Source organism: Lycium ferocissimum, chromosome 5 (genome assembly GCF_029784015.1).
Source record: "Lycium ferocissimum isolate CSIRO_LF1 chromosome 5, AGI_CSIRO_Lferr_CH_V1, whole genome shotgun sequence".
Taxonomy (NCBI): Eukaryota; Viridiplantae; Streptophyta; class Magnoliopsida; order Solanales; family Solanaceae; genus Lycium; species Lycium ferocissimum.
The window spans coordinates 5,523,263-5,586,688 of NC_081346.1; the positions used below are offsets into that span (position 1 = coordinate 5,523,263).

Sequence of the window (63,426 nt, forward strand, 5' to 3'; positions counted from 1 at the left end):
TAGCTGTGAATTAGTCTTCCAACAAGTAATGTTTGATTCCTCAAGTTTCTTTAACAACCTGTGGAATTGATCAGAATGAATCGATTTTATGGATATTATTTGCTCTATTATAATTCTCAGCACGTGTGTTGCACGTGTATGTCAAGTCATATAGTGTACAATTCTATAAAGTGATATCAATATAAGTAAAATAAAATTTTGATTAATTACACATGAAAGTAAAAAGTACAAGTTTTTATGAATGATTTGATGTTGTATCGCCATATGGTTAGAACCCATAGTTCTTTAGAAGTAACAATGCTAGATATCTCAGGACAAAACAATTCATCGCTACTGTATCTGAAATTATCACTTAATTAAATGGCAATATTATAATAATTATTTCTTCAAATCACTTGTATAATTAGATAATTTAAGATGATTTGCTTATTTAAGAATCTTTTCAACTTTCTTTCTTAATAGTGAAGTCGCTTCGATTTGTGTATGACATAACGCTCCAAAGTTTGTATCATGCGCCTACCTAGAAGCTCCTCTTGCATTCTGGCATAGACTTTTTTGAATCTTTTCCGTTCCGGAGATTAATCAATAGGGAAATATAAGCTCCTCTTTCATTTACAGGTATTGACTTTAAATTTACAGTTATCTTACTTGGAAATGAATTAAATTAATGATTTATAGCAAGTTTACACCATTCAAATAACAAAAAAATTATATAAATAAAATCTTACTTGATTTTCAACTGTTAAATCCTAAATATAAGAATTTTCGACAAATTTCTAAGGGAAAAGGCATAAATACAGCTCCAGAAGGAAAATAAATACAACAAAGATCACACATTAAAACAAGGTGTAGATGGAAAATATCTATTTATAGTGGAATATCTGTATTTGATTATACCTTCTATTTCACATTCCTTCTGAGTTCTGACCAAGTCCTCGAATATTATTTCTTGTAACTAACTGTTGCCGAGTTAGACGCTTAACTCATTTATATGCAACATCTACTAAATAGGGGCAGGATTAAAATATTGTCAATGTGTTTTACCTTTGGAGAAATTATGTCACAAAAAACCTCTTAATATTTGTACTGAAATAGTATCAGATGACTGGATTGATAACTCGTCGTTCCTATATTTTTTTTACAAAAATAAAACCACAGCCTTGATTTGGTATTCTTAATGTGCATGAATATTTTTTGGTATAATCATTCGGTATCTGAAATCCACAAATATATTTCTTTCGGAATCACATAGCGTAGGTGTTCATTAAACAAAAATGCTTCGTATTAAAGAGTTCTTCATTTCCAAAGCTCGAACTTGAATCCTTGATTAATGGAATATCCATCCACTACACCTTTTGGTGTTTACACCAAAATATATTAATTTATCATGATTAAGTGGTAGACTAAGGTAAAGTATGCATTAATTAGTTATATTTTAGCAATTATAGTACATGTAAACACACGTGTCATGTATTTGTTAGGTTGTTATAAACAGCAAATTATTAAGTTACGTAATGATAATAGGTTAGAATCAAGTTAAAATAAGTTTAAATTCCTTTTATTTAACGAATTGTCAACTCTTAAGAAATATACCAAGTCCAGTGAAAAAGTCCTTGGCCTTAGAACTCTTAACAGAGTGGAAGCTTTCATCCCACTTTTTTCGTACTTACCTAGTAAGCACACCTTCCTATAATGTTTCCCATTTTTCTATAATTTTTTTTATTTTGCTTACCCACTCTCTCTATATATACCGTAAAATTAATTGCATGAACATAAAATCAATAGTCTTAGTTTATCACTCTCCCTAACAAATAGTCATCTATAGTCTTACATGGGGTTCCCAAAGTATGTAGTCGCCCGTCCATCGGAAATGCTTGCCATCACGGGAAGTGGCATTAGTGAAATACTTCTGAAGAAGAAGCACTTTGTGTTGCCCTTTCAAAAATGCACTAGGCTTAACATATCCCCGGTGAACTACTCGTTCCAGGTACCGTAAGAATAGTTTATTATCTGAACTTTGCTTGTTGTATAATGAAGCTCCCAATCAATATATACATACCATATCTTCTTTAAGAAAAGTCATTCTCATAGCTCAAACTTTTCTGGATTTCATTTTTTTCTAACAGGTACAAGCTATGAGTGCCGAAAAACTCCCTTTTTGCCTCCCTGCGGTTTTCACAATTGGCCCAAAAGTACTGGACGAGAACCACTATGAGAGCCTGATTAAGTATGCTAAGCTTGTATCCAATAGTGACAAGGAATCGACCCATATCCAAGATCTGGTAAAGGGAATTATCGAGGGAGAAACTCGTGTTCTTGCTGCTTCGATGACTATGGAACAGATCTTCAAGGGAGCCAAAGAGTTCAAGAAAGAAGTTTTTGAGAAAGTACAACTTGAACTCAATCAATTTGGGCTTTATATCTATAATGCTAATGTTAAACAACTTGTAGATGTCCCTGGCCATGAGTACTTCTCTTACCTTGGCCAAAAGACTCAGATGGATGCCGCCAACCAAGCCAAGGTAACATTACTTGGGAGTTGTAAATCCTCTTACATGAACCTGAAACAAGTAACTATGTAGTAAGTCTAGTACTGTGTCAAATGGGCAGGTTAGGCTAAATTTAGATGTGTTAAAATGAGTTGAGTTCATAAATTGAGATTTATACACTGTATAGCCGCCAACAAAAATAATAGTTGTAAATAAATATATATAATTCAATATATTCTTTAAACATAATTATGTTTTTTTTTTTTTTTGGTATATTTGGCTAGTGACTATAATTATTTTTGGCGAGAGGCCAAATGTGTAACTTTCCCTAATAAATGAGCGCCAAATGTTACTTATGCCGAACTCACCAACCTCTTAGTGGAGCTGAAATAGGCTTTGATCAAATTGGGCTAAACAATAGATTATATTTCAACCGGCCAGCTCTTATTTGAGCACCCGTCAAACTCTTACCAAGTTTTAATTTTTTTTGTTTGTTTTCTTATAATTTGTTTAATGCTTAATCATAAATTTGTAATATGATATATCAAATAGGAGTATAATTCTTGCTTTATGATGTGAAAGATTGATGTAGCAGAGGCAAGGATGAAAGGAGAGATAGGAGCAAAACTAAGAGAGGGAGAAACAAAGCAAAATGCGGCTAAGATTGATGCAGAGACAGTGATCATGTCAACGAAAAGGCAAGGAGAAAGTAAAAAAGAACAAGTTAAAGTAAGGACTGAAGTGGAAATATTTGAGAAGCAAAGAGAAGCTGAGGTTGCTGAGGCGAATGCCCTGTTGGCAAAAAAGAAAGCTGGCTGGTCTCAAACTGCCAGGCTGGCGGAGGTGGAAGCCGAAAAGGCGGTGGCCATAAGAGAAGCAGAGCTGCAAATGGAAGTTGAGAAGAAGAAAGCATTTGCTCAGACTGCTAAGCTTAAGGCTGACCTTCTCAGCAAAGCTAATGTTGAATACGACATTAAGGTGCTTCATTTAATTCCTTCTTAATTATATTCTGTTATGCTTACCAATTGTTGCTATAATGTTGAATACAGTACATGATACGACATCAAGGTATTATTCACGCATTCTTCTTAATTCATTATGCTTTTTAATCGTGATTTGACAAGCGTGCATGTGACGGTAATTATTGTACCTTATGTATATTATCCTATAGTCAAACAGGTGAAAATACTGTATTTACTTCCTCCGTCTCAATTTATATGATAATGTTTGACTACACACGAAGTATAAGAATGAAAGAAAGATTTTTGGAATTTGTGGTGTGAAATAAATTATAATAGATATTTGCATGACTATAAATCATCTCATTAAAGGTAAAATTAGAAGTTTTAGTTAAATTGTTAATACTAAATATATAAATGTGTCATTATTTTTAGTACTAATTTAAAAAGAGTGACATATAAATTAAGACACATAGTACCCTTATTATTGTACCTTTTATATATGTACATAATCCCAGAGTCCTAAGGCAGAAGAAACTAACTCCATTCTAAATGTTATCGTAGCCCCTTCAATTTGCCAAGCACGCCTGTTACAGTAATTATTGTACCTTATGTAGTATAGTGATTGTTTTGGTAGCTTACAGAGAGTTTTGCTTCAATTTCATTACTATAAAATTTGCTTTGTAGTGGCGGAAGCCAGTAACCCTCAATATTACATTCCTTTTTTAATAAGGACTTGTCAGTACTTTCTTTGTTCTATCTTATATGACACTATTAATATTAATATTTGCCAATAATGTACCAAAAGAAAATTGGATAGCCAATTAGATTCTGTGACTAAAACTTCTTCATAGATTGTTAAAATAAATTAATCATATTGAGTTATAATTCTAGGAATAGTACCTTTTTCTCTAATTCTAATCATCTAAATTTTATTTTTGACAAGATTGATGTTTGAAACTACGGATCGAGACCAAAAATGAAATTTGATCTAGTGCTCTGATCTGTATCTCTTCCCCTTCATTCTTTTTGAAATGGAGTACTGGTTATATGTAAAACTAGTATTTCAGTTCATATATTACGGGGATGACTTGTGGCAGGGGTGAAAGACCAATCAAAATCGGGTATAACTGGTTTTCTGCAAAATTTATTTCAGCATGTCGATGACCCTAGGAAGAACACTCTTTGGGCTAGGATGGCAGACATGTAGTAAACTAGGCTCTCAAGATTTCAGATTGCCTGTTATAAGAGTTCTATTTTATTTTGAGAATATTGCTTGTTAATAGCACTTAAATCACAATGATTCTTTTAATTTTTGGGTTCTAACCTATCAAGAATCAACCCTCTTAATTAAAACAGGTTCAAGAGACAAACGCACAATTATACAGGCGGCAGAAAGAAGCGGAAGCTGGACTATTCGAGAGCCAGAAGAAAGCAGAAGCACAGAAAGCAAACGCGGATGCTGAACTCTATACTCGCCAGCAGAACACAAACAGCGAGCTCTACGCAAAACAGAAGGAAGCCGAAGGAGTAGCAGCGATTGGAAAAGCAGAAGCGACTTACTTAGGATCCATTCTTAAGGAACTGAATCACAATTACTCTGCTCTTAGAGACTACATGATGATCAACAACGGTATCTATCAGGATATCGCCAAAATCAACGCTCAAGCAGTGAACGGTATGCAACCAAAGATTAGCATTTGGTCAGGCGCGAATGGCGAATGCGATGGAGAAGGTGGCAGCGGATTGAAGGATGTTGCGAGTGTGTACCGCATGTTGCCTCCTCTGCTTCAAACTGTGCACGAGCAAACTGGGATGCAGCCTCCTGCTTGGCTCGGGACATTGCCTGAGTCTAAATGAAGAGCAGTGATCTTGAGTGTTTAATTTAGTTATGATGGGATTTAGTTATGTTTAATTTTCTAGTTTTTAAGTGTTGTTACTTGTCTTTCTTTTGGAGATAGGTTCTTTTTCGTGGCTTGAAATAATGTTGGAATTTTGTTACTCCTCTTTTAAGGAGGAATTATTGTTTTGCTAGCAGAGATAATAGTACCTCATATTGTGGTGGAGTAACATTTTACCATATTTTCTGTGTTTGATGTTAAATCTCCCCAATAAATCATAAGTTTCAAACATAAACAGCTACTCTTAAGAAATATTTTTTCAAAATAAACTAATTTTTAAAATTTGGCCGGACAAACTCGTAAGTTCTCGAAGATAATTTCTTGTAGCTAATTGCTGCGGAGTTGGATGCTTAACTCTATCTGTAACATCTGATAAATACGGGGATGATAAAAATTCGGTCAACATACTTCAACTTTCGTTGAGTTTATGTCACCAAACTCTTGGTGGTAGTACCGACATACTGCCAGATGAGCGAATTGACAACTCACCCACCTTTTTTTTTTTTTTTTTTTTTTTAAAAGGCCACAACTTGCTATGGTTGAATGAGTATGGAATTTCTTTTACTATAACCATCAGGTATTTAGAATTCACTAGACTCGAGTTTTGATTCACACCGCATAGGTGCCCTTGGTGGTATGCATGGAGCTATTTCAACTCATATTCCTCGTTATTCAGGAAGACAACAATCAATTAAGATCACATTGTTCTTCACTCCAGGATTCCACTAATTAGTTTGTTTCACTAATCGTCAATGTAATCTCATGTTGATAAACATGAACTATGTTGAGAAGTTCATAGTCTAAGACACACCTTAATTACAAAGAGTAACGCTCCAACGAATGACTGTAGAAGTGTGCTTTCACTTTTCTTCAGGAATCTTCCTAAAAAGTTCTTCCAAAGAAGTAGAGAGTTGAGAGAGTTTTTCTCTTTGATTGAGAAAAAGTAGCGTTTGTTTCTTCTGCGCAAAACCTTTTTATAATTTTGAGTTAAAAGCTTATATGATCACTCAACTTTGTGTAATTGGTCACAATAGTCACTCAACTTTGTTTTGTCTTCCAAAAGTCACTCAACTTTGGGTAAGTAGCCTCTATAATCACTCAACTATGTTTTGTCTTTCAAATGTCATTCAAGTTTGGGTAGTGGCCTCTATAGTCACTCAACTTTATTTGTCTTCCAAAAGTCATTCAACTTTGGGTAAATGGCCTCTATAGTCACTCAACTTTGGGTAATTTCCTTTATAGTCACTCAATCTTGGATTCCTGGCCTCCATAGTCATTCTAGCTTGAAATATAATTTTTGATACATATTTAATGACGTGACTGCTATAACTTTTTTTAAAAAAATATCTTAAAAAATTAAAATAAATAATTAAATTTATTTATTTAGGATCCAATTCATTATTAGTGCATATAATACTAAAGTTTAGAATATTATCCATCATTAATACATTAAAATAATGACCTTAGACAACATATCTAAAGTATTATTGAAGGGCCTATAATAAAAGAAAATTATTCTAAGAATATAAAATTCTATCAAACTAAACAAGTGAGCTGATAAACATGTGTCTTATTAGAAATTCAAGGTATTGGGTTCTTTTAGTTGGGACCACTCCCGCTCAAGTTGTTATTAAGAAACTTTTCTTTGAATATCTTAGAGGTTATGATTTATTTTGTATTTATTGGCTCACTTGTTTAATTTGATAGAATTTTATATTCTTAGAATATTTTTTAAAACTATTTATGTCTTGCAATATTACTTTAGATATATTGTCTAAGTTCAATATTGTTATGTATTAATGATGAATAATATTCTAATTAGTATTATATGCACTAATTATGATGATTTGGGTCCTAAATAAATAAATAAATTTAATTATTGATTTTAATTTTTTAAGATATTTTTTTGAAAAAAACTTATAACTGCCACATCACAGAATATGTACCGGAAATTATATTTCTGGCTAAAATGACTATGAAGGCCAATTACCCAAAGTTGAGTGACTTTTGGAAGATAAAACAACGTTGAGTGACTATAAAGGCCACTTACCCAAAGTTGAGTGACTATGATGGCCAATTACTCAAAGTTGAGTGATCATATAAGCTTTTATCTTAAGCGGTACAACAATTCGGGAAGAGTCCCAATAGTTATGTCTTTTCCCATTTGTTTCCTTTTAATTTGAGAATCTCTAAGAAAAGCAGCTTTCCTACATTGGTGTAAAGTAATACCATCTATATTCACTAAAAAGGAAAAAAAGAAAAAAGATATAGTTTGCGGATGTTGGTGAATGTTATCGGGATTAAAATTTACTCACATTCGATGTTTACATCAAATCATACTAATTTATCATGATTAAGAGATAAATTAGAGTAAAAATATATATTCGCTAATTATAATTTAGTAGTAATAATAGAGTAGATGAATTCATGTGCGGATACACATTTACCATGTCACCACACTATTAGGTTACGTATTGATAATTGAGATAAGAATCAAGTCAGATAAGTTTAAATTCCTTTAGTTCACAAATTGTCTAGTCTTAAGAAACTTACAAATACTCGGATCACTATACAGCCACGGCTCAAATTAATGGGACATGGTGAAATTTCCAGTAAATAAGGAGCCCTTTGGCCTTATAACTCGGAGACAATTTGCTTTCATTTCGTCCTACATACGTAACCGCATCTATCTCTGTAAATCATAGTAGCTCAAGGACACCTCCACTACAAGCACCTTCCCACTATATTTCCCACTTTTTCATCCTATAGAATTATTATTCCACAAGATCTAGGATAGAATTCCTCCTATATATATAAGTTGATTTTGCATGAATCAATAGTCTTAATTTATCCCTCTCCCTAATAATCGTCATTCATAATCTCTCGTCTTCTCTCAAACATGGGTATTCCGTGGTATATAGTCGCTGGGCCATCGGAGATGCTTGCCATCACCGGAAATGGCATAAAGGAAATAAGACTGAAGAAGAAGCACTTTTTATGGCCCCTTCAAAAGTGCGCCACGCTAGACATATCCCCGGTGAACTACTCGTTCGAAGTCCAAGCAATGAGCGCCGAAAAACTCCCTTTTGTTCTCCCTGCTGTTTTCACAATTGGCCCTCAACTCGACGAAAACAACGAGAGCCTGATTAAGTATGCACAGCTTGTATCGAGTCATGACAAGAATTCAAATCACGTGAAAGAACTCGTCAAGGGAATTATCGAGGGAGAAACTCGGGTTCTTGCTGCTTCCATGACTATGGAACAGATCTTCAAGGGAACCAAAGAATTTAAGAAAGAAGTATTTGAGAAAGTCCAACTTGAACTCAATCAATTTGGCCTTTATATCTATAATGCTAATGTTAAACAACTTGTAGATGTCCCTGGCCATGAGTACTTTTCGTACCTTGGACAAAAAACTCAGATGGAAGCCGCCAACCAAGCCAAGGTAACACTACTTTCTTTATATATTATGATGTAAATCTAATTTGGTAACTAAAAAATAATATAAATAACCTGCTATAAGTAGGTAATTCTAAAGAGAAAAAAATCTACATCGTCTATGTATATACTTTCAATCAATTGATTAAGCTGCATGCATATCCGTCATTACTTTAATGTTTTGATTTTTTTTTTTTTTTTGTTTCTTTACGATGGAAAAGATTGAATGATGGAAAAACAATGTTACAAATATATGTATTACTAATACATGTAGCATTGTTACTTAAGAAAAAAAAGGTCTGTAAAGTAAGTAATTGTTGCAAAAGAATCACTACAATGACTATCAAAATAAGACAGACAAATTATGTATTTAATCAGGACAAATTCTATAGTTAATCAGCATAATTCGTCACTAATCTTATTTAGTACTACGAATTAGCGACATTAATATTATTCACAACATCATGCATAAACAGTCCATTCATGTATAACCAGTACTAGTATGTTAACTCAACGACCACTCAGTGTACCTGATCTGTAATTTATTCTTGTTTTTACTTTGTCTTGTTCATGATGTGAGGATAGATAGATGTAGCGGAGGCAAGGATGAAAGGAGAGATAGGTTCAAAGCAAAGAGATGGAGAGACAAAACAGAATGCTGCTAAGATTGATGCAGAGACAATGATCATATCAACTAAAAGGCAAGGAGAAGGTAAAAAAGAAGAAGTTAGGGTGAAGACTGAAGTGAAAATATTTGAGAACCAAAGAGAAGCAGAGGTTGTTCAGGCAAGTGCCGAGTTGGCAAAGAAGAAAGCAGGATGGTCTCAGACTGCCAGGTTGGCGGAGGTGGAAGCTGAGAAGGCGGTGGCGATAAGAGAAGCAGAGCTGCAAATGGAAGTTGAGAAGAAGAAAGCTTTTGCTCAGACTGCTAAGCTCAAGGCTGAGTTTCTCAGCAAGGCTAATGTTGAATACGACATTAAGGTAATACTTCTTTTTTCCTTCTATTGTTATGCTCAATTACCCATTAATGCTGAATATATTCTTAATTCATTATGCTTTTGATGATCCTGAAGATTCAATGGCGGAGCTATAGCAAATGTTGAATCTCCGTGACCTCCTTCTTTATAATTTAAATTTCTTTAATAAAAATCTTGGCTCCGCTATATATTATACACCCTTTAATTTGCCAAGCATACGTGTACTGTGTGATATATAGTAATTGTTGTACCTTGTGCACATTAGCTTATAGTCAAACGGAAGAAAATATGTACTGCCTTATTATTGTACCTTATGTTACATAATTCCAAAGAAACCAACTCCCTTTCTATTTTTATTTTAACCCCTTTAATTTGCCAAGCATGCCTGGTATAGTAATTATTGTACTTTATGTAGTAGTATAGTGATTGTTTGGTAGCTTCATGTCATTGTAAAGTCTGCCTGGTAGAGGCAGAAAGCCAGCCGCCCTCCATATCTATTTACATCCATTTTTGAATAGGGACTTGTTAATACTTTTTTGTTCTATCTCACATTACACTGTTAATATTAACATTTGGATATCTAAATAGATTTTTCTGTGACTAAACTTCTTCTTAGATTGCTAAAATAAATTTATATCGTATTCAGTTATAACTGTTAAAACTAAAAAAAAAAAAAAAAAAAGTAACTTTTGTGTAATTTCTAATCATCTAAATTTATTTTGAAAAGTTTGATGTTAGAATTGAGATCGAATTCTTTTAAAATTTGACCTAGTGTTTAAAATTTGACCTAGTGCTCTGTATCTCTTCCACTTCATTCTTTTTGATATGGAATTCTAATCATATGTAAAGCTAGTTTTTTAGTTCATATATAGACATGTATATGTTAGTGTTATGTATGTAAAATTAGCCTTCATCAACTTCTATATCAACATTTGAGATTGCCTGTTAATTGTTACTCCCTCTTTCCTAATTGTTATTCCGTGTCTAGTCAAACTATATCACATAACTTGGGACGGATGGAGTGCAACAGTTCTATATATAAGTACTATTGTAGTTCATATAGATATAACCCCTTAAATCACAACGAACTTTTTTTATTTTTGGGTTCTAAGCTATCATTCATCTTAATTTAAAACAGGTGCAAGAGGCAAACTCACAACTATACAGGCGGCAGAAAGAAGCAGAAGCCGCGTTATTCGAGAGCCAGAAGAAAGCAGAGGCAAAAAAAGCAAGCGCAGATGCTGAACTCTATGCTCGCCAGCAGGCTGCAAACAGTGAGCTCTACGCAAAGCTAAAGGAAGCCGAAGGAGTAGCAGCGATAGGGAAAGCTGAAGCGACTTACTTAGGATCCATTGTTAAGGTATTGAATCACGATTACACTGCTCTCAGAGACTACTTGATGATCAACAACGGTATCTATAAGGATATCGCCAGTATCAACGCGCAAGCAGTGAACGGTATGCAACCAAAGATTAGCATTTGGTCAGGTGCTAATGGAAGTGACAGCAATGGCGAAGGAAGTGGATTGAAGGATGTTGCTGGTGTGTATCGCATGTTGCCTCCTCTGCTTCAAACTGTGCAAGACCAAACTGGGATGCAGCCTCCTGCTTGGCTTGGAACATTACCAGAATCTAAATGAAGAGCACATTAATTACTTTATAGTTTACCATGAGATTTATGCTTTGATTTTCTGGTTTTGAACTACTATGGAGTAGTTTTTATTAATGTGCTAGATTACTATTGCTCCTTGGATTGAGTTGTTTTCGTGTTTTTGAATGTTGGATTTTAATACTATCTTATCTTTTAAGGAGGAATTGTTGTTTGAGTGCCTAATATTTGATAAGTAATACTGCCCTTATGAATTGATTTATAATTTTACACTTCTCTTCAAGAAGATATAGTCTACAGTTCATTATTAGGATGGACCGTTCTTGTTTGCCAATGAGCAATTTTGTGAATTTGTAACTCTGTTTGTTTTTTTATGTCGATGCCTCCACTACAATTCTTTAACAACATTAATTGATTTGAAGGTTCTTATCACTCATTACATTGCTCAATAAAGAAAAGATAAATATAGAAATTGAGTTTCATAATGAAGGAATAATTTCTAGAAAGAAAAAAATTTGATAAGAATGTTGACAATGAAATCCCAAAGTTTTTTTTATCAATAAAATGCTCACATATGGAGGATTACTTTGTAAAAGTTGGATGGAGTTGTACACAAATCTGAAGGCCTTTTTGGTACACAACAGATCAGTGAATATATTTAAGTCTCTTTTTGTCCTTCATTTACTTATTTATTACCTTAGTCACCCTCATACTTCTCAATAATTTAGAGCATCTCTTATAGCATTTTAAACTCTCCAAAAAGGCTTATAATATGATGATATCAGCAATTTTATGCCAGCTATGACCTATTGATCTATAAAGAACGTCTTCATTATTTTTTCTTATCTCTTATAAAAAATAATAATAATACTTCTCTTATTTGTTAAACAAGTTTGCACATCTTCAACCATTTAAGATTTGAGTGCACTTATGCCCAGATCCTCTGGAATAGACTCTTGCAATGGGCACAGCTGCAATATCCAGGTTCTATCACCTGGGATCAACACCTCCAGTGAACACTTCTACACTCAAAAGGGAAGACAACAAGGGCACAACTCCTCAAGTTGTTATATGCTGAATATGTACATGCTTTATGGAAGGAAAGGAACACCGGGATATTTGAAAACACTACTAGAGATACCGAAAGTCCAGCAAGGGAGATAGTGTGTGCGGCCAACTTCAGGGCTGCTGGAACGATGAAGTGCTTGTGAAATTATAAAGTAGAATTTTTGGAACTACAAAAAATTCTAGATATTTAGTAAATATTGTAGAATAGCCTAGTATGGTATCTTGGATAAATATCTTAAAGAGATTTCTATATAGTCTAGAGTATAGAAGATAAGATTTACTAGATTTTTCTTATAGATGTATCTAGAAGAATTTCTAGAACCATCCTTAGACAGGTATAAATAGGGTTGGCCTTGAGCATTTGTAACTAAGTAATACAAGCAAATTCAAGAAACCCTTTTTTTCATAACCAAGTTTTCCTATCTAAAATTTTCCTTTTCTTTTCAAAAGCTTCCTCTTTTGTAGTTGAATCTTCCGATCTTAGTAACGATCTTGGGCTAGCAGAAGGTTTCTCCGATTTACTTTTCTTCTGCTATATTTCTTTACATGGTATCAGAGCCATAGCCATACGTTGGCTTCTGGATATATTTTCAAGATCGGGTTAGTGGTCGATTCAATTGTTTTTTCTAAATGGATGTGTGTGGTCGTGCTAATGGACTGGGGATGGAATTATTGAACCAGTCCAACTACAAGGTATGGAAGACCTGTTTGGAGTCCTACCTTTTTTGACGAGGATTTATAGGAAGTTGTCAATGGGAGTAACACAAATCCTCCTGCCGACGTACCGAAAATAACGACGCACATAAGAAGTAGAAGCAGATTAATGCCAAGGAGGAGTTCATCATGAAGAGGTCCTTCTCTCCTAGTTTATTTGATCATATTATAAGGTGTAAATCAGCTCATGAAATATGGGGAACCCTTAATCATTTGTTCAACAAGAAGGATGAAGCTCGGCTACATATTTTGGAGAACGAATTGGCCAACACCTTTCAAGGTAATCTTTCTATTATCGAGTACTTCTTGACGATTAAAAACTTATGTTCTGAAATCTCTCTATTACATCCGGACGAGGCTATTTCTGAAGCACAAATGAGAAGAATTATCATTCGAGGTTTGAAATCAGAATATATTCTTTTTGTTACATCAATTCAAAAGTGGGCTCAGCAACCATCCTTGGAGGAATTTGAGAATTTGTTATTGTCACAGGAGTTACTAGCCAAATAGTTGGCTGGTGTATCTGTCAAAGAAGGTGAAGGAAATGCTCTTGTAGCCGAAAAGAGGAATTTTAAAGGAAAAGCAAGAGATAGGCTGCACTCTCGATCCTCATGTGGTTCAAGCTCGCCAGGAAAGAAGGAAGAGTCTTCTAACAATCACGGTAAGAAGCCTCCCAAATGCTATCGGTGCAGCAAAATAGGACACATAAAAAGATATTGCCAAGTCAAAGACAGTAATATGGCTCAAATTGAGAAAGTTGCTAAAGAAGAAGAAGACTAGGGAAGGTGTTTTGTAGCTGAGATTTGAGCAGTAGATGCCATGGCTTCCATCAATTTTGAAAGCGACCGGATTGTGGATTCAAGATGTGGGCACCATCTTACAGATGATGAATCTAAATTTTCCAACTTCCGAAAATACAATGGTCGTGATGTCATTGTAACAGCAGATAACTCAGTTCATCATGTGGAGAAGGAAGGCACTATTGTCATCAACGAGAAGCAGGAGGACTCTATCACTCTCAACAGTCTCTTTCATGTTCCAGGTATAAGGAAAAATCTATTTTCAGTTGCAAATGCCATAGATGCTGGAAGTTATCTATTATTTGGCCCACATGACGTGAATTTCCTTCAAAATATCAAAGAACTCAAGGCAGATATCATTCATACCTGTAAGAGAGTTAATGATTTATATGTCTTATCTGCCTCTAATTCGTATATTGAAAAGATGAGTGGCAATGATAATACATATCTGTGGCATGCTAGACTTGGGCAACTTAGCATGGATAAATTAAAAGCTATGGTGAAATTCAATCTAGTAAAAGGATTGCCTAACTTAAGCAACTTTGGTATAGGAGAGATCTGTGAAGGATGTCAATATGGAAAGGCACATCGTCTTCCGTTTGATAGATCCTTGTTAAGATGCAACGCTCTTCTAGAACTAATTCACAGTGATTTGATGGGGCCAACAAGAACTCCTTCATTCTCCGGCTATTCTTATATGTTAATTCTCATTGATGATTTTAAGATTCACTTGGCTTTACTTTGTGAAGCATAAGTCAGAAGTTTTCAGCAAGTTTACAGAGTTCAAAGAAACGGTTGAAGGCGAGCTCAGTTCCAGAATAAGGCGGTTGCGGACTGATAATGTTGGTGAGTTCACTTTTGAAGAATTTCTCTCCTTTTATCGTCAGCATGGTATTAGAAGAGAACTCACCTGTGCTGAAACACCACAACAAAATGGAGTGGCTGAAAGAACGATTCGACACTTAACCGAGACATGTAAAAGTTGGCTTCATGCCAAAAATTTACCTAGAGCCTTATGGGCTGAAGGTATGAAATGTGCAGCATATGTGATCACATAGGATGCCGCTTTCTCCAAACAAAATGAAGTCAACTAATGAATTAATGTTTGGAGAAAAGCCTAATCAAATACCTAAGAGTTTTTGGCTCTATCTATTATATGCATATCCCAAATTCTCAACGAAGAAAGTTGGATGCCAAGGCAAGAAAATGCATCTTTGTTGGATATGACGAAAGAAAAAAGGGTTGGAAGTCCATGGGCCCGAAAACTGGTCGCTTCATTATTTCTCGGGATGTCGTATTTGATGAAGTCTCATTGTATTATGGAGCAGCTTCAGAAGCGGGGGAAGGGTTCTAAAATCTTGAATCCCGGAGTTCCAAACTTACTCATCACAAGTGTTTCTTCAGATAGTACAACTGCAAAGGAGCTAAGAGAAAAGGGGAGCCCGGGAACTCAACAATATAAAGCTCAACAAGAAGATAATTCACGTGATTCACAAAGACCAAGAAGAACTATTTTTAAGCCAGACCACTTCAGAGATGAAAATTTTGTTAGTACGTATTCTTGCTTTTTTGCAGGACCAATTGACGATGAAGAACCTTCCTCCTTCGAAAAAGCTAAAGGAGTCAAAGAGTGGGAGCTTGCTATGAATGATCAAATGGAGGCTTTAATGAAAAATCAAACTTGGAGCCTTGTACCAAAGCCCAAATATGTACAACCCATATCTTGCAAATAGGTTTACAAAATTAAAAGAATAGCAGATGGCAGCATATACAACTATAAAGCAAGGCTGTTTGCTCGAGGATTTTCTCAAAAGTATGGTGAAGTCTAAGAAGAAACCTTCAGTCTAGTGGCTAAGATGATCTCATTTCGAGTTGTACTAGCCATGGAAGCCTCGCACGGTTGGAAATTATGGCAACTTGACGTGAAGAATGCCTTCTTGTACAAGGAACTTGACAAAGATATCTATATGGATCAACCACTCGGGTATGTCTCTAACTTACATGCTGATTATGTCTGCAAGCTTAACAAAGCACTTTATGGACTCAAGCAGGCTCCACGAGCATGGTATGGTAAAATTGCTCAATATCTACATTTTTGTGGATATGTTGCATCACATTCAAATCTTAGCTTGTTTGTTAAGAAATATGGAGACTTGCATATTGTTGTTCTCTTATATGTGGATGATATGATAATAAGAGGAAACAATGATGATGAAGTTACGAGGCTTCAAGAGGAGCTTGCCATAAGATTTGATATCAAGAAGTTGGGAGAGCTACATCATTTTCTTGGCTTAGAAGTGACAAACACGAGTAAAGAGATCTTAGTTACCCAAGAAGGGTATGCCAAGAAGCTTGTTAACAGGTTTGGGGCAAAACAAAGCAAAATGTGCTCTACTCCTCTTGAGCCTAGCACGAGGTTAAGGCGTGAAGAAGGCTCACTTCTTGCAGATCCCAAGCCTTTTCGAGCTCTTGTTGGAAGTCTTTTGCATTTGACTATTACAAGGCCAAATATTGATTTTTCTGTTGGATATGTTAGCAAATTTATGCAATCACCAAGAAAGCCTCGCTTGGAAGCTGCAAAGAGGATTTTGAAATACATCAACTCAACATCAAAATATGGGCCTACTCTTGTAAAAGAAGAATGATTTGGTATTAACTGGATATACTGAGGCCGATTTTTGTAGTGATCTGGATGATCGAAGATCTACGTCAGGCTATATTTTTCTTTGTGGTGGAACAAGTTTTTCTACGTCAGACTCAGTTTCTTTATCAACTACGGAGGCGGAATATAAAGCAGCAGCTCTTACTGCTCAAGAATATGTATGGCTCCAAAGACTTGCTGAAGATTAGCATCTGTCTATATTAAAGCCAATTGCTGTTTTCAGAGACAATCAAAGTGCCATCAAGCTTGCGAACAATCTAGTATTCCATGCAAGAACTAAACACATTAAGGTGGAACATCATTTCATCAGAGAAAAAGTTCTTGATGGAACTATAAATACATTGAAAGTGCGAAGCCAGCAGAATATTGCTGATGGCTTCACCAAGTCACTTCCTAAAGCTTCGTTCGAGTTCTTTCGCAACAAGCTTGGGCTAGTTCCAAAAATTTACTTTAAGGGGGAGTGTGGAATTATAAAGTAGAATATTTGGAACTACAAAAAATCCTTGATATTTAGTAAAGATTCTAGAATAGCCTAGTATAGTATCTTGGATAAAATAGCTTGAGGAGATTTCTAGATAGTCTATAGTATAGAAGCTAAGCTTTACTGGATTTTTCTTATAGAACTATCTAGAAGAATTTCTAGAACCATCCTTAGACAAGTATAAATAGGGTGGCCTTGAGTATTTGTAACTAAGTAATACAAGCAAATTCAAGAAAGCCTTTCTTCCATAATCAAATTCTCCTATCTAAAATTTTCCTTCTCCTTTCCAAAGCTTCCTCTTCTTTAGTTGAATTTTCCGATCATAGTAACGATCTTGGGCTAGCAGAAGGTTTCTCCGATTTACTTTTCTTCTACTATATTTCTTTACCGTGCTTGATTCAGAATCTCATCTTCTACTTTGCAAAGCTTGACAATTGTTACTTTACTTGCTTTGTAGCACAAATGTATAGGGGTTGAGTGATTTGTACTTTTCCATTCTGATTAGCTAGTCGTGTACAGCTACGCTACGTTTTGTAACTTTGCACTTTGGTGATTAATGAAAGATTTTAATTACCAAAAAGGTTGTGCGAAATATATTTCATTTTTATGTATATCACACCTTTAACAGTATTATTAGCCTAGTTTAGCCAAGTTTTTGGGAGGTTACAAAAGCTTTTAATTTTTTCAAAAAGTATTTATTTTAGAAAGTTGATGTGTTTGGTCAAGGTTTTTGGGATTTTTTTTTTTTTTTTTTTTTTTGAGTTGTAGTAGAAGCTGTTTTTTAGAAGTTTAAAAAAGTAGCTTTCTACATAAGCACTTTCGAACCTTGGCCAAGCATAAATGCTAGTCTAATATTAGTAAAAGTATTTTTCAAATTGATCAAGCAAGAACTGCTACTCTCAAAAAACATTTTTTCCAATTTTTTTTTTTTAAATAAACAAATTTTAAATGTTTGACCAAACAAAATTTATCATATGCAGATAACTTGTACTACATCTTTATTTTCAGGGTCATAATTATCTTCGTGAATGTAAACCAGGTCCAATTATGCTTTTCGTGATCTATTTTAATATACAATATTTACTTTGGGACTACAAGTTGAGTAGATGAATAGAAAATAAGGATCTTTCAACTTAATATGTATTGAATAATAGAAAGGTTGCTCAAGTGGTAAGCACTTTCTACCTCTAATCTTGAAATTGTGGGTTTGAATCACCAATGAACCAAAGTGGGGGAAACTCCTAGAGAGGGTAAAATAAATACGTATCGTGTCCTTTTCTCTTTTTACTTTGAAAAATGGAGAGTTCTTTTTTTGCCCATATATTTATGATTTGAACTATTTGAAAATTAATTTAAAATACCAGTTTGTTCAAAATAATAAAGTATAAATTTGTAAAATATGACAAATTTTCTAATTGATTTACCTTTAACTCGTTGTAGAATATAGTTAGATACTTTTTGAAGATAACGTTTGAAATTAATCATTTAGAACGATAAAAGTCACTTCAAATGTGTTGCAAAGTGTTGGGCCTGGGCTCAGCACGGGCATGCATTTACTAGTAGTATGTATATAATATCTCACCATAAATAATATATATTTTCTCATAAATTAATGAATAATTTAACTAGAACGGTGAGTGTTGGTTCGTGACTTAAGAGATGATAACACAAATTAAAAATTGAAATTATTTAAAGTCCAATTAATTAATTAGTATATTCTGGCATAGCTAACTTTATTTCTATCTTTTGATATACTTATCTTGTCACTTTAAGATATAAGGTTTATGATTTATTAATGAATCCATTCAAATGTGTGACTTAGTGATCGATGAAATTTGAATAGAAGTGTATCGATTCAAATTATTCTTTTATCTCAAAACATTCTGTAATTTGTTAAAAACTATTACTACCATTCAAACATTTAACACAACTTTTTTTTCCAAAAAACGTTTTCAAAGTTATTATCAACCGGCTAAAGAAGTTTTGAGCAACTCGAAAACGCACCCTATAGTTCGCAAATTAGTTATTTCCTCTATTGGTTTGACTACGAAAAATGTGATTCTTTAAAATACGCAACCCATTCTAGGATAGGAGTATATTTTTATTTTTTTTAAAAAAAAGGAAAAGCACGAGGAGGCCATGAAAGGGTATTCAAAAGTGACAAAAAATGAAGAAGATACAAAAAGAGAGTGCATTACTTGGGGCAACTTTACTTTTCCAATACATGAAACTTGCGAAATAAGAGTGAATCCATAGTGAGTACTGACACATCGAAACACGCAGAGTCCACAGAGATATCGATCATAGTAATAATAATAAATTAATTGAGAGTATCATAATAGCACACTTTTAGGGTTAGTTTGTCCTCTTTCTTTTGGGGATTTCCTTTACTGTCTTGCCTTGTGTTTTCTTCAAACCTCAAAAAGTTGCATAGCCCAAGTTTCCAAAATAAAAAACAAGACTCTGTCTCTCGGTAAAAAGAGTGCGTGTACTTTAATTACAGGAAACACCACATTGACTCATATCCATTTCAACTCTTAGGAATTGCTACATATTTTTTTTCTTATTATTTAACTTTTGAAAAATAAAGAATGGAGTCTATATACCTACGTCTCAGTTGTGATATTGTTTAGAGAGTTATAGACCGACATTCTCTTTTGTTCCTCGCGAATGTTTCCTAAATTATAACGTAGCAAGCAAACCCCACCCAACACTTCCTCGAAGTATGCCCCAAACTAGCCATATTCCATTCAGCAACAAAGAGATTTTGAATGATAAGAATTAAGTGAACATGTTCACCTAATCTTTATTGAATTTGTTTTTTTTTTGTTTTTTTTTTTGCATGGTGCATGGCCTCAACAAAGAAGAGAAAAGGGAAGAACGATTAAAAAAATAAACATCCAACTTTAGCTATCTATCTCTCTCTCTCAAGACAAATCAAAAGAAAAGTAAACACTTACGCTTGATAATTGCCTAGTAGTAGTATGTTTTATTTACCTTCTTTGATTTCATTGTTTAATTGTCTGATTACATTCACCACTATCAACCACGCTCAATAGTTCTCATTTCCTCTAAGTGTCTCAATTTCGACTTCATAGGATATGTTCGTGTTGAAGACAAAATAAAGTGAATTCTATATACTTTCTAACAACTTATTAATTATGCTTTTAGATGAGATAGTCAAATGACTCGACATGGTATTATAATAAACGTACAGACGTTCAGATTTTGAATTTTACTGCCATCCAATATTAAAAAAATTCACGTGCATAATTTATCCATGAAAAGAATTAGACCAGCGCATGAAAGAGAGGTTTGAAAATATAATTATAAGCAAATAAAAATGTTCTATCTTCAACATTATCTTCAACATTTTTGAACTTTTAGATGAGATTAGAGGTGGAGCCAGGATTTGAAGCTTATGAGTTCGGGATGATAATTCGTTTAAGTTACTGGATTCTAAAGTAACAATTTATACATGTTCAATGAATTTTTCAAGACAAATACAGGATTTGAACCAAAGTTACTGGGTTCGGCCGAACCCGCAAGCCGTATGTTGGCTCCGCCCCTGAATGAGATGATCACACATTTCAACACCAGAGAAAATTAACTTCGTGGCTTTCTCACGTTTTGTTTTGGATGTTGTTTAAGATTTTAACCGTTTGATCATATTCTAAGTAGAGGTAAAATTTTGCATTTTGACATGAAATTGAAAGAATAATATAAAGGATAAACAATCAAGTGAATAAAAAAACTATGTTCCATTTGTTGGGTTACCATACTTCTTTTACATGCTCACTATATTCAAACTTCCCAATGGAATAAGCTAACTTGACTCGGATATTTAGATTCTGTTTGGATGAGCTTACAAGCCAAAAGTCATAAGCTAGGAATCCTAACTTATTACTTTTGCCTTATTTTTGTTATTTTGATTTAAAAATAAGTGTTTAAAAGTATTTTTATATCTTATCCAAATACTACAAAAATACTTAAAGCTACTTTGGCTTAAAAACATCTAAAATAAGCCAATATAACATGCAAGAGTAGAAATATTTGTACTCACTAAAATATGATTATGGGGTGAAATAGCTTAATTTCATTACAAACGATTAATCAGAATTGAGTTTAATTATTTTATTCATGTAGTTAGTGTAAAAAATTCTGATTATACATATAATTAGTGTAAGAAATTCTATGGTGTCGGTTATCTTCATTTATTGTTGTTCATAATCTGTTTTATTTTTCAAATTACAAATTTCACATTTTAAGAATACTTACCATGTAGATATTCTTTAACTAATCGAACAAAGAATTCTTTATAGTATAACTTAAACTCATCAAAAAGTTAAAAATTAATGTTTCAAAAAAATCTCTAAGTAGAACAAAGAAAGCTTAAGAACCTTGGAACGAAGAAAGATGCAGCAAGCACATCAACACACAGTACTGCATGCAGAAGAGACTAGCAGCAGTAGATACTAGATAGGCATCGATCAAATTAATAAAGGTCCCTTTTACTGCACTCCAAAAGATTTACACATTATTGTCATTTGAACACGTCCAAAAATAATCTTCAAGAATTTGTCTAACGTAGTACCACCATAACCCGCTATCTTGATTGATGTGATGATCACAGTACCCTTCATTTGCCCATGCACGTAACTTACTGATCCATTGATCAAATCTTTAATATCTTCTTGCACCTGATTAACCAAACACTTGGTTTATGTTATTCTGTTCATCAGTATTGTGCATCTTTCTATATGATGGTTCATTTATAGTCACCACCACGGTTACAATAATGCACCTGTGATACACCCAAATCTTCCTCTGGTTAAAAGGAGCAATCATGGCAAAACCATGCAGATGCAGTCAAACTATCTTTTCTTCTTGACGCCACTGTGACGCTTTATTACAGTAATCCTACGGCTCTTATTACGCCCCTTCCTTGTATTCTTGAGATCATTTATTCCATTTAATTAAATCAACCCATATTCATTTTCAGTTTCTGATTATTTCGTATCAGTCACTTTCACACAAAGACATTTAAGTCACTGACGAAATTTCTAATTTAAAGAGTTTTTGGGTAAATTATACGATGGTTAAATTAGTTTATAAGTAGCCTATTGACGTGTTTTGTAAACACAAAAAATAATTATAAACCAAAATCAGTTAAAAAATATAAGTTGGTCATACTTAATCGATGATTTTATGACTTTTTAAACATATTTTATTGTCAAACTTCTTAGAATTTTATCTCTAGAAATCTTTTGCAAATTATGAAATAATCTTTTTAAAACAATTTTTTTAATCATCTATATATTCTATGTACGTATAATAAAAACATCAACAAGTGTGATCTCATAAATGCGATCTAAGTACTTTATTCGACCTTTAATGAAAAAAATACTTTTAAATTTATCTATATTGTATAAAATAGCAATAGGAATGTTTCAGCTATTTAATGAAAAAGTGGTTATAAACACCTTAAACTTTTTACCGAACACAAATATTATTAATTATCAGTTTCGACTTCTATCAAAATACACAATTATTAATTTATAAAATCAGCTTTAAGCCCTTAAATATATTTTTCCACTTAATCTGACCAACAACTTTTGATTAGCTACCCAAACAGGTTCTTATACTCGGTCTCCTTTTATATGATAACTTTTTTTATATATAATTTGTCTAATAATTGACACTTTTATATTTATAAATAATTTACTTTTACTTTTTTTATAGTTTATCTTTATTACTCCCTCCATTTATATTTTAGTGTCTTAATTTGAGTGGATACAAAGTTCAAAGTTCAATGAATAAAAAGAAACTTTGAAATCTTGTGATCTTAAATGAAAGATATGCGTAATGTAATATAATGTCCTTTGAATCTTGTCGTTTTAAACTTATCATGTAGGATATTTGAATATAGAAGAGATGCTTTTTTTGGGTCAGACAAAAAAAGGAAAGTAAGGCCCTTAATCTGGAAAGCAGGGAGTAAAAAAACTACAAAAATATCACAATTTTATCCCAATTTATGTGATATTTTTCGCTTTTGAAGATTCAAATTATATGAATATTGATCAACATGTTAAAATGTTTTTTTTTTTGTAATAACGACGTAAGCAAAATTACAACTGAAAGTACTTTTTATATATCTTTTGGATATCTAAATTTTATTTTTATAATATTGAATTGATTTAATCAACTTTAACTTCAAATATTAGTCAACTTGACTCTAAAAAGATAAAACTATCACATAAATTCAGAAAGTTAAAGTAAGAGCCCATTTGGATTGACTTATAAGTTGCTGAAAACAGCTTATAAGTTGTTTTCAGCTTTTTTGAGTGTTTTTGACTGACCACAAATTTTATAAGTCATTTTATGCTTAAAATAAGCCTAAAAAAATAATTGAGCCCATTTGACTTAGCTTTTCTAAAGCAATTTATAAGCTGTTTTCAGCTTATAAGTTGCTTTTTTTAAGCCATCCAAACAGGCTCTAACTTATTTTACATTAATAATTTTTAAAAACTATTTTTGAAACAAAAAAATGGAGTACCCAAGGGCTTCAATGGGTAATTTTGCCATTTAACAAGAGCATATCCCTTCCTAGCAAGTAAGGACAGGGTTATGACAGTGGTAATTAATAATAATGACGGATTGTTGTCTTATCGTATTTGACAGCCATATCTATAAAATCCTACACTCTATAATAATTTATTAATTTCCAAATAAAAAACCAATTTCCGTTGAGATTATAAATTGTCGGAACTCCGAGTTCATCATCATCACAATCCATGAAAAATCTTCTTGTCTTTGTCTTCTGCACCTTCCATCTTTAGCACAATACAATGTATAATTCCCCTACTCAAATGCTTCAAAAAGCTGACCCTTTCTTCCACCCAAATGAACCAAATGATCATCATCCAATGCACCAATTTCCTCATAATTTCTCTATTGAATCCACTAATTATCTTGATCCACTTCACTCTTTTTCTGAACATGAAAAATCCCCTGTTCTTGAAGGAATTGGAGCTGTAGTTGGAGAACATGTTCTTTTCGGAAATAACAATAATAACAAGAATGATGATAAAAATTCTGAGAGTACACGTGCGGTTTCGATTATTAAACGCACGTGTCCTGCAGAAAAGAGAAATAATTTAGGGGGAAATGTTAGTGTGGAGCGGAGCTACAGGGGAGTAAGGAAGAGGCCATGGGGTAGGTGGTCAGCCGAGATACGCGACCGTATAGGGCGGTGCCGCCACTGGCTAGGAACATTCGACACGCCGGAAGAGGCGGCGCGTGCATATGACGCGGCTGCAAGGTGGTTGAGAGGATCAAAGGCGCGTACCAACTTCCAAATACCTCCAATGGTGCCTTTGCCTTTGGTGAGTTCACAAACATCAACAACAACATCTTCTAATTCATCTGGTGAAGTGAAAAAGAAAAAGAAGAATAGTGTTTGTGTTAATAAAAGGAAGTGTTCAGTGGTAACATCAGCTGCACATCTTTTCAGTTCGGGTAGTGTTGGTCATGTTAATGAATTAAATAAAGGGGTTAGTGTTACTGTGGAGCTTGATCTCAAGCTGGGATTTGGGAAGAAGTAGTTTTAATTTTGCGCAGTTGCTACAGTTGTGTCTAGAGGCTATAACTAATATAGTGCTTAGTTAGTGTGTAAATTAAACTATGTTGTTCTAGCTAGGTTCAGCCTGTTTCATTTTGAAGTTTTATCCTGATCACTGAATGACTGTTTTGTTGTGTTTATTTGATGCAACATGCAATATGAAAAAGAAGTTTTTGATGCTGTATTAGGGATCAGAAAGAAAACAAAAAAGGTTATGCCTTAAGTGTGTTAAGGGTAGTTAACTATCTTTTTGATAAACTATATGCGCTATTGTATTCTATCTTGGCTTGTTGAATGACTTGTTTTGTTTATTTCGGTTACATTAGCTTAAGCGTTAATTCTGATGATTATGTCTGGTAATAATGTATGAATCACTAACGGCCGTCCTTTGTTTTTTCGATTCATCAATGTGTATGTTATGCGGATCGGAATGGATTTCGAGTTTAATTTCATTTACTTCTTATGGTTGGTTGTGGAATTAAATCCAAGAAACTTATTTTGTCTAGCTGTGCCTAGGGTTTGAGGTTTTCTTTATAATACCCTACCTCTCTTAATATGTTCTAAAAAAAATTCCTCTTTCTCATTTTTGTAAGTTTCTACTGGTTATAAAAGTGATAAAAGGGGTAGGCATGGTATGGTATTTGAAATTTTGGTTCGATAATTTTGATTTTCGGTATTTAAAAATACTATATCATTATCATACCAAATTAATTCTGTATGGTTCCGCATTTTTTAGTTCAATTTCGATATTTTGCGGTATAGTAATTCTGTAACAATAGTTTATTCGACTACGACTTACATATATATATATCATAAATAATTATGACTTCGGTTATTCAAGAAACGTTAATTATATTATACTAATACCTTACATGTGTAAAAATATTCAAATGAAAGTACAAGTAATGCCCTTCGTTAATCAATTACACAAAAAGGACATTTATATATATATATATATATATATATATATATATATATATATATATATATATATATATATATATTTTGGTACACAAAAAGGGCACTTCAATCAATGATATCATACTAATATCTTACATATGTAAAAATATTCAAAGGAAAGTAGAAGCAATTTTAAAGTCTAAACAAAACAATACTATATATATATATATATATATATATATATTATATATATATATATATTTGTGTGTGTGTGTGAATTGTATATGTAACTATATGGAATATTTCGGTGTGGTATTTGATATTTCGGTATTTTTTTTTTTTTTATCAATATCGAATATCGTACCAAATACCAAACTTTTCAAAAATGCATACAAAATATCGTACCAAATATCATAATATCGAAATTGCGGTATTAAAAATTTCGATTTCGATATGATAATCGGTATATACCGTACCGTACCCACCCCTAGTGATAATGATGCTTGAATGTGAATGTTGAATATATAATATTCGGGGTGTTTTTTGGGCGATTCCGTTGGATGTTTTCGTTTAACACTGAGATTTCTCAGTATTGTTAATTATACTAATTGCTAGTCAAATCAATAAGATATCGGTTGATCTGCTATTGATTTAGTTATTTACCAGTTAGATTAAAAACACCTTCACAAATGAATTTATATTTTATTCCATTGTAAGTTAAAAAAAATAAAAAATTTAGTCAATCAAAAGAAATCATAACGCCTAACCGTAGAAGAAAAACAGGCACTAACAAATGTTCACCTGCATCTTGAATAATATGAAATCCTACGTCTGCCACTTTGTGTGATAAAAGTTGACATTTAATGTCAAAACTTTGTTAGAAACGGTGAGAGGAATGCCAGTTTATCTTCCTGAGTAAGTGTTTTACATCCACAATATATTGGTAACCGATTTCATAATATAATCAAGGCACAGTACAGTATAATTATGTAAGAAAAGAAGAATTGAAGAATACAACATTTATGCCCACCAATGCTGAAGTTTGCATAAGCAATTCTTAGGTCCTTTTTAGACGCAGAATCTTTGTCAAGATTTGTTTCATTTTAGATTTTTAAAACTTTTTCTAATCATTCTTGCATTTAGGTTATCAGACACTTCTATACAAGTAATACAATTCTTGATTAATTAAAATATTAGAAGCATGTTGTTTTGATAAGGTTGTGGCTGACATGTAAAATTTTGCTGGGAATGGTATGGGGTATGTGTGTGTGTGTTAGTTTTTGAGGTCCCAATTAATTCTAAAGATGAAGGGTTTCTAAAGATGACTTCATATATAAGGGTAAAAATGAAAATTTAGTACCCTCCGTTTCAAATTGTTTGTCTTAATTACTATTTGGCCAATTGAAAAATATTTTTTTACCATAATTTTTTCAAAAACTTTCTAAATATATTTTAACTATTGCGACTTATATAGTACTTTCTAATTTTTTTCAAAATATGTAAATTTTATTTCAATAAATTGAAGATTACATCCTGAATTCACATGAATTTCAGCAGGGGGAGTAGTTCTTTAACATGTTAACAGCTAAACCGATAAGAAGTTGAGCAAACCCAACACAAAACTTCAAACTATTCTCTAACGGTTGATCCGATTACCCTTATAAATCAATAAACTTAGTTTGCGATTAAATTATCCATTATAGTTCTATTTTAAACAATCCTATTGAAGGAAGCTAAGGGACGGTAAACAGAGGCGGATCCAGAATTTAATTTTATGGGTTCAATCTTAAGATTTTTAGCATTGAATCCATTATATTTTTAAAGTTAGGGGTTCATATCTAGTATTTACTGCAATTTTAATAATTTTTTACACATAAATTTAGGCTCTGTGTCGAAAATTTGGAGTTCAATTGAACCCCTTCCTTATAGGCTAGATATGCCTCTGACGGTAAAGGACCAGTGTTTCATGCAGATACGGAGTCAGAATTTAAAGCTTGTAGGTTCGGGTTCTAATTCTTTATAAGTACTGGATTTTTAAATTAATAATTTGTACATATTTAACAAAAAATAAAATATAAATATATGATTTGGATCAAAGCTACTTAGTTCGATCGAATCACTCTCCGAGGGCTAGCTCTGCTGTGGTTTCATGCACGTAATGCGTCACGAGTTAAAAAGAAAGGAGTAGTGGAAGTAGTGGGAATTTATCAGATTCCAAAGAATAAGTAGTACTCCTAGCAGATGAAGAAGATCTACATGGAGACTGGACCTACATGGAGACTGACTAAAATTAATTTGCTGTGATAATAATGACGTTATAACGCCTAAAAAGACGCCCACGAAAGACGGGGTTTCTGATTTGTCAGTTGAAGATGAGCAGAGGTGAGAGGTCGATTGGTACTTCTATGACCTCTGCTCTGTGAAGAAGCTCTTTAGTTTTTGTTCTAGATATTATCTCGCTTTAAATTTGGGTATATTTTCACAGATTGAAAGTGGAGAAATATTTTACTCTTCGGTTTTTGGTGTAAAAATTATTTTGCTTTGTGTATATAATGCTTAGCCGGTGACATTATATACTCCGATCCCTTCGTCCCATTTTATATGAAACTTTTGATTTTAAGACTAAATTTAAGAATTAAAGGAAGATTTTTAAAATTTATAGTTTAAAACAAATCATAAAAATTGATGTGGCTAGATAGGATAAATTTAAAGTTTAATTGTTATCAAATATAAAAATATAATTTTTTTTTTTTTTTAATTTACTAAAAAAGAAAGAGTCCGTATAAATTGGGACGGAGGGAGTACATACATACATTTTGTCTTAATTCTGGTTGATCCGATGGTTAGATACTCTCAATTCAGAGAGTGACAGAGATGGAAGTACAAAATGGTTGATCACTGAAGACTACTCAACAGTGAAGTACACTGGAGGACTGTAAGTTCAGTGTGTCCTACGACCTTTTCGATTTCATTCAAAAATTTGTGCTCCCCTCTATTTTACTTTGCTTTGACTCAAGACTTTTGGATTTGTGGAATCTCTCTCCCAATTTATGTGTTATATTTTGTTGTTCTGTTCAAATAAAATGTCATTTAAAAAAAATTATTTTCTTATCTTTAATGAAATATTTACTTTCACACAATTATTATGACTTGATTTGAAATACAATTTTCAAAAGTTAATCTTTCTTTGTGGCCGATCAAATGACGGCAAGTAACGGATGAAGTATTAAACTTGCCATGACATTTTAATAGCTATAAAATCATATTATTAAAAATAAAATGAAAAGTTTATGTCAATACGAGGAAGAATAATCTCCATGGAAAAAGTTTTGTTATTTTATAATTCCTCTATTATTTTAATATATGGTTGACATAGCTAATGAAATTTAGCGCTTTTAATTCTGAATATATTAGGAATTACTTCATCCTTTTAATTTATTTGCAATATTTGAATTAAAAAGAAGAAATAAAGGAAGAGAACACTTGATGCAACATTTAAAGTTGTATAAAATACAAATGAAATTACTCTTATTTCTACAAGAGAATATTGTTATTGAAAAGGGAACCTAAACATCTAATATATTTTGAATATTGAAGTTCTGGTCTTTCTGGATTAATTAATTAAAAACAAGCGTTAATTAAGCATGATGATATGTCAAAAGAAAATCCATAGGCATTCTTTAAATTTGTCCCATAATTATTTTCCTTTTTGGTTCTCAAAAAGAGTATTTCTTTATATATTTAGTAAGTTTTTCAATTCTAATACTATACATGACAATTTTAACATTTAAAGGACTACATACATCTTTAATTTAAGCCCACAAAATTCAAAAGTCTCATTTTATTTTTTAAATTCCGTGCTCAGTCAAACTAAGACACTTAAAAAGAGACAGAGATAGTAAACAACTTGTTTTTTCAATTTTGATATGTCTACATTTCATAACATATGTTATATATATTCACTATTCAAAAGTGATTAAAATCTCTACATTTAAACACGTATATGAATTGTTTACTTTCCAATTTGGCATCAAATTTTGAACATTTTTATTTAATTTTACAGTACTCATCCTTCAGCACCGGCCATTCTCCCAACAACAACATACCCAGTGAAATCTCACAATGCGGGGTTTGGGGACCTTATCCCTATCTCGTAAGGGTAAAGGTTTTCCGAAAGACAAGAAGACGGCTATTCACCCCTAATATAAAAATGAAATATCTTATTCTTTTATGGATTCCTTTGTCAGTTAAGTGTCACACTTTTTCTTTTTATCCTAAAAAGAACGACACATATTTATTTAGAAATAATTTACGACACATATTTATTTAGAAATAATTTACTTTCACACTTCTTAGTTTACTCTAAATAATTGTGAGCCAACAAATGTCTATGGTTTTTTTTAAGGCGCCACAAATTTTTCAAAATATTTTTTTCTTAAATTTCTAGCGCAATCAATAATAACCATACATAAATTATATTGGGATCGAGAAAGTATCACATAAAATGAAAAGAGGGAGTATTTCGTTTTATTACCAATTTAAATTCCGTATTAATCAAGTATTTTATTGTATACAGGCATCACTCAAATTAGTTTATGCCAAGTTCTATGTGAGATAACAATAATATAATTAGCTATACTAAGATAAACCAAAAGGATCCAAATGACAAAAAATATCCTTTTCCAAAATGTTTTACTTATACCGTTGGGTGTTTCTATATATTTTATGGGTATAATATGAAAATAGAACTTTATCTAAATTTAAAACAAACACATATTCTAGAACTCGCACCATCTATTTCATTTATAATATACGTCGAACAAGAAATGCTTATTCACAGATATTTCTTATATTACAATTATCTTAATTGCATTTTAACTTATTTGCGAACCAAATAACCCCTTAGTATGTAGATAGGAGTAAGTTTTCTAGTTTAGTTTTTGGAATAAGATCCTCTCCAAGTATTAGTTTGATACTGAAAATTTGGGACAAATTAGTAGATACTTATCCACTTTTTCTTTAAGAAAGAAAATCAGTGACAGTTTTCTAAAAAAGAAAATACATTATCAAGTCACTTAAATGTAAATGACTATCAAATTTTTAACGCCTCCTTTTACCCAAGATGATTATTGATCCTAATGTGAGGACATGAATGATCTCGTATCACTCTTCAACTTGAGCTCCCACATCAAAATTTAATGTGCTAATAAACATAATTTACATTTGCATAAATGATGAAATGACTCAACTGTTTACAGGTTTTCACTGGTAATACTTATGAGTAAACAGTGATAAACAGATGAGGCAGCAGAATCCCAGCATGATATCCCGGATGGATTCATCATAATCCACTGATTGAGGGACTTTACGATGCATGGTGGACTTGATTGATATATATCTATTCTTCTGATTCCTTACTGATTATCTTCTTCCCAAAAATCTATTTGGGCATAGAAAAGATTATATTCTAAAACAAGAAAAGCAACCATATTCAAGTGTTTTTTCTTTAATAAAAGCACATATTTTAAACTAATAAAGGTTAAATATTCATCAAAATGAGAATTTGGCCATAACTATGGATCAAAAGTGTTATTATCTTGTTTTTCAAATTGTTAGGACCGAAATACATAGGTGTCATGCGGAAACTAATAAAGAAAACATTGAAAGACGATAAAGCAGACAATAAAGGAGAAATATATATAATATAGAGAGAAATGACCTCACAAAATTCACTTAGAAAAAAAAAGGTTTCTACGAGTGATAGGGTAACACTTGTGTCTCACAAATTCTCCCCTAAACAAGACATGCAAAGCCTTTAGGGCTACATCGTGGATACTGCCAAGTGAGAAGGAAGAAGCCTCGGTTTATAGAAGTCCAAAAACCCTGAAAATTTTATATTTTTCTTTTAAGAAATAAAAACTCAATTATGGTAAAACAAATCAGGTAAACACCTTGCCTGACACAAACTTACAATTTTAAGGCTGCTTCAATAAATACCATTTCAGAATGGTTTCAACACTTGGTTTTTTTGCTCCTTATTCGATAGCCAAAAATGGTTTCAAGCCTTGTTAGCCATCTAATATCTAAAAGATAGACACTTTTTTTTTTTTTTTTTTTTTATAATGTTGACTTCACCAAAGTGCTTAAATCCTCAACCTCTCAAAAGAGAGATGAAAAGCTATTTATTAAAAGTAGTGGTCATCATTTTTTATATTTATGAATAATATTTTTATTTCGCTTATTATATACATATCCCTCAAAAGTTTCGTCGACACATATCTCGTGAAATTGCTTGCGTCAAAGTAAACTCACTCTTATTTTTGGAGAGAATATAAATATATATGTGAAAAGAAAATAAATTTTGAACAAAATACTAAATTTTAAACTCATAATTTTAAAAGATATTCAATTCAATGTTAAAATTTATAGAAACTGAATGCACAAAGTTAAAATAATTAGTCTTTTGTCAACTTAGCGGCCAATTTCAATATGTTTGGCCCATTGGCCAGTTCTAATTATTTATTTCCATCTTATTAAACGTTTTCAGTTAAAATGCTTTAACAATATTCAAATATGTTTGATCTGCTTTTATCTAGTAACACAGATATGACTAATCTAAAAACGAAAAAAATTCACATGCTTATCCTCCAACAAGCAAACCTTAAATCCAGTCCTCTCAGAAAAATTTCAAATGAATTCTTTCAAAACGCTCACAATTATAGAACATTGTATATGGCTTCGAGCTAGACTGCTAGATGGTCCTAGTACTCAAAATCACGACTCATGAGGAATTTCTTTATTTGCACTTCCTTTTCTGATTACACATAGCTTCTCAAGCTATTTAATGGTTTAACTACGAAAATGTTTATATTTGGCCAGTTTGATTTTTGGTTTTGGAGCTTGCAGTCCTTTTTAGATTTTTGTCAGGTTCTAAGGCTTCAAATTCTATAACTAGTAGTAGTAGAATTTAAGGACGGGACTAATGGATACCGGGTCAAAATCCAAAACTCAGATCATAATAGCGGACCCAATAGATGTTCTGTAGCCCATTAGGGTGAAGGCAGTTTAGTGAAATCAAAGTATGAATTACTCTCTTGTAAATGGCCTTTTAGACTAATAAATTTAATAACCCAAGCCCATCTAATCCATTCAAAAACTACCCCATTTCTTGGTTCTTCATTATCTTGTTATTGTGAAAATCCCTTTATTTACAATATTCATTTTTTTTTCTTTTTTTCGTTCCCTAATGCATAATTGTGAAAAGTTGAAGTGCGAAATTATGTCGCTACGTGCAACAAATACCATACTTGTAGTTTGTTATCTAAAATACACGAGGAAGAACCAAAAACCAGGTAGAATTGTGGTTTTGAAAAAAAAAAAAAAAAAAAAGGAGTAAAAACTGTTCAATTAAATAATAACATTAGTACAAGATTTATGTGCATCAACTATGGAACTGGGTCAAAACTAACCCGTGATTCGCTCGAGCAAAATTGTGTCCATCTATATATTTTTTAACTTATTAAAATAATAATTTATATTGGGGCTTATAGGGGAAAAAGAGGGCCAGTCACAACATAACCATGAACAGGGGTACCCGAAAAAGGAATGTATTGATGTGTGGATTTGCCCTAGTCACTGTTGTTATACAAGACTACATTATCTAATTTCCATATTCGCTAGTCAAACATTAAAGTCATGTGTATATAGTTGATTACATTAAAAAAAAGTTTAGTAATTTTCGGGAAAATAAAATATAAATTATTTCAATTAAACTAAAGTATAAAGAATACATGTGTTGTTGAAATTATATCCAATTGTCCTAAAATAATTTGCTTGCAACATAAGTAATTTGTTATTTCAAATGATGAAAACGGTTAAAGGGGTGTTCTTCCTTCACCCTCCTTGTGTGGTATCTAATTACCTTTAGTCATGGATCATTGAAATGCTGGGGTTATGCTTGATTTTGATATTCTATGTGAAGTTTGGCTCGACAAATTAACTTCAATCCCCTGAAGTTAAAGTTCATTCTGAAACAACTAAATATTAAATATCTTATGATTTTCTGTTATGTACTTACCTCGTTGTCACACGTCCCTTCATGTCTTGAAAAGAAAATGAGGCCAAAAAAATTGGGTGGCCCGTGAGACCCTATTGCTGGGCAGAGCTACACTATAGAACACCCTTCGCCGGAAAATTATGTTAGGTATGTAGGTAAATTCTGTAATATCTGGTTATATACTAGGTAATGAACAACCTTGAAACAATTGGGAGCTGCGGCTCAACGGTGAAGGGTTTTTAAAGTCAGGCTGGGGCCGGGAGTTCGATTCCCTGCTTTCAACAGTTGTGTTAAGAATTTTTTTTTTTACTGAAAAGCAAAGCTTGTTTGCCGAGCATTGCATTTCTTTCGAATTGTACCTGAGTTGTCAACTCAATGGCCGATTTACATCGCCAATTCCCTTTTTAACGTTCTCTAATCTTTCTAAATGTTAGTAATAATTTAGAAATGTTCTACTCATATGTTTTTCAAGAATTTCGAATTATACCGATTTTAATAATTGAAGTTATGGAAAACGAAGCCAGAAAGGAAAAAGTAAGAAAAATAAAGTAACTATTTATATAATTAGACTAATATAGTTATGTATTAAATCTACCGGAAATATACTTATAAGTGATTTTTTTTTTCATTACATAAGAAAATTGATAATAAAAAATGCAGTTCCATATTAGATGTTTACATTCTAGATTTCAATAATATGTACTAATTTTTATATGTATATACTTGAAAGTGCTCTACTAAATTTATAAAAGTATTATTTTAAATTACTTGAAATTGCTCGACTGAAATAAAAGTATTATTTTAAATTTACTGTTTTCACAGCGTGTGAAGCGCAAATAATTTACTAGCTTTATTCAAAATTAAAGTACGTTTGACTTGCTTTCTAATTACTCAACTAAAATTTTCAGCGAAAACTCAAAACCACATTTCAGATTTAGTGCTTGCATAATGCTCCGACAAACTATGAAAAAAATGGCAAAACTAAATATTATATAGTTTGTCTTAAAAATTTTGGTGCACGCACTCATTGAAAAAAAAAAATTACTTCATAAATTTGAACACCCTTAGTCAGATTCCTGGCTCCGCCACTAATTGCTGCTCTTGGAAAGTATATATTGCAAAACACAATTTTTAATTGATTTACATAACGAGAACAGAATTCACTGCATAACTAAACTCAACCACAGCCTCACAGTAGCGCTGTTATCTTCTCCTCTTCATTTCACAAAAGGACCATTTATACTTTGAACTTGTTTAAGTGGACTTAAGCATGAGATGTTGAGATGTGAACTCTAGCAGCCATCAATTAGCTATAACTTAATTGACATTAGGAAATTTAACTGCATGGTGCAAAAGCTCAATTTAGATTTATTTACATGTACTCATCTTCCAAATCTATCGCAAGGAAAACGAATAAAAAAATATAAACTATGTGAACATATGCTTTATGAAATGGTCCATAACTTTGGTAACCATATCCATCCTAACCTGCTGACTGAAAATAGAAATTGGGAGGTGATGATTGTTGGGCTAAAACAGTCTAAAGATATAGACATATAGTTAATATGTTGTGATATTGTTCACTAAATTTGTACGATTTTCTTCAAAAAAGTCTCACATCATTAAGAACATCAACTACACCTTATATGTACCTTCTTCTTTTTTCCGGCTATTAATATGAGACTTTATTCTCGCACCCAACAATATTTTTAAGATGAATTCCAGTACAAATTATGATGTGGCCAACTTTTTTTAGTTGAGCAACATTTATGACAGCACCTACCACAAAGATGTCGACCATCTATTTAACGAAATTCCTATGTGAATTATAATGTCTCAACGAAGCTTCCTGCTTAGTTGGGTAGCATACATCTGTTTGCTTTTTGTTTTCTTCTTCTGAACTATCAGATGAAGAACCCTTCTTACTGTATTTATTACTTTTTGATTCTTTTTCATTTTCCGTAACTTCCTAAAGCTATGAGAAGTTAGCACAAAATTATGGCCTCAAACAGCAACGATTGTCTTCTAATCTATATCTCCCGTTAACCGTGGGCCAGCTAGTTAATTAGCTAAATATATGCTAGGTTAAATTTTATGTAAACAATTTTATACATTTTTTACACTGTTAAATTAACCTGACCTACAAGAAGAGATTATATCTCAGATGATCACTTAACTATGAGTATTTCACTCAGAAAGTCACTCAACTTTGTTTTTTAACCAAAAAGTTACTCAACTTTATTTTCTAACCAAAAAGTCACTCAACTATGGGTATTTCACTCAAAAAGTCACTCAACTATAAATGTTCCACTCAGAAAGTCACTCAATCTATTTAAGTGATTTTTTAATTACAGTTTGCTGATTTTTATTTAAAACCAAAATTCTGAGTGAAACATCCATAATTGAGTGACTTTTTGAGTGAAACACATATAGTTGAGTGACCATCTGAGATATTATCTCCCTACAACAACTATCTGAAAACATACAGTAATAATATGCGATATATTAGTCTAAGGGTGCTAATCGGGGTTAGGGTCGTCTCAACAACATTGGGGACCTAAAGCCAAACTTCAGAGGGAGGCCCTAATTTTATTTTATTTTTAAAGAGAAAGATCGACATATATATTTTTATTTAAAGTCTACTTTTCTAGTTTTTTAAGATGCGAAGTCATCAATTATTGTTTTATAATCGTCAGGCACAATGCAAAGTTGCTAAAAAAAAATTCAAATTAATTAATTCAAAAAATATTCAACTGACAATATAGCTAATCAATCACATGACTAAAAAAATTTCTTCTCTTTTTTTCTTTTATAAATATTGTGCACTCCCCCTTGTCTCAATTTATGTGACACAATTTGGATTTCAATAGTCCAATTTCTTTATTTTATCGTGAATTCAGACATACAATCTTTAAGTTTTTTGAAAAATAATTTACACACATTTAGAAGCTACATAAAAGTATCATAAGTCGCAATAATTTTTTAAACAAATTAGCATGAAACTTAATAAAAAAACGGGGCCTCAAAAATTTGGGGGCCCAAAGCCATTGCCTTAGTGGCTTTGGCTTTGAGCCGGCCCTGATCGGGGTTGACCAAGAAAAGAAATTTCTTTAAAATAATAGCATTAACACAAAATTCAAGTGTCGTAGTGTTGATTTGGTCATAGGATATAGATGCGGAAGCATCAACCCTTGTGCTAAAGGCTCTCAACTAAACCGTGATTCGCTCGGCTCGGTTTTATATGCTTATTAAAATAATTAAAAGGTGGGTAGAAATAGGAGAAAATGGGGGAATATATAGTCAGCGTATTAGTAGGCATTTGGCCATAAGAATTATTTACTTTATTCCGAATTTTTTTTCACTTTTCAGCGTTTGGCCATAAGAATTTCGAATACAACTTGAAGTTGTATTCCGGAATTTTAAAAACTCTAAAAACTTGTTTTTTTAATTTTTTTTTTTTTTTACTTTTTTACAACTACATTTTACCAAAAATCACAATTTCAAAAATTATGGCCAAACACAACTCCAACTCCAATTTCAAAATTTTAAAAAAGTGATTTTTTTTTTTGTTTCTATGGACAAACGGGGCCTTAATGTATTGATTGTAGTCGCCCCAATATTTGGTGTTAACACAAGTATAATGAGATTATTGCTATATTACTCGCATGCCATTGACATTTTATTTTTGACTCTGGTGTGTGGAGCAGTTGACAAATGTGTCGTACGAATTTATATTTTCTACGCAATTGTCTTTTCTCCTAACAACCGTAGATGTAATGAGCCTTCACTGGATCGGTTTAATAAAAGGAAAATAGATAGACGTAATTTTGGTAAATATTTATGATGTTTACACAAAATTAATTTAACTTATCATGATTAAGTGATTTAATAAAGTAAATATATGAATTAATTAAAATGACTAAGTGATATAAGTCTATATATAAAAATGCATGTCATGCATCTATTAATATAATGTAATTATCTTAGTTAATTTTTACTTACTCATACATAAAAATTATGACACTTTCAACAGAACTCGATCATTAAGATCTCAAGGCTAGTTGCCATCTAGCTAAAATTTAACTATCATAGAGTCTTAATTAACCGAGGTACAAAGCTTAATATAGATCCATCAAATTGACGTGGCGATGGATATGTAATATTTTGGGCCAATAGCTAAAAGTATACCTTGTGTGAGTAAAAAGTGTGAATTTTACAAATTACAACGTGTTGAATCAATTTCCCAAATTGAGAAACAGTACTTACGATTCAGTCCACGTTGACACCGAAGAATTTAGTCACGCGTAATCATTGACTATTTTGGAGTTTAAGAAATTTTCCTCAAGCCAAAATGTGAAATACTATTTTGGCTAGAAGATAAAATTTAAAAAATAGGATATTCCATTTGGCAAAAAAAACACGTCCAGGAATGGTAGTTATATGCTTTCCCAGGAGCACACACATTGTTCCACTTTGATAGGTAAATTAAGAAAGTTCAAGTTCCATTACAACGCGGGGCGGCTACTGGCCCAATGCTTTGCCCTCTTAGGCAAAGTACCATTTAACTCACTTCTATGATCTATCCACTATAAATGTCATTTTAGTCAAATAAATTTGGTCTAAAATTAAATATAGTCTAAAGAAATCATGAAGGTATTAATTATTTTTTCAAATCAACTCTTGCATAATAAATTATTTACACAATTATCTAAATTGTCTGAATAGTTATGATTCACTTTGATAAATAATACTTGAAAAGTAATTTAGACAAATAACACTTATGTTTCATACTAAATTATATTAAAATGAACATTTTAAAACGTTAAAATCATTTAAAGATGAATAGGAAATAGTACCATGCAAGCAAGGCCCCTCGTTTAGTGCCACTCCGAGGGCTCCACTTGCATCCACTTACTCCATCTCTTCTTCTTATACCCAATTTTATCGTTTAATGATATTAATGTGAATTTTTCACCCAATAAATATAAATTCGATTCTCATGCTCCTTATTTCTCCCATTTATATGGTGAATTGTGGAAGTAGTGCTAGTATAATGTAAATTAGGTTCCGCCAGGGGCGTTTACCTGAATTGAGTGATTTTGTATAGAATTCTACATATATTAATACATATCTATATATAATATAAAGCTAGGCATAGAAAAGGTGATGTGGCACCTCTCTACCAAGAAAAGATTCTATTTATCTTTTTCTCCTTTTTTGAATTTTTTTCTTTCTTTTTTTAATAATTGAAAATTGATCATTATCTATCCTACTTATTGCATCTCATGAGTTACAAAAGACCTCTTAACTATGGAGCAGTATTTGTTTTCACCATTATAGTCCATACATCATGCTTAAGAGAGGTGGTCACTGTGAATTTAATTTTGTATTCACTGAGGGTAGGGGTATTAGGGTTGGTTCGGATTTTTCAAATACCAAATCAAACCTTTTTAAATTTATAAACCAAACCAAACCAATAAAATTCGGGTTTTTCAACTTTTTTTAATAATTGGTTTTTTCCGAAAAGTCTTCATACAAAACATATGATCATCAAATATCTATCCTAGTAAGATACAATTATATTATTAAGAAAAATAATACAAAATCTGACATCGTATTAAAATATTCAACAAAAGATAATAAAACCGGTTAAAATAAGTATTGCTAATTAATAAGCCATAAAGAAAATGACTTTAATCTATGTTATGCTAAAATAAGTATGGGTAATAAGTATTAATTACATGACAGAAAAAAATAAGCTAAGTATTTTTACGCTCTAAACTAATTATGCAAAAATAACGAATAGATATCCAACATTACTGTCATTCCTCGTGTTAGAATTGAAGTGCTTAAGAGAGGTGGATTTGGACTGTGATATAAAATTTAATTTTGTAAAATTATAAAAGACAAAAAACTATGAAAAAATTTAAGAAATATTTACAAATTACATTACAAATAAATATTTTTATGGAATAACATAATGTCGGGCATGGACTTTTTTTTTAAAACCAAACCAAACCAATGCAAACCAATCTTCGGAATATGAATTTGGAGGGGCGGGCATGGTTTTAAATGCTATCTGAGGATAAAAAACCTCTTCATGAAGGATTTTCTTTCCCATCTTTCGTTGGTATAAGGCCCGGTTGCAACTTTTGCCACATTTTGGCAGGGAGTGTCTTGCTAATTTATCATTTTGAAATTTTTAGATGGCTTAATTTTATTTTAGCTTGATAGTTTATTTGCTCCTTTTATTTTATGGGCTTTCATTTTTTCTTTGTTTTTTAATTTTATGTAAGGATTTAATTTTTATTTTTTGTATTTGCTGGGTGATTGCGGTGATTTGATGAATTCTCAAAGAATGTGAATATCGAGAAGGAATTGTCTCATCTTATGTAATTAGTTGATTCTTTCATTTTCATTATTTATGCATACTAGAGGTTTAGTTTTTTATTTTGAAAAATAAACTAGTAAAGTTATAATTGATCTGGATAGAATTAATTGATTGAGAAAAAAAATTCACGTTTTGAATCGTATTTAAAATGTATAATTTGATAACAAGGAGGACAAAATTATTCAATGCATATGCTCTCGATTTTAAGAAATATTGAAAAATTTGGAAAGCTCGTTACTGGTGTTTCTTCAAATATCAACCCAATTCTATTGCCTAAGAAGACTTTTGCAAATCAAAAATTTAAATTCATCTATATGCAATTCAATTTTCTTAATATACAATTATATGTATGTTAATTAGTAATTGTTTTAAATTTATGTATTTTAATTCAAATTTACCTTATTATTTTTACGGAAAAGGCTCAAATATGACATCCAACTATCGCAAATGGCTCATTTATGCCACTCGTCAATAGTTTGGCTCATTTGTGCCATCGAACTATAGGAAATGGCTCATTTATGCCATCGAACTATAGGAAATGACTCATTTATGCCACTCATCAATAGTTTGACTTATTTATGCCATCGCCCGTTACCAAAATGACTCATTCATGCCATTTTTCATTAACGCCGGTTTTATAATACCAGATATGACACGTGACTCCAATTAGAGGTCTACGTCGTTTAATTAAACCAGCCCAATTTTAAATACCAAATTAATAAAAAACCCGATCCATACACCTTATCCACCCACAACCATAATCTAGTTGGAGGCCACGTGTCATATATGGTATTGTAAAACCAGTTTTAATGAAATATGGCATCGATGAGTCATTTTGATAATAGGCGATGGCATAGATGAGTCAAACTATTGATGAGTGGCATAAATGAGCCAAACTATTGATAAGTGGCATAAATGAGCCATTTCTAATAGTTGGACGGCATATTTGAGCCTTTTCCGTTATTTTTAATACACCTTAAGCTATTCCTAAGTAGGTAATACTTAAACAAGCTTAATTTGAAAATGTATAATTAACTATATATTATACAGAAATATATGTTTTAAATAGCCCTAATGTATGGATAGTATATGTTAACTCAAAATGTATGTTGCTTAGAAAGGTTTTCTTTCCCACTGAAAAGAGAAATAGTATAAGTTTGTAGTCGTTATTTATTTATTGTTCAATTCATAGATATAATAATACAATTTATAACTGCGCGAAGTGCGAATATATTCACTAATTTGACTATAACCTCAATTAATATTATCTCTCTCTCATGCTCTCGGCGTTATACTCTCTCTCATGCTCTCGGCGCACGGTAAGTAAACCTGCGCCGCTGGTGGCAACCATGGGGAAGAGAGGCAAACAAGCTGGAAACCAATCTGGAAAACGTGGCCATGGACGCCCTCGCAAAGATCTGACAATCAAAGGAGGAAATTACCAGGGCAAAGGCAAAGTATCAGAGGTTTTAGGTTCTACTGGACCCACCGCTGTAGTGACTACGCCGGCACAAAATACGACAGCAAGCTCTAGCAGCACACCTATCACAGGGGTGGAACTGAGCTCTGCCTCAACTAACACTGGTGCGTCTAAACGACTTTTATTGACACCACCGCCTGATAGCAATCGAAAAGGGGATTTGACGGTTGTGAGTGGTGCAACCAAATCACTAGTTGCACGACAAAGTATGGAGGTAGCTCTTGACCTTGCACCTAAGGCTACATCTGAACCAGCACCAAACGACTCGACTACACCCGTCTTCCCGGAGCCTGCTCCGTGGAAAAGTTTATTTCAGAAGAACAGGCTTGCGACAAATGGTATGAATCTTGAATATATTCCCCCAACACTTGTTAATGGCCAAATGGTGGTGCAATTGGAGAAACAAGAGGTTGAGACGCAGATGGAGAAATGGAGGTGGCTTTGATTGTATATGTCATTGGGGAAACCCCGGGCTACAATGTGATGAAAAGGTATGTTACTTTTAACTGGGTAAACATCGCTGAACCAGATATCTATTATCATGATGAGGGGTATTACCTTATTAGGTTTCACACTATAGAAAATAGGAATGCAATCCTCTATGCTGGTCCTACACCATTAATAACAAACCTATAGTGTTGCAACCTTGGACCCCAGATTTTGATTTTTCACAACAATTTCCCACTGAAGTTTCATTATGGGTCAAGTTCCCCAAGTTACCTATGTCCTATTGGGGCACCAAATCGTTAAGCAGAATTGCTAGTGCTGTAGGTAAACCTTTGTTTGCTGATGAGTGCACTACCAAACAAACTAGAGTTTCCTATGCCCGAATGCTTATTGAGGTTAACATTACAAAAGCTCTCCCTAACAAAATCCCAGTGTTTGGTCCCGAGGGTCAAAAATTCTAATAAGAAGTTACTTATGATTGGAAACCTGAGTATTGCGATCAATGTTTGACTATTGGACATAGATGTCCTCCACAACCCAGGCCCCAAGCACCCCCAAATGTGGCTCAAAATAGAAGAAGGAATAATAGGAGGGTTCCCATGGAATGGAAGTCTAAAAGGCAATTGGCAACAGCACCAGTACTTGAACAAACAATGCAACAACAACCTGGAACAGCGGAGAATAACCTACCTCAGCAACAACCCTTTGTGCTTAATAGTAAAGGTATGATGATACCAGATAAACCACCTGTGTAGAACAGTGTTGCTCCTGCACTTACATCCCAGAACTTTCCTGTGCTGGTATCCCCTTTGAGAATGCGTGGAAACCCAAGTAGATATTGAGTAACAGTGTCACTACCTTGCCTCTAGATAGGGGTGGGACTAGTGCTCAATGAATTGGCTCTTTTGGAACATTAGAGGTGTGAATACGAGGTATAAGCAGAAAGAATTTAGACAATACCTCAGAAATAAAAGGGTTACTTTGGCAGGGGTGATTGAAACAAGAGTTAAAGCACACAAAGCCCAGCACATATTGAATAATATTGCACCAGGTTGGGGAATGATAAATAACTATAGTGATGCTGACAATGGCAGGGTGTGGGTAATTTGGGATCCATCTTGGTACTCCATTACTATCATCAAACAGGGAGCTCAATTTATTCACTGTAAAGTCAGAGGAATCTCAACTATGATTGAGTGTCTCCTGACTGTTATCTATGGTTACAATACTGCTATACAAAGAAAAGAGTTGTGGGACTCTTTAATGGACTGTGCAAATGGAGTCAATAGCCCATGGCTCATAGGTGGTGATTTCAATGCTGTACTGAGTGCTATGGATAGAGAATGAGGAAATGCTGTCACTATTGCTGAAACACAGGGTTTTATAGATTGCATTACAAATCTAATGCTTAATGAACTTAACTAGCGAGGTGAATACTTTACCTAGACTAACAAACAATATGGTCTGGATAGAATATACAGTAGGATTGATAGACTGTTTGGCAATGGAGATTGGATGTTACAGTAGGGATAAGTCTCCACTGACTATGAGCTTCCATATATTTCTGATCATGCTCCTATGCACCTGTGCTTGCAAGCAACTCAACAACCAGCGTAAATCTCTTTCAGGTTCTTCAATATATGAACCTCCCACGACCAGTTCTTGGGAGCAGTCCAATCAGTCTGGAATCAACAGTTCAGCAAAGATGCCATGAAGAATATTTGGGCAACACTCAAGGCCCTAAAGCCTCATCTAAAGAAACAAAACACTGGGCACTTTAGAGGTATTGCTCTGCATATTGAACAAACTAGAAATGAGCTACAAGATGTATAAAGAGCACTCACTAGTCAATGCAGTGAGAGTTTATTAGTCAGGGAGAAAGTAATCATTCAAACAATAGAAAAATGGTCCATAATTGAAGAGGCGACACTCAAACACAAGTCAAAATCCAATTGGATCAAATTGGGAGATTCAAATTCCAAGTATTTTGCTGTTGTTATAAAAGAAAGAACTTGTAGAAAGCAAATCTCTGAACTGACATCTCTGGCTGGGGTAAGGATAAATGACCCCAAAGACATTTATGCTGAGATCGTGCTATTTTACAAAGGCTTTACGGGTTTCGTCGCCAGTAACTCTTCCCCGCTGTCGAAGAGCATTATGCAGAAAGGTCCAGTTCTCAACCATCAGCAACAACTTCAGTTATGTGCTCCAGTTACAGATGGAGAAATTTACCAAGGACTATCTTTCATTGGAGATGAAAAGTCACCAGGTATTGATGGATATAACTCTCATTTTATAAAACATGCTTGGCCTGTTGTGAAAGTTGAAGTAATTAAAGCTATACAAGATTTCTTTGCCACTAGTAGGTTGTTTCAGGGTATAAATTGTACTACTTTGACCCTGCTACCTAAAGTCCCAAATCCTGTTACATTTAAAGATTTCAGACCAATAGCCTGCTGTACTATTCTGTACAAATTGATTGCTAAAGTCCTAGCAGCTAGATTACAAATTATCATGCCTAGTATTATTTTTGAAGCATAAGCAGGTTTTGTCCCTGGTAGGAAAATTGCTGGTAAAATCATCCTAGCTCATGAACTGGTCAAAAACTACTCTAGAAAATAGATTTCTCCCAGAGCTATGATTAAAATTGATCTACAAAAAGCCTATGGTTCTGTAGAATAGCCTTACCTGGAACAAGTCATGATAGAACTAGGCTTTCCCAGCAAATTTCTCCAATGGATTTTGGCTTGTGTCAAAATTTGTCAACTACACTGTTTTAATAAATGGGACACCCTCTGAATCCTTTAATGCTACTAAAGGTCTTCAGCAAGGTGATCCCATTTCCCCTTTCCTATTTGCCATATCCATGGAATACCTTAGTAGATGTCTCCTTGAGCTAAAATATGTCAAAGAGTTTAAATTTCACCCTAAATGTGCAAAACTAAACATCACTCACCTGAGCTTTGCAGATGATCTTCTTCTTTTCAGTAGAGGTGATTCTACTTCCATCTCTGCCCTTCATAAATGTTTCCTCACTTTCACTGAAGCATCAGGTTTACAGCCAAATCTAACCAAAAGTTCTGTCTATTTTGGTGGAGTTTCTCAAAGTGACAAAGATTTTATTCTTCTCCAGCTTGGGTATGGGCAGGGAGATCTACCCTTCAAGTACTTAGGCATTTCCCTATCCACCAAGAAACTCTTTATTATACAGTGGCAACCTCTGATTAATAAAATCACCAATAGGATTGCTTCTTGGACAGCCAAAAAACTGTCCTATGCTGGGAGAATTCAGCTTGTTCAGTCAGTGATCTTTGGGATACAAGCTTATTGGGCCCAACTTTTCCCCATCCCTATTCATGTACTTAAAGTTATAGATGCCTATTGTAGAAGCTATATATGGTCTGGCACAAATACTATCACTAAAAGAGCGCTAGTTGCCTGGGACAAATGCTGCTTACCTAAATCAGTAGGGGGCAAGAATTTGATCAACATTCAGCTATGGAATAGAGCTGCTTTAGCAAAAACATGCTGGGACTTGGCTCACAAACAGGATAAACTTTGGATCAAGTGGATACATGCATACTACATCAAAAGGGGGCAGATTCATGACATGGTAATACCTAAACAAGCTTTTTGGATGGTTAGACAAATATTACAGGCATCTCTTACACTTCAACAGATTCAAATTTAGCCAGTAAGTAAACACAGCATGATTAGATCCATATATCTCCAACTGCTGCCTGTACTACCAAGAGTTCCATGAAAGTCACTGGTTTTCTCCAACAATGCTAGGCCAAAAGCTAAGTTCACCATGTGGTTACACCTTCATGGTAGGCTACTTACTGTTGATAGATTACTCAAATGGGGAATCCAAGCTGACTCTAAGTGTGTGATGTGTCAGACTCATGATGAAAATATGGAGCACCTGTTTGTACAATGTCATTTTGCTGTAAAATTGTGGGAAGGACTGCTTAGATGGCTACAGAGACCACTAATGAATGCTACTACATGGGAATGTTATATCAGCTGGATTATTGCTAATGCTAATGGAAAATCCATCCACGCCTGCTTCTTTAAAATTATAGTGGCTGAGTGTATCCATGCTCTATGGATAGAAAGGAATGCTAGATTATTCGAACGAAGGCAGTCTACACCGAATGCCATTGCCAAGACCATTGCGTATGCTTGCTATGTACGAGCTACCCCAACCATGATGACATACTTGATCAAGCTTTCCTTCTAGGTGTTTTATTTGATATGAACTGAGAGCATTGTAGTGAGGAGTGTTCTGTAGGTACGTTTTTGAGATAGTTTAGCTGAGATGTAGCTAACTATGGTTTTGTAACTCTGCATTTGGTGATTAATGGAAAAATAAGTTGATTACCAAAAAAAAAAAAATTATCTATACTAACTTGAGCGCGCTACAAAAATTTATATATTTTAAATTACGAGTACATCTTTACCGGAACAAAAATATAAAGAAGCTAGAGGGGTGGAGCGCGTAGATGGTGGGGTGCGGCAGGGGGCGAGGGGGACGGTTGGGAGACAATGATTCACGCGGTAGTTTATAAAAGGGAAACTATGTTGAGTAATAATCTCTTGGGAAAACATAGAAAGTACCAAAATTATTAATAATCGTAAAAGGAAAAAAACAAAAATGGGGCTCCGAATTCGTGGAGATGCATGAAGAGTGTGTGAGTGGCACGCTCCAAATAATAAAAGGATATCAGTTTTGGTAGGGACTTGATGTAAACATTTAAGCAGTGGCAACCTTCCTTCCTATCCTAATTCTCACTACAGTTTGTTTGCGCAATAAATTGGCATCCCTTATTCCTTTCAATTCCCCATTTTCACCTTATCATAACACGTCCTTCATTCCTAACCACTCACTAGTCACTCGTCTTGCTTTCCTTTACCAATTTTAGCTTCTGTAGCACATATTTTATCTACAAAAACAGAGAGCATTTATTAGCCCATGAAAATACACGTTTATAACTTCATTTGTTTGCTTAATTCATTTTGACTAATGCAATTTGGCTCATCTAAAGGTTAGACTATTTCGGACTAAATATATGGACTAAATTTTGAGGTAATTAAATTATAAGAAAACAAATACTAAAGAAATTAAAACTTGATAATAGTTGAGTGCATTGGACTAATGACCCCTTGTTTAATCTAAGTAGCCTTTGGGTGTTTAATAATCTGCCCGTTTATTAGCTCCATTTTTTTTAAATCCCTCCAAATTCAATCTAATTAACTCGTCCATTTGATATACCTATTATTTACTACTACTGTTTATTTTGATTATTAGAATTTAGACATGAACATTATTTAGGGATATGGTAGTTGAGAAAATGACTATGTTTATGACTTTCATCATTTAGTGCAATTGCTTTCTGAAATTTGGTGTGTAGATATCGCAGTTGAGAAGAGGAATATGTCACATTCTTATTGAAAGTTCAAATTCCTTGCTACAATTTATCAAAGATTTTACAGTAGTCCATCTAATGAGGGGCTTTTTTTTTAAATAATCATTTTTAATGGGAAAGTGTAATAACAGAAAATTAATGTATAGTTGCAAAAGTATGAAATAACATACATCTATAGTATGAAGTAAAGTGACCAAGCGGAGAAAAGTTAGTAAAGTAACCAAGTGGAGAAAAGTTAAAAACTAGTAAATTCAGAACTCAAAACTTAACAACCGTCACGATAAATTTAATTTCCATTATTAAAAAAAAGTTCAAACCGAACTTTGTGCAGTCCTAATTGAGGGGTCGTTCAAACAAGGTTACTCCAAGATCAAGATTATAATTAGAACAGATCATCACACTTTTTATATGTGATAAATAAATTCACACTTTGATATAAAATTTATTTTGTAAGTTAAGGAAATCAAACACTAAGCAAATTTAATTAATCCCTGTAAACTTGAGAGTTCAAGGTTGGATTCGTCAGTCGTCACATAGAAGTCGCATGGAAGAAATTACTCCATCTATTTCAATTTATGTGACACAATTTTAGTTTCTAGAGTCAAATAATTTAATTTTAACTATAAATTCGGACATGAAACGTGAAATCTTTAAGTTTATTCAAATAAAATATTACATATTTAAAAAGTACGTAAAAAATACTACAATTACAATAATTGATAATTCAAAATATTTAAAAGATATATAAAAAATCACAATAATTTTTTTTTCATTTGAATCTTAAAATTCTAAAGATAGCACATAAATCGAAATGAAGAGAGTAAAACATTATTGGACATCACCCAAGGGAAAATGGCGCTCTCTCACAATTCTGTTGGCATTTAAGCTTTGTTGATTGTTGTACTAAATGACTCTGCTAGTCCCTATTTAGTTAAAAATAATATTTTCTTTCTTCTTCATCATACCAATCTTTTATTTTCTGCCTATATAAACCAGCGATCACGTGAAACGACATGATGCTTTGGTTAATAATTAACTCGAAATTACTATATTTAAAGGTAAACAAGTATAGTAGGTACCCCTCTTCATAAAGGCAAGTACCATGCTTCTGCCTCGTCATGTCATCCCTTTAATTTTTCTCTTTGGATCACACTTTGAAATCAACCCTTTTATTTCAACTTGTTCCTCGGAATTTGAAATCAATTAATCATAACACCAATATTTATACTTCATTCAGGATCCCTGGTTTGTTTAAATTCACTGATGGTGGAAATAAGTTAAATTCAAAATGAAAAGAAAAACAGATAAGGAGCCTGTTTGAATTGGCTTATAAGTTCTTTGAAAACCGTTTTTAAGATTTTTAAGTGTTGGACAAATTTTTATAATCATTTTGTGCTTAAAATAAATTCAAAAAATAATTAAATCCGTTTAACTTAACTTATCTAAAATAATTTATAAACTATTTTTTTTAAACCCCATCCAAATAGGCTCAAGGTAAGTTTTAATATGCGGCATCATGTACGCATAAAACCAGCAAATTAGGTCCCCACACTCACCACATCAACTCTCAAACAGACAACATCACCATTCTCCCATTCCCCATCTTACTTTCTCAACCACTCTCGTCTCCTAGCGCGTGAATCCTCAGTTACTACAATGTACGCACTCTCAAAATCCCCATCATCAAAAGCAGCTGCTCAGTGCCACGTTTAAGTAGTGGGTCCCCCCATACGGTCTGTATTAAGAAAACAGGAAAACCACAAGTGTAATCCCATTTCCAATCGTTGCCTTCCATTCAACACCAACACAAAAGTGTGTGTCAATTGGCATTTCGCCTTCTCCATTCCATACATATTTATACACCTATGGTTACTAAACGATGGAAATTATCACTTAAAAATACTTATAGCTACGCAATTCACTATAAAAGTAATTAGCGGTCGTTTGGTAGGTAGAAAAAATATAATCCCGAGACTAATTTATCCCATTTTTTGGGATTATTTTATTCCATCTGGATAGTGGGATAAGGTGGGATATTCTATCCTTGAGATTATGCTTCATTTTGTACCGTGTTTAGTAGGAGGTATAAATTATCCCAGGATAAATTTATACCTTCTACTAAACACGATACAAAAAATTAGTGTTGGGATATCCCAGCCTATACCATGCACCAAACGACCCCTTAGTGATCGGTAGAATTCAAAAAATTAAAACTAATAGGAGTAAACCTAATAACTTGGGCCCAAACTCAATATTTCACTTGATCTTCGTTAATTTGTACAACAAATTATTAATTTAGAATTTACGAACTCAAAAAGATTAAAATCTCGAATTCATATAATTCAAATCATCGCTCCACTTGTGCAGCGACGGAGCTAGAAAGTCAAGTTTAAAACTCATAAAGTCAAATTCTTGTTCCGCATCTATACTGGTGTAGATAACTTAGCAATTGTTATGACTAGTAAAGTCAAATTCTGGCTCCGCCTCTATATCCATTTAGATAAAACTTAAATCCTTTCATACACATTAGTACAAGGACACATCCACGCACTTCGATAATGTACATACTATATATATATAACTACTTCATGTCATACTGGCCTTTTATTATTTTTAATTTAGCAGTACCCTTTGCGATTTTTATTTGCCTTTGCCACCACTATCCCCACAATCTCATTCCATTCCATCCTCTCTCATCTTCCCCTACACTTTTCCCTTTTCCAACCTCTCCCCCTACCCTTTCCACTGAAGAAACAAAAATACCAAACATGACTGAAGAAGAGTGGCTTAAAGCAGCAATCATGGATGACACTATGGTTGCTGAATTACTGTTACGTCTCAATCCATCGACCAAGTCAAAGAAGAAAGGCTTACCGTCGCTTGAATGGACTGTTCGTCAACGAAGGTCTAGACCAGCTTCTGTTAATGCTAAGAAACCGGTTACACGTGCTAGTCCGACAACTCCCTTGTCATGGAGTGGGGCCACATCAGTTAGTGGTGGTGGTGGTGGTAGTCGAGGTGGTGTTGATGGTGGCTATGAAGAGTCTAGTGAACCACCTCCTTTGAAAAGTACATCAAGTAACACGAGATCTAAGGTTTGTATGTTTGTTCTTCTTCTCTCTCTCTCTCGATGTGCGTGATTTTCGTGTACTGTTATTAGTTTGTCTCTTGGTAAGGCAAGTTAAGATTTGCGTACACTCTATTCTTCCAGAACCTACTATGTTGGATTTTAATGGATATGTTGTTGTTGTGGTTATTAGTTTGTCCATCGTGTGTTACGTTTACGGTGAACGGTGTGTGGTGGTTGTGGCGAGTTGTGCGTTGACGTGTCGCGTGTCATTCGATTTGACTATTTCCAAAATTAGGATATTTCTTTTCAAGTTTCAACGCGTCCATTGGAAGCAATAGTTATAGGAAAGCTGTGGTTTCATTGGTCTCATCAACTGTCATCACTGTTTTTTCATTTTCAAATAAAAAACAAACAAAAAAACTCTATTGGATTTAAAAAACCATTAGTGTCATTTTATCTGATTAGTTATAGTCTAGAAGGTTTCCGGTAGGAAGACGGAGGTTGTCATTGGTGGCACCGTTTTATTAGACGCGTGTTGACTAAAGTGCCCTGCTATATATAAATCTCCTGACTTTCCAATTTCCATATATTCAAAATTACTGTAACTTCTCTTTTATTAAATTACTACTTTCTCCGTTTTAATTTATATGACCCCTTTTGACTGGACATGATATTTAAGAAAGAGGAAAAACTTTTAAAACTTGTGGTTCAAAATAAGCCTTAAAAATTTGTGTGGCTGTAAATCATTCATAAAGTGAATTTATTTTCAAATTAGGAAAGAGATCATTTATTTTGATACGGATTAAAAATGAAATAGATTCAAATAAATTGAAACAGGGAGTATTATTAAATGAATAATTACAAGGATGAGAAAAGTGGTGACTTTACTTCAAAGTATGTTGTCAGACGCACAAGATTGAATGACTCTTCACGTTTTTCTCTCACCAGCCAAACCCCCCATTATTGTATGGCGTCTTCGTGTCACACTTTATAGTCCTCAAATGACCAAACCACCCTTTATTATTCTTAAGGGATATTTTTTTTTTTTCAATTCAATTTCAGCCGACCCAATGAAGTGACCATGAAAAATGTCGCCAGTCTTTGTCGGGGTTGGTCCTCTTTTTAACCATTGGATTTGGTACTGAATTGCAAAAGAAGCATTAGCCCCACTAGCCACCACCTCCTCCATTAGTCAAACCCCTTTTTGTCCTCACTTTTCAGTACCCCTACTTACTTTTTTGTGTCCTAAGTGTGATTATTGGGGGCATTTACGTCTTTTTATTATTTGAATATTTAGTTTTTTATTTTTTGTTTGGAGAAAGGGGAGTGGTTTGGAATTTAGATGATGAGTAAAGACTAAAGAGGATGGCGTGTGCTCGTGGCAAATAGGTCTGCGTTCAGTTTGGTGGTAATGTTTGTTAGTGGTTATGCACTTTAATGCATCTCTTTCCGTCCGAATTTATGTGACATTATTTGACTAAACACGAAATTTTTAAAAAAAGACTTTTAAAATTATGGTCCAAAATTAAATTATCTCATAAATTAAATTGTTTCTAAATATAAAAATATAATATTTTTTTTGAAATTGGCTGAAAATGAAAGTGTGCCACGTGGATTGGGGCTAGAGGAAATATTAATTTGTAGTCGTGTAAAGCGGAGGAAATGATACTAAGTGTGGTAGGGTGTAGAGATAGCTTAAACTGCGGTTACAGGGTCAGAATCTATTATCTACTATCTACCAGTATGAGCTTGTCGTTTTATTCAACTCCACAATCTAAACGCCATTTGGTTGAAAGCAAATGAGAACGAATATTTTGGGGAACCCCACAACTGTACAGTAGTCAATTGTTTCATGTGATATACCTAAGTTTATAGCCTACGTGTATAAGATAAATATCAGTGATTGTTACAAATTTAGAATATGTGCAGAGCTTCCACACAACCCTTTTCTTTTTTGTACTCATCTTTCTTAGCTAGTCTCTTACTACAGCAACGAAGTATTTTCATATTCTGGCGCAGTCAAAAAAAGTTGGACAACCAAACTTTTGTAGCTAATTAAATTAAGATTATAGACTGTCATACCTATTGCTTGACAGCTTCTTATTGTTAGCATAATGTTATACCTTGGCGAGCTAATCAAGAAGTTAAAAGTATTTAGTCAAAGAAGTGTTTTTTAATGCAGGGATTCATTAGAATTGCATGTGTGAAAAGTCGTCCTAGGGGTTATATCTATGTACGAAACAGGTGTATAGTTGTCAAAGCAAACTTCATTTTATATCTGTCTCTGGTTCATTAAGAAGTTACTGTCCTTACTTTTAATATCACTGATATTGTTGAAAACGTATTATGTTAAATTATGAATTTTAGGTTCTCTATTTACCTACATCTCTTATGCTTTTTGAAAGAGAAATCTATTGACTATTATGGGTTTAACTTTCTATTCGGTCATTTGGATAAGGATGGCATGTTGATTGCAGATTGTCCCAAACGTTTTTTTGGCTTATATTGTTACAGAGTCGTGATTAATGTTTTAATCTCTACCTTATTAAAAAAAAAAAAAAAACAGAGTCGTGATTAATGTTTTAAACACACGAATAGTGTGTTAAATATGTAACTGAAAATTTTGTTCCTCGCCCATCTAAAACCCCTCGACATGTCTTCCATTCCATATATACTCTCTCTTTGCAGCAAATTGTTATCCAGTACTAATTTTTTGAAAGTGAGCATGCTTTTGGTGGGACATATCATTTATCTGCAGATTTTGCTTGACTTTCAGGTTAACAGTACTAGTGATGTTGCTACCACCAACAAGAGATCAAGAAAGAAAAAGGTTAGCATTTACCCTCGGCTAAGTTATGTAAATCACAATTTGCTTATGGGAATTGAGATAGTATAGTTCATCACTAGTGTAACATTGTAAATACGGATTAGTTTGTAGATTGAAGGAAAACCCGTTGCTTCATCACTTTCTTTGCTTCTTGTTAAGTGCCTGACCCGGAATGGAAATGTCATATAACAATATCCCAGGACTACAAAATTGCTTATTAATCTTTTGCCTGTTTGACTTTCTCTGACGAACAGACATTGACTGAGCTGAAAGAAGAGGAGATCTTGCTAATTAAAGAAAGAAAGCAATTGAAGAAGGTATTCTTCTTGTCTGTTTGTGATTGCTTGTCCTTATAGTTGAATTGTGTTTAAGTTCCTGAATTAACACCATTCTATGCAGGAATTAGCTATAGTACACGCCAGTTTGGAGAAACAGAGGGATACAAATCAAAACCTGAAAAGAATGAAGGTAAAATGGGTAACCTTTATGGCTTCTTGGCTGGTCTATTTAATCCTATGCACACCTCTTGTAGACTGAATTTGTCTTCGCAAGTGAATCAACGACACTTAATGGTTAGCGCGAATGATGAATCTTAGCTTGAACATGTGGATGGATATTCTTGATTAATTTGCTAATTACTTTTTCAACGCAACTTTTTTTCAGGAAAAAATAAAAATAAGATTGCTGCCTGAAACTAAGAATAAGCAAGCATTACCTAGTTTTTCTCCTCTACAAATCAAGAAAGAATAGAGGAATAGAAATTGTATACTAACTTGATATCCTTTTCTCCAGCTTGATTTGCACCCTCAGCAGGCAAATGAAAGAGATACAATTGTTGCATATGACGGGAGTTCCAGTCAGTTTCAGCAAGTGGCACTACCAAGTAATCCAGCCATTCCTATTGCAGTATTGCCATCATCTCTGGAAGAGAAGCAAGATGTTGCAACTCTGGAGTCTAAATTTGTACTCCCAGACCTCAATATTCCATTTGGCGAGGATTCCAGCGCTGAAATTCTTTGTGGAGTGAACTGAATACTAAAGCATTACACAGGCATCTTCCAACAAAGAAAGACAAGTATAATGAGAAGCATCTATAACTAGTAAGGGCTAACCCTGTTATAGGATGAATTATGGAGTCAGTTGTAACTAAGGACCTTCCTTCACCACTTGCCAAACAGAACTTGCCAAGTGGATTTTTAGTCATGAAGGTAGTGAGGGTAGTTAGGATCGGATGTCAACCGTAGGTTAGAGATCCTAACTCATTAGTTGCAGTAACATTCTTTTCTGACAGGTTTCTTCAGTGTCCGATTCTTTGGGGCCAACCCTCATTCCTTCTTAGTTTCTCTGGAAATATCTACAGATAAAATGTAACTATTTTATATAGTAGTCCATCATATATCTTGAATACCATTACTCTCTTTGCTCCATTGATGCATCTACTTGCATTACATTATTTGGCTGCATATATTTTCAAACCAAGCAAACATCTGCATATCAAGCCAACAGAGGCTTCCTTTTGAAATAGTTGTGGCATGGTGTCATAGTTTCATCGAGCTTGTTCATTGAGAATACTACTAAAAAAAATTAGTGTAAAGCATATCTAAAATTATTTATTTATAGAAATGCTGATCACTGCCATCACAAAGCAGGAATAAAATATGCTGGAGGAAATATGTACAGCAACTCTGCAACACAAGTCAAATTTCTGCAACTTCTTATTAGTATTCTAGCAAGGGAAGCTCATTAATTTTAGTTTTTGCATTCCTTATAGTAGATCTGTAATATTCAGTCACTCCAAGTTCGGTCTGAAGCTTGGTGGAACTTGAAAAACAAAAAATTGCTAGCAAATTAATCTCTATATTCTGTTTTTTAATAGCTACACAGCTGCTCACATACGCACGCAGCTGGAGAGGGGGCAGGTACGATCGCAATATTATACTGTAAAAAATATGTTTCATTAATGACATACTGCATATTCTACGTAATAGTCTTGGCGATTCAATCTTGATCCAGATTTACAAAATAAATCTGGAATTCCTATAATACACCACTGCAGTCAAAGGCAGAAGATGGGACATGGTGTATGGTATGTGCTATATATATACCAAACAAAAACTAGCCTGATGACACTCGACATCTGTGGTGCAAGTAAAATCCCCTCAAGCGATCACTAAAAGCAGAGCAACAGGGCGGAATAACTCTCCTTAGTTATGGAGACAAAACCACCAAACTACTTAGAATTGATACTAAATTGAGGACACTTCTTCAAGTTTATCTCTCTCAATGATCTACAATTTTTCATCATTGCCTGTATGCCCTCGGCTGTCACCCCTTTACAGTTCTCCAAGTTTAACTTCAACAGGCGAGAACATTTGCTCCCAATCATGGCCAAGCCTTCATCATTTAATGCTGAACCAGCTGCCTGATTTCATTTTCTCCAGTTTGAATTGCACCCTCAGCAGGCAAATGTTGCATATAACGGGAGTTCGGGTGAGTATCAGCAAGAGGTCCCACCAACTAATCCAGCCATTCCCATCTTCCTGGAAAAAGTTGCAAACAAGGTTGCAGTATTTTCAACATCTCAGGAAGAGTAGCTAAGCAAGATGCCGCAGCTCTGAGTCTAAATTTGTACACCCAGACCTCAATATTCTATTTAGCAAGGACTCCATTCCTGAAATTCTTTGTGGGGTGAACTGAAATAGTAAAAGCATAATACGGACATCCTCCAACAAAGAAAGACAAGTATACTGAGAAGCATCTATAGCTAGTAAGGGCTAACCCCGTTATAGGATGAATTATGGAGTCTGTAACTACAGATCTTCCTTCGAAACTTGCGACACAACGTGCGCAAATGGGTTTTTAGTCATGAAGGTACTGGGGGGAGTTAGGATCGGTGATTTCTCCTTGAGAAGATGTCAACCCGTAGGTTAGAGATCCTACCCCAATTAGTTGCAGTATATTCTTTTCTGACAGGTTTCTTTAGTGTCCGATTCTTTGGGGCCAACCCTCATTCCTTCTTAGTTTCTATCTGAAAATATATACAGATAAAATGTAACTATTTTATATAGTAGTTGATCAGATTGCTTGAATATCATAACTCTCTTTGATCTATCGATGCATACACTCGCATTACATTATTTGACTACATATATTTTCACACCAAGCAGACATCTGCATATCAAGCCAACTGAGGCTTACTCTAGAAATAATGGCATGATGTTCAAGCATGAAGGCGAGACATTAAACTTCATACAGAATACTACTTACAAAAATTACTGCAAAGCATATTCAGAATTATATATAGAAATGCTGATCACTGCGATCACAAAGTAGGAATAAAATATGCTGGAGGAAATATGTCGAGAGGGTCCTGGATACCATAAGTATAGCAGCTCCACAATGCAATGTCCCCCAAATTTCTGCAATTTATTAGTATTCTAGTTACTAGTCAGGCTCACACACGCACCCAACTGGAGAGGGCGCGGGTTCCACGCAGTATGTTACTGTGAAAAATGTGTATGGATACTGCATATTCTATGTAATCGTAGCATTTCAATCTTGATCCAGTAATACAAAAATAAGTCTGGAGTTCTCATATTACAAGACAGACAAAAAAGAAGGGAGAAGATGGAAAATGGTTGAAATCAAAGGAACAACATTCAAAGTATGTGGTACCCCAACAAAAACTAGCTGAATGAAACTAGACATCCGCTGTGCAAAGAAAATCCCCTCAAGCTCTCACAAAACGAAGACACTCCTCCGCCAAGTTTACCTCTCTCAATGACTTACAATTTTGTACCATTGCCTGTATGCCCTCTGCTGTCACTTCTTCACAGTTATCCAAGTTTAACTTCAATAGGCGAGAACATCTGCTCCCAATCATGGCCAGGCCTTCATCACTTAATGCTGAACCAGCTGCATTGATTACCTCAAGATTAGGCAGTTCAGCGCCTCTTCCTATATTTTTAATCAATTGACATCTACCAAATCCCAAGTTCCTGATATGATTGCACACCTCAAGAGCAAAAGCAATACCTGCCTCTGTAACACTTCTACATCTGTACAAATTAAGACTCTCCATGTTGGGGCACAATAAAGCAACTTTTGTGAGAGAGTCATCATTCAGGTGCGGGTTATGTGCCAAACAAACAGACCTGATTCTTGGTTTCTTCACACCATAAGGAAAAGGATCCCTTTTCATCCCAATACTAGTATTTTCCATGTTAACATCTTCTATTGAAGGGCAATTTCTTGCAAGCGTGAAGAACGTATAAATGGTCAATTTCACACAACCCCCGAGATCAATGGTAACAAGACTTTGTAGATATTGAGATAAATCATTCATAGACTCATCAGTCAAAAATTTTACATTAACCAGAGATAAGCATTTAAGCGTCCGATACACACTCAGAAGAAAAGAGATACCCCGCAATGTGAAATTTGTACACTTAGTAAGTGAAAGCCTAGATAACGGGAGAGAAGCTGTGGCCAACAAGAAGAGTGATTCATCCGTAACCATCGAGTCAGAAACTTCAAGTGTTTGTAAAGATCGGCTAGAAGTAGCCAAACCTTTAAAACCACTGTGAATCTTGGACACTGAAATCCAACTCAAAGAAGCACAAGCACGCTGTATAGAAAGGGTTCCTTCCAAAGTTACCGAAGTGCCCTCCACCTGAATGGCTTGTAAATTCAAACAATTCATAGACAGAGCAACAAGGGACCTATCAGTAATACCATAATTCCCAGAAATATTGATCTTACGCAAATTCCTCAAATAAAAGGATGAAGCCTCAATCCCAAAATCAGTCACGCCATAACCTGGATAGCTAATATCAAGCTCTTCCAAAAACGGAAACGAATCAGCTATAACATACAAATCAGTGTCACGTAAAAAAGAGAGATTACTACATTTCAAAACCCTCAAACCCTTTAATTCCTTCAATCCCACAACGGGTAATTTCTGGTGATTCGAGATATCAAGTTGTCGTAGATTGGAAAAACAATTGGCAAGGTTAAAAAGAAGGAGATCAAAATCACCATGGAAATCACTAAGATCGCGTTGGAAATCACTAAGATCAATGGAATTAAGATTGGGAAATCGGTGAATGAGTTTAGATAGGGTACCGTAGTGTATTAAAGACAAATGGAGGCGTATACGGTTGGTGATAGCAAGAAACTGTTTGCATACCAAAGAAACTGATTCCAAGTCTGATTGGCGATGGAGACGATTGAATATCAGTTCCCAACATTCTTCAGGCAAATCTTTGCATTCTTGCGCCATTCTTTACGGCGGAAATGTATGAGTGATTCTTGAATGGAGTGATTCTGTACTCTATTTGTGAAAGCGAATTCCGGAGTATGAGAAAATGATACCTATCTTTGTAGGTTCAAAAAAGTCTTATAACTATCATTTGAACACTTTATGATCTTTTAAGTATGCTAGAAGTGAACGCTTTCAATCTCTGTCTGCCATTTATCAAATTATGATTATTAAACTTAATCGGTATAGTGAGAAAAAAAAAAAATCTAACTAGAAACATCAGAAATTCCAACAAAAACCCAAAATTCGCAACATAATAAGTTGTACAGACAAAAGAAAAAAAAAGGGGTAAAAAATAATAGAAATTGCAATCAAAATTTTGGCAATAAGAAATTGGCAAATATCGGTCATAGACTAAAATTAACACTTTTACAAGCTTAAAAGATCAAAACTGCTCAAATAATATTTAAATGGGTCGTTTGGTACGCAAACTAAATTATTCCGGGACTAATTTATCCCATCTAAGAGGTGGAATAAAATAATTTCAAATTTGATGGGGTAACTTGTGATATCCCAAAATTAGGTTTGGACTTCATTTTATAATTTTTTTGGTAGAACGTATAATTTATATATAGCTTCTATCAAACAGAGTATAAAATTAGTCTCAAACTTAATTCTGAGATATTCCACCTTACCTCACGTATCAAACAAATTTTGTTTAACCTACCAAAGATAAGAAACTATTTTTTTTCATTTTCTCGAAATTCAGGAGTTGAGGCTACTTTAAGAGTGGAAATAGCACCAAGTAACATTTTGGATTGTTGTTTAGTCTTAGCTAGCAAATTTAGGACAAATGGTTTCTTTTTCCAAAAAAGAAAAAGAACAAGAAAAATTAGGATAAATGGTTAGTTAAACATGAAATACTAAAACTACAAACACCTTTAAGAAATTACAATATAGATTTCTAAAAAAAATTAATTTAAGAAAAAAATAAAAATTCTTAACATGCTTGTTATAAGCAAAAGGAAAAACTAAAGTAAGTATAATAAATAATTTTATTAACTTTTCAATTCCTTTTGTACCCCAGTAGAAAATTTGTTACATCAGATACCCAACCGCAAAAGTGGGTTATTGGCTTATTGGTATTGGGTTATCGGATTAGCGGGTGGGGAATGGATTACAATTTTATAATTAACGGCTTATCGGTGCGGGGATGGATTACTTAATTTTCTTATTGGGTAAACCGTTAACCCGTTAAGAATTTATCATATTTCATTTTTTTTTTTTTACTCCTAAACATGTAAAATATGTATGGTAATTATAATTTCTAAACCTAAAGCTAAGCCCCACGCGAAAAGCCAAGCCCATTTCGTAAGTCGGTAACTTTTTCACTTAATTACTTTAGTTATTAGTTTATACTTTATAACCCTAATCTACACGAAGGCTAAAGCACGGTAAGTCATTACTCATTCGTCTTGCAATTGCGTATTGCAAGACTCAAGAATTTTACTGATCAAGGTGCTTATATACGTACACGGTTTAATCATTTTTACATGAGGTGCCTTTGTCTTAAGTCTTGATAATCCATGTCCAATGCGGTGTCAAACTTAGTTGCTAATAGCGCAATCCATCAATTCCCAAGTATAACCCCAAAATAAATTTAATGTGGTTAATCGGGAGCGAGTACAAAACCGAAAGATTTTGGTACGGAGAAGGGGGCCCAATAACCGTCCAATAATTGTAATCCGATGATATCTTATAGGTTGGCTAGCGGATAGTACTTTTAAAAGCCGATAACCGTTAGCCCGAACACGTTAAACGTAATAATCCATCCGATCCGCCCGATAGCGACCACCACCACATTGGTATCCGATATCCGCATTAGAGCCCGACCATATCCAGGTTCGCATCGCGTTAGGCTCCATTCGGGGGGAGGTGAGGGCGGGGGGGGGTGGCGCTCCCTACCAAGGATTTTTCCATACCCGGAGCTCAAACTGGACCTATGATTAAGGAAGAGTAAGCATCCATTTAACGCATTCGTTGATAGTTCTTATGTATGACTTAATTTGAAGGAACATCTGCAAAAATATTTCATCAAGACTTTTAGTAATTTAATTCCAAATGTCATCTTTATTTATAAGTTAACTTCATTGATGTAATCGTACAACAATTTGTAGCATCAAATATTTTTATATTACTTGAATATCGTAAAAAAAAAATTCTTCCCAAAAATGGGTTAATTGAGAAAAAAAAAATTAAGTTAGTCCGACATAAGCTAAAAGTTAATTTGAACAACTAAAGACTTTAATCCCAAAAATTTCAGTCAAAGAAGAAGAAGAAGAACTTTGGTGCATGTATTTGTTTGAAAATGAAAAGGAAGTTTAAATATACTTCAAGAAAAAACGTTGTTTTCTAACTTCCAAGAACTTTCGTAAGATTTAATATTTAGAAATTGTCAAATTACCTTTACAACTAATATAGTGTTACAAAACAAAACAAAAAGCAAGAGTACCAAAAAAACACACAAAAAAAAAAAAAAAAAGAGTTACAAAAATAAATTTTAAGGCCAAATGGCGATTTTAGTCCCTGATTTATGGTCTTATTCCAGTTTTAGTTCTTGTGTATTTTGACTGAGCATATTTAACCTTCAATTAATGTAAACATGTGATTTGGGTCCCTCAAATTAACGAAAGTTAAAAACTTAACAGAATAATTAGTTATAATTTTGAAGGAAAAAAAAAAAGTGAATATTAACCATTAGAGTTTGTGAAAGCTAGGCCACGATTGACATCATTGTTGAAGAAATCGTACAGCATCGTCCATCAACTGAATCCTTCCGAATGCAAATCACGATCAAATCGGTTCAAAGTCTCTTCCCCACCTTCTTTCTCTTAGCTGCCTTCTGTTGCAGTGTTCTTTGTTACTTCAAACTTTGAAACTCACTGCTCTTTACGTCTTATTGCTCTACCAACTTTTGGTACTTGCATCCATGCCTCATAATAAACAGTTATTCCTCTGCTTTTCTAAAAATATTCACTTGTTTTCAATTGGATGATAACTTGGTTCATCAGTTTACTTTTTTCTTGTCCATAACCGGAACTTGTTTTTTTTTTTTTTTTCTTCTTCTAACTTTGTGTTAATCTATACATTATGTTATCCCCAGTGTTCGGGAGTATGAGTAAAATTGTATGTTTACCTCATAACTCTTAAGTAGATCTCGTTCAACCGAAAAGAAAGTGAAAACTTTAACCTTAAACTTCTCCTCGAGAAGATGGAGATCAAAGTTTACGAATGGGACCTCCCGTAATATTTTTTCTTGAAATTTTTAAGATGAAGCGTACAACCAAATAATCGTTCCAGTAATTACACTTGATGACCTGAATCATAGCTCCGCTTGTTCCATCATTATTTTTATTTTTTAAATTTATTTTAAAATATTGATTCCGGTAACTTTTTAACTTGAGTTAGTTTGAAGGAGCAAAATCACACGTTTATATTAATTGAAGATTAAGTATGCTCAGTTAAATAACATAGGAACCAAAATTGGAATAAGGCTACAACTCAACGATTAAAATCACCATTTTCCTTAAATTTTAATGTGGTTTAGCCCGAAATGACAATAGTGGGTAGAATATGTGCTAAAGCTAAAAGGGGAAGTTGCATAAATACTAGCAAATGAATATAAAACTAGTTTCTACGTACGTGTCTCGCACGTAATCCCTAGACACGCGATGAGAAAGGCTGGAAATCCTGACGTTTATGTAAGATAGTAGATATTAACCGTAGATGCAACTAATAGTTTACGTATATATGTGAATATTTATAACCAAAAAATCAAAGCGTTGATTCCATGCCATGTATAAAGATATAAAAGAAATTACTTTTTTAGCAAATTCACACCATATTATCATTATTATGTTTTTATTGGCTATTTTTATGAATAAAAAAGAAAGACTTCATGAGCATAATTAGAAGACTTTGCAGATTGAACCATAAAACTCGCTTCTTGTTATGATTTTGCACTTGCCTTTAGTATATTAGTCAGCTTTACAATTTATTAACACGTATTGTCATCCATTTTTCTAATTAATATCACCACCCTTCTTTTTATGTTATTCTTCCTTCCTAAAAACAACAACAACAACAACATACCCAATATAGTCTCACCAGGTGGGGTCTGGGGAGGGTAGAGTGTACGCAGACCTTACTCCTACCTTGTAGAGATAGGGAGGCTGTTTCCGAAGACCCTCGGCTCAAGGAAAGATGAAAAAGCAGCAATAATAAAAGACAACAACAGTAAAAGGCAGTAGTAATAAAAGGCAGTCACAACAACAGGGTAATAAGATAAACAAAATGAAAGAAACAAGCATGTAGCCCTAGAGAACTTATAATAAGCAGATGTTTAAAGCTACTACTACTTATGGTGCGGGAAAGAGACCGCGTGGCCAACTAATCCTCTACCCTGATACGTGACCTCCACACCCTCCTATCAAGGGTCATTTTCTCGGTAATATGAAGTAGCGTCATATCCTGCCTAATCACCTCTCCCCAGGACTTCTTAGGCCTACCTCTCCCTCTCTTCAGGCCCATCACGGCCAACCTCTCACAGCTCCTCACCGGAGCCTCTGTACATCTCCCCTGCACATGTCTGAATTATCGGAACCTGCCTTCATGCAACTTATCCTCCACAGAAGCCACACCCACCTTTTCCCGAATCACTTCATTCCTAATCTTATCTTTCCTTGTATGCCACACATCCATCTCAACATCCTCATTTCTGCAACCTTCATCTTCTAGACATGAGCTTTCTTAACTGCCTAGCACTCCGCCCCATACAGTGACGTCGGT

General features: G+C 33.7%; 5 protein-coding genes across 6 annotated transcripts; 4 read left to right on the forward strand and 1 right to left on the reverse strand.

The window, feature by feature from the left end:
- The first annotated feature begins 1,773 nt into the window (after positions 1-1,773).
- Positions 1,774-5,542, forward strand: LOC132055609 (flotillin-like protein 3). Its single transcript, XM_059447523.1, has 4 exons — positions 1,774-1,987; positions 2,127-2,522; positions 3,072-3,467; positions 4,808-5,542. The coding sequence occupies exons 1-4, from the start codon at positions 1,832-1,834 to the stop codon at positions 5,306-5,308; spliced, it is 1,449 nt and encodes a 482-aa protein (XP_059303506.1). The 5' UTR covers positions 1,774-1,831; the 3' UTR covers positions 5,309-5,542.
- Positions 5,543-8,085: 2,543 nt separating this feature from the next.
- On the forward strand, positions 8,086-11,578 carry LOC132055610 (flotillin-like protein 6). Its single transcript, XM_059447525.1, has 3 exons — positions 8,086-8,794; positions 9,373-9,768; positions 10,903-11,578. Exons 1-3 carry the CDS (start codon positions 8,249-8,251, stop codon positions 11,401-11,403), a joined length of 1,443 nt encoding a protein of 480 aa, XP_059303508.1. The 5' UTR covers positions 8,086-8,248; the 3' UTR covers positions 11,404-11,578.
- Positions 11,579-23,818: 12,240 nt separating this feature from the next.
- On the forward strand, positions 23,819-24,900 carry LOC132058122 (ethylene-responsive transcription factor ERF084-like). Its single transcript, XM_059450684.1, has one exon. It carries the CDS (start codon positions 23,946-23,948, stop codon positions 24,699-24,701), a length of 756 nt encoding a protein of 251 aa, XP_059306667.1. The 5' UTR covers positions 23,819-23,945; the 3' UTR covers positions 24,702-24,900.
- A 25,116-nt stretch (positions 24,901-50,016) lies between these two features.
- Positions 50,017-54,745, forward strand: LOC132055616 (uncharacterized). Of its 2 annotated transcripts, none has more exons than XM_059447534.1 (5): positions 50,017-50,516; positions 53,268-53,321; positions 53,573-53,635; positions 53,718-53,795; positions 54,111-54,745. In XM_059447534.1, exons 1-5 carry the CDS (start codon positions 50,190-50,192, stop codon positions 54,348-54,350), a joined length of 762 nt encoding a protein of 253 aa, XP_059303517.1. In that variant the 5' UTR covers positions 50,017-50,189; the 3' UTR covers positions 54,351-54,745. The 2 variants fall into 2 exon arrangements, with proteins under 2 accessions (XP_059303517.1, XP_059303518.1); XM_059447535.1 differs by having other exon boundaries at positions 50,019-50,516; positions 53,718-53,786.
- A 1,980-nt stretch (positions 54,746-56,725) lies between these two features.
- LOC132055615 (F-box/LRR-repeat protein 3-like) lies at positions 56,726-59,057 on the reverse strand. Its single transcript, XM_059447533.1, has one exon. It carries the CDS (start codon positions 58,597-58,599, stop codon positions 57,049-57,051), a length of 1,551 nt encoding a protein of 516 aa, XP_059303516.1. The 5' UTR covers positions 58,600-59,057; the 3' UTR covers positions 56,726-57,048.
- Positions 59,058-63,426: the final 4,369 nt, after the last annotated feature.

What these genes read in the sequence shown, in the direction of transcription:
- LOC132055616 (XM_059447534.1), top strand. Translation starts at nt 50,190, where the DNA reads ATGACTGAAGAAGAGTGGCTTAAAGCAGCAATCATGGATGACACTATG. An exon ending in CAAGTAACACGAGATCTAAG is followed by an intron (nt 50,517 to 53,267) that starts GTTTGTATGTTT and finishes CTTGACTTTCAG; the next exon opens with GTTAACAGTACTAGTGATGT. An exon ending in AGAGATCAAGAAAGAAAAAG is followed by an intron (nt 53,322 to 53,572) that starts GTTAGCATTTAC and finishes TCTGACGAACAG; the next exon opens with ACATTGACTGAGCTGAAAGA.
- LOC132058122 (XM_059450684.1), top strand. Translation starts at nt 23,946, where the DNA reads ATGTATAATTCCCCTACTCAAATGCTTCAAAAAGCTGACCCTTTCTTC.
- LOC132055610 (XM_059447525.1), top strand. Translation starts at nt 8,249, where the DNA reads ATGGGTATTCCGTGGTATATAGTCGCTGGGCCATCGGAGATGCTTGCC. An exon ending in AAGCCGCCAACCAAGCCAAG is followed by an intron (nt 8,795 to 9,372) that starts GTAACACTACTT and finishes ATGTGAGGATAG; the next exon opens with ATAGATGTAGCGGAGGCAAG. An exon ending in ATGTTGAATACGACATTAAG is followed by an intron (nt 9,769 to 10,902) that starts GTAATACTTCTT and finishes AATTTAAAACAG; the next exon opens with GTGCAAGAGGCAAACTCACA.
- LOC132055609 (XM_059447523.1), top strand. Translation starts at nt 1,832, where the DNA reads ATGGGGTTCCCAAAGTATGTAGTCGCCCGTCCATCGGAAATGCTTGCC. An exon ending in ATGCCGCCAACCAAGCCAAG is followed by an intron (nt 2,523 to 3,071) that starts GTAACATTACTT and finishes ATGATGTGAAAG; the next exon opens with ATTGATGTAGCAGAGGCAAG. An exon ending in ATGTTGAATACGACATTAAG is followed by an intron (nt 3,468 to 4,807) that starts GTGCTTCATTTA and finishes TAATTAAAACAG; the next exon opens with GTTCAAGAGACAAACGCACA.
- LOC132055615 (XM_059447533.1), bottom strand. Translation starts at nt 58,599, where the DNA reads ATGGCGCAAGAATGCAAAGATTTGCCTGAAGAATGTTGGGAACTGATA.